Source organism: Pseudonaja textilis, chromosome 1 (genome assembly GCF_049901715.1).
Source record: "Pseudonaja textilis isolate UNSWEBS1 chromosome 1, rPseTex1.2, whole genome shotgun sequence".
Lineage (NCBI taxonomy): Eukaryota > Metazoa > Chordata > Lepidosauria > Squamata > Elapidae > Pseudonaja > Pseudonaja textilis.
The window spans coordinates 223,393,496-223,465,584 of NC_141990.1; the positions used below are offsets into that span (position 1 = coordinate 223,393,496).

General features: G+C 39.0%; 2 protein-coding genes across 4 annotated transcripts; both read right to left on the reverse strand.

The window, feature by feature from the left end:
* Window positions 1–6,189: 6,189 nt before the first annotated feature.
* On the reverse strand, window positions 6,190–26,597 carry MAX (MYC associated transcriptional regulator X). Of its 3 annotated transcripts, XM_087920654.1 has the most exons (5): window positions 26,193–26,587; window positions 17,553–17,660; window positions 15,977–16,048; window positions 9,459–9,582; window positions 6,190–7,434 (listed from the first exon to the last, which is right to left on the reverse strand). In XM_087920654.1, the coding sequence occupies exons 1-5, from the start codon at window positions 26,226–26,228 to the stop codon at window positions 7,247–7,249; spliced, it is 528 nt and encodes a 175-aa protein (XP_087776780.1). In that variant the 5' UTR covers window positions 26,229–26,587; the 3' UTR covers window positions 6,190–7,246. The 3 variants fall into 3 exon arrangements, with proteins under 3 accessions (XP_087776780.1, XP_026563724.1, XP_026563723.1); XM_026707939.2 differs by lacking the exon at window positions 15,977–16,048 and having other exon boundaries at window positions 26,193–26,597; XM_026707938.2 differs by lacking the exon at window positions 15,977–16,048 and having other exon boundaries at window positions 9,459–9,588; window positions 26,193–26,391.
* A 1,850-nt stretch (window positions 26,598–28,447) lies between these two features.
* UNC93B1 (unc-93B1 regulator of TLR signaling) lies at window positions 28,448–39,971 on the reverse strand. The gene is made up of 12 exons (XM_026707957.2): window positions 39,586–39,971; window positions 39,066–39,169; window positions 36,402–36,543; window positions 35,962–36,115; window positions 35,312–35,473; window positions 34,818–34,947; window positions 34,520–34,613; window positions 34,238–34,362; window positions 33,088–33,270; window positions 32,731–33,004; window positions 32,166–32,284; window positions 28,448–30,940 (listed from the first exon to the last, which is right to left on the reverse strand). Exons 1-12 carry the CDS (start codon window positions 39,593–39,595, stop codon window positions 30,623–30,625), a joined length of 1,815 nt encoding a protein of 604 aa, XP_026563742.1. The 5' UTR covers window positions 39,596–39,971; the 3' UTR covers window positions 28,448–30,622.
* Window positions 39,972–72,089: the final 32,118 nt, after the last annotated feature.

Sequence of the window (72,089 nt, forward strand, 5' to 3'; positions counted from 1 at the left end):
TTTTTAAGGTGTTGGGCTGGGATGGGTAGAAATATCCCTATAATAAAATGTTTATGTATAAAAAACTTGGCATCTTTGATATCCTATTTCCTGTGGAGGACTCTTATAGGAGAAGGCAAATTTCCATCTGCTGACAATCAGGTTGGGAGAGGAAACTATTGCAGTCTCTTTTTGCTTATAAATTGTCCCAATAGATGAGAGATGTCACTGTACTCTCCAGGGCTTAATTGAACTATGCTAACACTGTAATTTCAGATTTGTCTATTTTTCACAAACTTAGCATGGCTTCTACAGCTTTAGAACAGAAGGAATGTTAAGTAGTAACATAGTAAATAGTAGGTAGAGCTAGGAGAAAAAGTTGCGCTGAATTGAAATATAGTTAATAACTCTATTAGGCTAACTACTCAGCAGCAAAAGTGAAAAAACTCAGTTACAGCTTGACAGATTTTCATATTATTGACTTCTGTCTTGTAACTAGATTTTATAATAAGATTAAAAGGCTCCTTCTTGTACTTGCCACACATTGTATACATATACCAAAATTTGAGCACAATCCTGGAGATGCCCCCTTTTTCCTCTGCTTGTGAGGTTATAGCGTGGGAATCTGCAAACATAATATTCTAGAAAAACAAGGCCAGGGACAGCTGCAATCTGTAACATTAAAATTGGGAACCTATTCCATTTCCTGTTACATATGAGGCAGCAGTCATTTTGCTTGCTTCAATATTTTGTTAGCATCCTACTGAGATGTTGCTAAGAGGGTATCTGCTTTCATGGCATTTGGAGCCATGCCAACCTATGTAGTTCCTACAGGACACATTAGTTGTATAAGTCAGGCATGTAAATAATAAAGCAGTTGCCCAAATAGTTGTCTAAACAATTACTGAAAATATACAAACATTTTCATCTCATTTCTTCTGTACAGTAATACACAGAGATCTGACTGGCCTAGCTGGAAAATTTAGTGACAATTAAGATTTCCCCTCTAGATAAATCCAAATGCTTTGCTAGGTTGCAAACTGCTGTCATGCTTGCTGCTCCTTTTTGAATATAAAATGCCCATCTTTTCATTACTGCAACATGCTTGAACCAGGAATGTACTTTGGACTCTCTGCATGTTCTTTTTTTGTGCAAATAGCAAATTGTTTGAAATGTCAGTTTCCACTAGAACCAAGAATGCCACAACAGCAGCTTTGGGCTCTGGAAGATACTTGTGTAATTTGCTTTGCCCCAAGCGGAATAAAGAAAACCAATTCATTAATTAAAGCCCAATGATCATGAGAAATCTTGATACCTTCCAGAAGTATAGCTAAGTGGCCGGGGAACAGAATTATTGGAACTTACCTCCAATAATATGGCAGGCACCCAATTAGGAAAAAGTGAGCTACAGTAAGAGCCAAACTTCAAACCTTGTGCTCTCCCATGTCCTTCAATCTTTTTTTTGCCAAATATGACAAGCAGCTGTGAGTTAAGATCATTTTGGTCTTGTAAGCACTACAATAGGATTAAAATGTGCCCACTTTTATTTATTAAAAAAAAAACTTCCCAGTTTTTCCCAGGAGAAAATTGAAAATTCTGTCCCTTATCACATGACCCATTTTATTCTTCTTCTTCTTCTTCTTCTTTTTCTTCAGCGTTTGTCTCGCGCTCGGGCGAGGTCCGCTAATGTCCTGACATGACCCATTTTATTATTTACTTTATTAGCCCCAGTATCCCAAATATTTTGTATAGTCTCTGAGCAATAAATGTGTATTGTACAGAAATACTACTAAGTTGAATTATTTATTCTGTTTCTGGAAGAGTCATATTGCAGAGCAATTCAGGAAAAAATACATGTTTTATATTTGCCACCCAGAGCCATTTGTTTGACATGGGCAGTTACAGAAATTAATTTAAAAAAAATTAAAAAAAAAACATTTTTGAGCAATACATGTGAAGACTTGTCATTAATAACTGCTTTGTTCCCAAAGGTAAGGTACATTAATGGATGGTACTGATTTTAGGACTTGCAAACTCAAGGCCCCTGTGCTGTATCCGGCCCACAGGGTGCTTAGATCTGGCCCACAGGGCACCCTGGAAACAGCGAAGGACCCGTCTGTAGTGCCTCTGCCAGCGAAAACAGAGCTCAGGAGAGTTGCACGCCAGGCTCCGTTTTTGCTGGCAGAGGGCTAGCAAACCAAACCAAAAACAAAACAAAAGCAGAAATGTTTCCCCTTTTGCATTTAAGCATCCAAGAAGGGACAGGAAAGGAGAAAGGAAAGAGGAAAGAAAAAGATGGGAAGAGAGCAAGGAAGGAAAAAGAAGGAAAGAGGGGAAGGAAGGAGAAAGGAGGAGGAAGAGGGGAGGAAGGAAGGGAGGGAGATTATAATGAGAGGGAAGGAGGGTCTGAGGGAAGTCCTGTCTTAGCACTTGGCCACCACACACGAGTAACGTTGAGTTGGCCCAGCCCACCCAGGCCTCCTGAGGTCAAACACAACCCTGATGCGGCCCTCAATGAAATCAAGTTTGATACCCCTGTACTACATAAACCTAAGCAATGGTAATCTAATTCTGGAGTATAATATAAGACCATATGTTGATCCCATGTTATAATCTTAGAAATATACTTTAAAGCAGGGGTTCCCAACCTGGGGTGCTCGCACCCCCTGGGGGTGCGAGACAATATTCCAGGGAGTGCAAGAAAAGTCCAGGTAAATAATAGGATATTGGCTATATGTTGGCATTTTTATTTATTATGTATTTCAGGGGTTGCGAGGTTCGAGTGAAATTTCTTTAGGGGTGCCGGGCGAAAAAAAGGTTGGGAACCACTGCTTTAAAGCATAAACGTCTGGGGAGGAACGGTAGCATATCTGAATTTTTGCCATGTTGTAGATGCTCCAACAAAATGGCTGCCATTATTGGCCAGATTTGTATCAAAATAATTGTTTACCAGAAGACAAATGGGTGTGCTGGCTTCCCCTCAAATTTCTATGCAATCCCATTTTTTTTGTAGATGATTTTTGGTCAAAGAAATATACTTCTATAAGCCAGAGTTACAACCACTCAGCTTTTTTATTTTTGAAGATGCCAATGGGCCCATTTTTAAAAATTAGAACCAGACTGGTGGAAAACCTTAAGTAAAAGAGAACTGCTATGGCCACTAGTACTTCATTTTGAATGCTCTGAAATATAACAATGTGGGAATACACAACTTTTTATTCCTAAGTGAGACCTACATCTTCATATCACTTAAAAATCTCAGGTGGGGGCTACTTCTGTAGACATTTAGCATTGTTATAACTGACAACTTGTTGGTATGTTTTATAAGCTCATAAGTCTTTCAGTTGTCCAAGGATGTTGGATTTTGTCTGAATGAAAAAGTTTGGAAAAATGGCATTAAGGACCATTTCTGTCTAGAGACCACATCCCGGATTTAGGACCACCTTAACTGCACTTGTGGAAGACTGTTGTTTGTTTGTTTATATCACTGTTCATCTCCCTCATAGAGAGGCTCTGGGCAGTATGCAAATTAGTCAGTACAATAAAACATTAAAAACTGAATAATTTAAAATTAAAACTTTTTTTAAAATGTAAAAAAAGATAATACTACAAAATTGGAGAGTTCCAAGGTGCAAAGACTGAAAGTTCATAATACAATGTTGGGGGGGAGGGGGGTGTTCTGCTTAGGCCAGCCAGCCCATGGTTTTGTGGGCCTCTCTGTCCTCCACACAAGCTTACATAGTTAGGTTTTTGACCACTTTGTAAAAGACCAAGAGATTGGGAGTTTTCCTCAACTCTGAGGGCGAAGTATTCCTACAAAGCAGGGGCAGCAGCAGAGAAGGCTCTCTTCCTTGACCCCGCTGGTTGAAATTCTTTGACCGATGGTATGTAGCATGCCTTCCCTGCCCAAACAAGTGGGTTAGGCTGATGTGATGATGTGAAATTGTTCCCCTAGGTAGCATAGCCCTATGTCATGAAGGGCATTATATGTAATAACCAAAACCTTGAATTGAGCCTGGAGGCAAACTGGCACCCAGTCCAGTTTGTAAAGCAGAGGTGCCCTTCTCTGTATATCCAGTATACTCACACAATCACATTTTGCACCAGTTGAAGCTTCTGGATACTTTTCAAGGGTAGTCCCATGTAAAGTGCATTGCAATAATCCTATCAGGAGATAATTAGGGCATGAATGACTGAGAGAAGGGCCCTTCTGTCCAGGAAGGGGTGTAATTGACACATAATGTGAAATTGGGCAAAGGCCCTCCTGGCCATGGCTGCCATCTGCTCTTTAAGCAGGAGCTGTGAGTCCAAGAAAACCAAGTTATGCACTAAGTCTGTCTGGGGTAGTGTGACCCTATCCAAGACCAAAGATGATAAACCCCTGGACACTCCATCTTACTAGGGTTCACCTGAAGTCTGTTCCCTATTGAGACCCCCCACAGCCTCCAGGCATCGTGAAAGGATGTCTACTGCATCACTCACTTCACTTGGGACAGAGATAAGATAGATGAGTATCATCAGCATATTAGTGATATCTCGTCCCATAGTGACAGATGATCTTGCTGAAGTTTCATGTAGATGTTAAAAAGAAGCAGAGAGAATACCAAGCCCTATGGTACCCCACAAAAGAGGAGTCATTGACTTCAGTAGACTTTTATCTTATTTCTAATAAAAAAGTTAAGATCGATGAAACCATATGCTATGCTTTCAGGACTAACCAAAATGGGATATACTGGCACAAAATAATAAATATAGGAAGTTTAGGAGCAACATGGCAATAAAGCGGAAGAGTAGTGACTGAAATGAAATTAGTTTTCTAAATAATTGTAAAAGCACTACAGGACCTGATACAACCCCCCAAAATCTAAACATATTAGTTCTAAGGATGACATTGTGCTGATCTGACCTAATAGTAGCATCACATGAACCTGGCCTGGCTTGCAATATATTGTTAAACACATACACATATATGCATGTATATCCTACCTTTATTATTTTTATAAATAACTCCAAGCAGTGATCATATCTCTTCTTCTATTTTCTCCACAACAATTATCCCTATGTGGTAAGATGGGCTGAGACTGTAACTGGCCCAAAGTCACCCAGCCGGCTTTTATACCTTAGGCAGGACCAGAACTCACAGCCTCCTGGTTGTTAGCTTGGTGCCTTAACAGCTAGACCAGACTGGCTCTAGACCAAATTCTCTGGAGTTGCAATATAGCAATCTAGTTTGCAACCTAGCAACATTTGTTTGGGGATCAGATCTCACTACAGCTGATAACATAAATTTGTAAAATTCTAGTCATAAATCTGCAAATTCTTAATGTTTTTTAAAAATGTTATCAAGTTCTGTTATCCTATATCTGATCTAGTGCCGAATAATCCAGTGAAATACATGGAGAAAGCAAAATATCTCTAATTATAAGGAAACCATAGGGCAAGGGTCAGCAACCTGCGGCTCTGGAGCTGCATGTGGCTTTTTCATCCCTCTGCTGTGGCTCCCTGTTGCCTGTTGGCTCCACAATTGGCTTTTGGTTAGGACAGGTAGAGGAAAAAAGGATGCTGCACTAGGAGGAGACTCTATGATGGGGAAACTAGCCTTCCAGATGACTCCAGAATTGAAGGGGGGGGGGCTACCAGTCAGGACCTTTGTGGCTCTTTGAGTGTTTAAGGTTGCCAACCCCATAGGAAATAACTGTGGAGAAATGAAATATATGAAGCCTGGATTATCTCTCTCTCTATGTAATGGTTTTTCTTGCAAACTAAGAAATCTTAAGAGATGTTGCAGCTTAAATCTTCCACACAAAATTTAAAAAACAAACAAAACAGTAATCCTATCCATGTGTGTGTAGCTTCTGGGGGTCTGCAAGAGGACTGGTAAATCCAGGCAATCTCCAGATAGGCAAAGAAGATGAAATTTGGAGACCAGCCCTTTTTATAAATTCCTGGTAACACTGAACTAATTTTTATTTACTGAATTGTACTGTATATGCATTAACTACATTTGGTGAATATTGTGAACCACTTTGAGAAATAGCCCAATTAAAAAGTGAGAAAAAAGTTTAAGAAAATGAGGACTGACACCTGTTTTTCCAAAAAATCACTTTGGATTTAGCTTCGGTGTTTTGAAATCTGTGAAGTGTCATCTATCTCAGTATTGGAGAACACAGGAGAACAGCAACCATTCCATAAAAAAACCAGAACCACTCAAAAGGATAAAATATTTTTTTATTTATAGTCTTATAGTAAAGGGAAGCCTTAACTTGCAAGACAATTCTTGGGCAGTATGTACAACATACTTCAGTTCCATGGAATAGACTCACACCTGGACAGAGACCAAGCTACATTTGTACACGCTAAATTCAGAAAACGTCACAAACAAGTGTGGAAAGAAGACAAAAAAAAATCACACATACCACACACACATGCATGTACATATCCATGCATATGTGTGTACACACGCATACCTATGCGCAAAGAGGCCTTTGCTTGCTTACGGCCTAGGCCTCTTTAATTCACATGGGAAACTGGCCCATTTGCCAGAGAGCAGGTCCACACTTTAAATGCATTTATTAGTACCAAGTAACAAAGCTTGTGTGTATTTACATTAAAAAAGCTGGCTCTGTTTCTGAGAAATTAAAAACAGAAAAGGGAAGAATTTAACATGGTTTGAATCTATCGCTTCACGTTACCAATGTCCGTAGCAGAAGAAGGAATCTGGCCAGACAGAGATTCCTTTGGAGGAAATAAATACCAATTCATCATTTGCCAAAATACAAAAAGGAAATGAATCTCTATGCCTCACCGTGAATCTTGCATCATCCCTTCAGGCAACAAGGATCATCCATGCATGCTTCTGCATGCTTCTTTCCTTTACCAAGATTCTTCTGGGGATATCTGAATTTATTATCATAAATAGCAGTATTTTGATCAAAGCAACAGAGGCTGGTGCAGTTCTAGTGGAAGCATGGAGAGTTCACTATCTCCACACATGCCAGGCAATCTCAGAGTCATCAGTTTAATCAACTGGTCTGGGCTTTCCTGGTACTAGAACCCGGCAGCCGCAGGGCAGAATTGCATTCTGTTCCGAGCTATGGCTGGTGTCATCCAGACGGTAATCTACCAAGCCAGAGTCGGGTTAACTTTAAAAGGGCCAGAAAGGGACAAGGAATAGAGGAAGCTGCAGTCCGAGAGCCTCTACTAAAGAAAAAGGAAAGTCCTTAAGCAGCCAGCAAGTGTCTAATGGCAGCGGGAATCAAGGCCTCTTCTAGCTGGCCTCCATACGAAGTTTCTTCCGGCTTTGAGGCTCTTCCAGCTCAGATTCCGAACTGGAGTCAGAGCCACCATCAAAGGCGGAGATGGTGCTGCCTTTGGGATTGGTGTAGAGGCTGTTGTCTGAAGAGGAATAGTTGGCCTGCAGCTGAGCACTTGACCTTGCCTTCTCCAGTGCACGAACTAAAAGGTAAGATCAAGAATAAGGAAATGGATGTAGGAAAGGCAAGCAAAGTGTACAAGCTAACTGATATGGGGGCAACCACTTGACTTCTTTATTGCCACTAAGTTAGGTACTTAACTGTTTTTCAAACCAAGAAATTTCCACAAAGCAGCTTACCACCAATATGGTAAGAGTGCTAATTTAAGTCTAGTTGAATCCTCAATCAATATCATGAATCCTGGAATATACTGGAGGTTATAGTAGCCTTTTCTTTTTAGGTCACAGGATTCCCCCCTCCCCCAAATAATGTCTTGTTTCCAGTGGGTTGTTGGCTTCCTCTTAAACTATTTTTTATGACCTGTCCTTTAGATTTCTCCCTCCACCAACTTCTGAAACCCTATATAACTGAAATATTTGCTTTCTTCAGAATGAATTTTATTTATGATTGATTTGAGAAACCACCTCCATATTTTTGTTGTGCCAATTTCAGTTTTATTTCTTATTGCTATGAATTATTTTAATAACAATACTTCTTTCTTCCAATCTATAGTGCTGACATTTTCTATTTAACATTTATATGCCTATTCCCCCTTCTCTCACTCAGAAGTTGTTGAAGTTTAGGAACTTCAAATATAAAGCAGCAGCTTGCCACTTTATTTCTAATACTAAATGTATGTTACTTACTTGAATAAAAATGTAATATATATTTTTGTTCTCCATATATAAAATACCAAAACATCATATGCTAACTTGATCTTAGTGTGTCATACTATTACAGTAGTAAATAAAAACATAAATTTTAAAGTACATTAGATCTATTCTAGTTTGCTTCAAATATTGTTTTTTGCCCTGAAAGAAAAGAAAATAACCTTCTCTTAGCTACTTGAAAAAAAAGAACTTAAGTCAGGGCTCCTCAAACAGAAGCGTGTCTCTCTTGCAGAAAAAAAGAATTCAGGAGTGGTGTGAATTTTTGGCACATTATTTCAATACATTCATTTTATCCAAAGTTTTATTGTATTGCTTTCATTGTTCATTTGAGTTCGTTTTGATGTTTGTATTTTTAAGGAAGATGTATACACAAAAATGAGGTGTGTTGGCAAAAGGTTTAGGAATCCTTGCTCTAGGTATTCCAGGAAGCAATGAAACAGAAGCTATGCGTGCAAATGGGAAATATCAATCCAATTGAGAATATGGACTGCTACATTAATGGATCCATCTTCAGTATATGAAATGGGATAATCTGGCACAAGCACTGGGTAATTAATTTCTCATTCTACTGAAGACCAATAGTAGAAATGACAGCAATAGAATTAGATTATTGCACACAATAGTCAGTAATACTTGATTCACTTTACTCAACCTATTCTTAAGATTTAGATAGGTAAACAGTCCAGTGTGCTGGGGAAGTGTCTGCATTTTATTTTATTTTAAAAAATAAATTTTTTAAAAGTTTTTGTTTGAGGACTGAAACAATCTCAGCTGACTTGAGAAGGATACTAAAAGCAACAAATGCAACCTTCATGGAGACAAAATGGAAGGTGCTTCTGCAGTGGCATCTGGAATCAGAATGATGCCTGGGGTTTTCTCCCATATTATTTTATATAAGCACTCTACCATCCACTGACTTTTAAAAAATACCTATTATGCTTAGTTATAGTTTTTGTTATATGTTTCTACACTTGAATTGTAAGTTATTACAAATGCTTCAAATTAACCACTTCAGGGCAGTTAGATCTGAAATACTTATATGTGCACTAGAGGTGCGCACACACATACTGGACTCTCAGGAGCTCTGGTGATAACTTATTGGTCTGCTTCAATTTTGTATAAAGTATTCTTCCAAGGAAGAAAGACAAAGTTGATTGCATGAAAACTTACACATGCTGCCAATACATAAAACCTTTAAGCTTCTTAAACACCAACAGAGTTTTATTCAACACAGGTAATTAGATGTTGATCTATAAACCCGCATAGAGGGCTTTGTTGGGAGATAGCATAACCTTTAAATCCATGAATATGAAGACCCCAGCTCAGGCATACTGACCTTGTTGTTCCAGTAGGGCATTCTGGCGCCTTAAGTCATCAATATCCTGCTGGTGTGTGTGGTTTTTCCGGCGCATGTACTGGATGTATTCTGTGGCTTTATCTAGGATTTGGGCCCGGGATGCCTGTTGCAATAGTAGTGAAAAAAAAACACCAAATAAAGTCCTAGTTCTGATACATAAAATATAATTCTGACAGACTGCTATATAGATTATAATATTAATATATTATTAAAATAATCCACATTTGACTAAATTCTTAATTCTAAAAAATTAATTCTTAATTAGGTGTCAGGATATAATCTGTTTTCCAACTTCCTATTTATATAGGAACTCCGTTAATAGTTGCTGATTATAGCATTAAGCAACTATTCTAAGGGGGGTTCTAGGATGATCCTTCTCTGTATTGTCAACTACTCTGTAGATGAACCTTCTTGCATTCAAAAGAACTTCTGCAGCAAAGCAAAACAAAAAACAAAACCTTCTCAAGTGTTGTACAGCAGCTTCTTTGCAAGAGAACTGGAACTATCCAACAAACTTGGCCAATAAACCCTGCAGCAATATCTTTACAAATTGTTAATCTCTTCTTGTAAGGCACTCATGAATGTAAAATATCTTAAATATAGTCTTTCAAGCCTACAGTCCTTGGCATCCATGCATTCATATAATACAGTACCTGCATGCTGTACTGATTGCAGTACGGGCATGTTGAACTGAACATTTATGTTTGGGAGTGTGATGTGGAAAGTGAAATCCTGCCCTGTTGACTGTACTGTGAAAAGGACGAATTGGAATAATTTTGCTTCCATTTTTCCTTTTTGAAATGGTAGAATTCTGTTCTGAGTTTCTCATTGTCTTCAAGCACAATATAAAAAGTGTTTGGAAGAGCTCATTGAGCACACAAAGCTTTTATTTTCCTCTGCAAGAGGAGTGTTCTACACTGGAAATGAGCTATTTCAAAATAGATTTTAAATAGTTTACACTCCTGGTATCAATGCTATAATCAACCAACCAACAATATATAGCTTAATATAACTTAATTGGTTGAAATAATGCGTTATAATTCTACTTTATTCCATAGAAAGGAAACCAAACATTTTCCCCAAGTGGTCCCTGCAGAGCAAAATGAACTACTCTGAACTAAATCATTATGGCAGAATCCCTGGTGCTCTCTGAGTTTGGTTGCTTGTTTGCAAATGTTCTTTGACTAGGTAACATCATTAGTGTTATTTGATTGTGGGGTTTGCTTTCTGTGTATAAACTGTAGCTTGCTCCACCAGTATTTGTAGGGGTGTGGTTTTCACCTTGTAGTACACTGATTATTGTCCTGCTAGATTGTTTATTTAGTGTTAATCCCTACTCATCTGGGTGTTGGCTGCTAGAGAGAATGTGTTCTGGTCTTTTGGTTTCCTTCTTAGCTTTTTAAAAATTCTCTCTTTTAAATAATGTGTAAATGTGGTTTATCTCTATGTATCTATTATGACTGATTTGTCTGAATGCCAAGTTTCAGTGAATTCCTTAGCAGTTGTTTGGGTTTAGCATGATTTGGGATGCTCACAAACTGTCAGATGGATAATTTTTTGGTTAATGGGTTAGGGTTTACTTAAGGATATAAAGTCCTCCAAAACACCCTAACTAAATCAAAAGACCCAGTAGTTCAAGAAGAAAAAAACAGGATTCATACATAACATAAAGTATAAGGATTGTAAAAGCCATCATATAGGAGAGTCAGGCAGAAGATTAGCAGGGTGCATCTATGAACACCAATTAGTAGTCTGAAGACACAAAGTAAAGACCTTAATCTTCCAACATATGGACAGACTCAATCATAGTTTCAACTTGGAAACTGGGAACATCCAAGCCCAAACTAAATCCAAAAATGCCAAAATTCTAAGTATTATAAACATTGCTTACTTTTGTTCATCGCAAGAATATTTATTTAAATAATAAAAAAATAAGAATAAATGGAAAATAATTAGTAATATTAAGTAATTACCGGTATAAATAAAATATTCGCCCTAATGCTACCGGCTTTCAGAAAGTACTTAAGATTTGGCTTTTTCCTTAGGTCCTTGGATCAGGATGAGCAGCTAATATTTTGGCTACTATATATTTTTTAGTCATTTTGTAATATTAGAATAAAATGGGTGACATAAATGCTCTAAATAAACAAATAAATAAGCACAAAACAGAAGCAAATATAACTCTGAATATTGTGACTATATAGACATAGTCTTTTAATAGGATATTAGTTCTGATACACTGATGAGATCAATTTATTCCTGATTTCTAGGTGCATCTATCTAAACCAGTTAAAACTATTTTTCTAGACTGCTAATTCAGCTGAGAATATCAGGAAAAACAATTGTAATTGTTTTAGATTAATATGATTTTTAACTAAAATGTTATTTTATAGAATTAGAACTGAGGGTCGACAGTTGTAAACTAAAATCTCAAATATTCACAATGCAAATTGCTTCTGCATATTTATTTCACTGGGAGTATTTGCATACCTTTGGAGGATTCTAAGACAGTGAAGAGGAACTCACCATGAGCAAATAGACAAGTGTGAATTAATCTCATTGGATCAAATTAGTGGCTTGGAAACTGGCTCACTGGGAGCAATTGCATACCACAAGAGGATTCTGGGAGAGTGACAAGCTCACTGTGAGTAACAGATAAAGGGGACCATCTCATTGGATCAAACTAGTGGCCTGCATGCTAAATTTTGCAACTAAGAATCTAAATCAGAAGTCTACAAGGGAAATATCTATTTGGATATGCACAATTGTTAAAAGTAATTAAGTCATGGAGAAAGAGGTACTGTGGTGACCTGCAAGACGTGTGCTATGTTTGTATTCCTGCCTGAGAACTTCAATTATATGTGCACCAAGTGCAAACCGATCAAATTGCTGGAGGAAAACGTGGAAGGTCTAGAGCAGAGGTGGAGAAGTATGGTCCTTTATGTCTTGTGGACTTCAACTTCCAGAATTCCTGAGCCAGCCATGCTGGCTCAAGAATACTGGGAGTTGAAATCCACAGGTTAAGAGGAACATATATCCATTCTGACACTCATCCATGAAAATGAGCAGTTTCTGGAAAAAGCAGAAATGTCTAGAAACTTAACATACTGAGGAAGAAATAACTACCACAAAGAATGGAGATGCAGAAAAGAATGGCCACATGTCACTTGGAGCTCCCACCCCACCCTGAGAAAACTATCCTTGTCACTGGAACTTAACAATCAATTTTATTTTCTCTCCTTGGAAAAAGGCAAATAGACATATGGAGAAGCATTTTCATCAAGTGTTCCAGTAACAGGAAAAAAAATAGTCCAGACTGTTACAGGGAAGAGAAATCTCTGGGTGTCCTGAAGAGGAAAGACATGTGATGGATTGGTGACTCATTTCTCAGAGGAACAGAATCAACAAACTGCAGATCGGGTTCAAAGATGAAGGATATGAGGACATTTATCCAAGTAATGAATTATCTTTTTCTCGTCTTTCATGCTGGGACAAATGATATAATCAAAAAGAGCCTGAAAAAAAATCAAGGAGCTTTAAGGAACTAGGCAAGAAGGCAACAGACTTAGGTGCACAAGTGATGTTTTCATCCATATTTCCAGTGAGGGAATGGAGGATTTCAGAAATATACTGATGGCTCATGGGATGGTTCCATCAAGAAAACTTTAGATTTCTGGACAATGATCTAAACCACCTATATCAGGGGTGTTAATCTGACGGCCCGTGGTCACCCACAGGCCACACCAACCCATTCCGCAAAGGGAAAAAATGTCACAAAACGTCACATGAAGGCAACGTGACACGGCAAGTTTGACACCCATGACCTACATGATGGGTTCCAGGCAAGAGACAGGCCCTATCTCACAAGGACTGGGGAAAACGTGTTTGGAAAACAGTTTGAGTTATCCAAACTAAATCTGGAGAAGGAAGCCAATTTCTAGGAATAATCCCAAAGCATAAGACCCAAAATAATGATTTCAACAAAGAGGAAGGAAGGGCATTTGAATATAAAATAGAAGGTGTAGCTAAGGTGGTTAAGAATAGATCATATCAATCAAATCTTATTGCCTTCTTTGATAAAGTGACTAAATTAGCAGACCAAGGAAATGTGGTAGATATAGTTCACTTAGATTTCAATAAAGCATTCAATAAAGTAGGCTGGAGCCTATTTCTTGCTAACATAAGAACAATGTGGGATAGACAATACCACTACCAGATGGATCTGAAGTTGGCTGACCAACGGCACTCAGTGTGTAGTCTTTAATGGAGCTATACCTATGTGGAGGGAAGTATGCAGTGGGGGTTCCTCAAAGTTCTGTCTTGGGCCCAGTGCTCTTCAATATCTTCATAAATAACATAGATGAGGGGATTGAAGAGATGTTCATCAAATTTGCAGATACCACAAATCTGGAGATTTTTACACTTTGGAAGGCATATTCAAAATTCAGAAGGATCTTGATCAGCTTCAGCATGGGCCCTATCCAACAAGATGCTGTTCAGTAGTGTGAAAAGTCCTGTACCTAGACAGGAAAAATCAAATGCACAGGTACAAGAGAGACAGTACTTGATTCAACAGTAGTGCCTGTGAGAGGGATTCTAAGTGTCCTGATGGACCACCACTTAAGTATGAGTCAACAGTGTGCTGCAGCTACCAAAAAACCAACAACACAATCCTGGGCTATATCAACAGAAGGATAGTATCAGCACGAAGGAAGTAGTACTCCCCTATACTACACTGGTGAGGCCTCCTTTGAGAATGCTGCGTGCAGCTCTGGTCACAAAACAAACAGATGCCGAAGCCCTAGAAAGAGTACAGAGAAGAAGAACAAAGATGATAAGGGATCTGGAGTCTATGAATAATGACTAAAGGAACTAGGTATGTTTAGCTTTAACGAAGAGAAGACTGAGGGGAGACATAGCCTTCTTCCAATATGAAGGACTGCCACAGGGAAGAGGACATTGATTTATTCTCCATAGCACCTGAGGACAGGACAAAAAGCATCAGAGGGATAGTCAATCTGGAAATAAGGAGGAATTCCCTAACAGTGAGTATTAAGCAGTGGAATGGCTTGCTTCCCAGAGTTGTGGGTGCTCCATTGCTGGAAGTTTTCTAGAAAAGATTGGGCAATCATTGGTCTGTGATGGTATGAGGACTACTGCCTTGAGAATTGGACTAGAAAACTTCCAACACCCCTTCCAGTCCTATGATTCTATCCCTGTTTGTTAGGGGACAGACTAGCTTCATATGTTCACGTGAGAAATGAGAAGAGGAGCTGTACTCATGTATGCTTGAACATGAATTCAACTGTCAGTAACAGAGGAAAGGTCTTATTTTGAATTATCATTGTTTCTTATGGCAGAATAAACCAGCCTATTCAATGTAAAAGTGCGTAGTTTTCTTGTATGCTGCCCAGAGTCACTTGCCTGTGAGATGGGTGCCTATGTAAATTAGATAAATAAACAAGTTGTGTATTAAGAAACTCAAGTTAGCATCAGGAGGAGTCGGCTTTGGTTTTGTTTTTTTGCTGTTATGCTGTTCACAAGCTGTGTGGATCCACTTTTGTTTCTTTATGGAGTTCAATTCTCTGGCTATTTATACAGATAATCCAAACTGCAAAAAGCATTCTTAACTACCAGGCAGCACTTAGCAAAACCTAAGACAAAACATGAAGAACAAAATGCCTGATTCTTTTCTCTGACAAAAAAAAATAGAAACATTTTGAATTTTGTTATGTCAGAACTTAGATACATTGGAATGGAATTTCTTTAGACTCTTTCAATTTGAGGTCACAGTAAAACGTTTTGCTTATTTCATAATTTAAATTGCTAAAGTGATCATTATTTTTAATTGTAACTCAGTTAACACAGCAAATTATTAGCATCTTGAGCAAACTTTACTCATAATTATATACACATATCTCTTATGAGTCATTGCATTAGAACAGTGGTTCTCAACCTGTGGTCCACAGACCCCTGGGGGGGGGGGCTGCAATGTCATCTTAGGGGGTCTATGAAGACTTGAAGAAATGTTATGATTTAAATCTTAAGTTAATTCTTGGTGGTCTGTGTCCACAAAAGATATTTAAAGGGGGTGAAGAAAAGGCTGAGAATCACTGCATTAGAATATGTAGTCAACCAATAAAACCAGGAATATTATCTTGTTTAGTGTGCATGCATGTTATATAAATACACACGCACACAAACACTAATATAAATATGTGCTGAGGTTGACCAACCATGTGTACGTGCATCAAGATTAGCAATGCTCTGGTTGCCCAATCTTTCCAGCAAGAAAAAGTCCAGCACACAGTAATTATTTATACCCAAATATCCTGTTCTGTATGAGAAAAGGCCAGATCAGGGGGATTTTTCCTGTTCAATCCTATGTGAATGGTTTTTCCTCATTTGGCAAAAGGCTGAGGCCTATGTATAACGTGGACCTCATTCTACCAGCAATTTATGTAACATGATTGTCAAACTCATTCATTAATTCTTACCAAAATTTCCATAAACCTTTCAGCAGTGTCTTGTAAAATTCCCGTGTTATGCACATAGCAGCTTGCATTCATCTTGGAGAGGAATAAAAAAGCAGAAAGTCTACCCACATATTTTAGCTAACAAGTTATGTAGGTATCAGATCTCAGTCTTGAAAACTCTTCCTATACAACATGATTAATACATAGGTGTGCCTTGACAATGTCTATGACACAGAGTCATTAGAGGTGACTATACATAAAAATGCTGTCTACCAGGTAAACTATCTTATAATAAGCTTCTGCAGTCAACTCAGATGGGATGTTTAACAGAATATCTTTTCCTTGTTCTTTTAGGGACAGCTTCTCAGCCATATCAAAAGCTATTTGCTAACATTATGTCAAGCAAAGCAGAAGAAAAATAACCCATGTGTTAAACACCACTGATGTCTGCACCCATTAGGAAGCCAGAAATGTTCAGCAACTACCATTCATGATGTGAAAACAAGAAAATTTTATTTCTTTCTCAATAAATCATATCCAGAAGCCATAGTTTTTTCTTGTCGTCTGACTTCAAAGAGAAACAAGATAAATTTTTTGGATTACAAGTCATCCAGAGGAGCTATCCATAGAGAGAAGCCATCCAGATTTCTTAGCTGTGCTTACTGGAAGGAGTTATCAAATGAAGAACTGAACAACATGTACCAGTCTGGTGTTGATCCAAGGTACTTCACAATTCTAAAAAAATGTCTCACTATTACATGGAAAGCACTTATTCTCTAAAATCTTGGGATTAAGTCAAATAATGACTTTATTTAAGTATGTATTTCTCTTATCCAAGTTGAAGGCTGCTAAGCCATAAATTTAAATGCTACTTTAATTACTTTACATACAGTTAAGCTGTAGCTTGCATGCAGAGTAAACAATATAAAGAACACAATACAACAAGTTAAACAATAACAATTGTTCATAGACAAGATAGAACTTGAAATGACTGTGCATACCATTGATAGCTCCATCAGAGGGGGAGAGAAGAGTTATAGAACTCTCTGGCTTAAAGGGGGAAATGCTAAGGATTCATTGTAGGACACCCTTCTACTTCTTTTTGTTTAGCCATGTTATAAATTGTCTCATGTGCAATTCATTTTTATAGCCTCAAACTTTCAACTAAATGTTTGCCGGTGCAAAAAATGAATAACCTGCAATCGCTTTTAACCACCTCATAAAATATAAAAATATCTTTCTATCCGTATGTAGAGAAATGTAACATCCTATCAGTTCTAGATAGCTGCATGAAAAACACTCCAGCCTTTAAAGAGAAAAACGTTCAGTTACTTGGAAATAGTTGATAATTAAATGAAGTACTTACTACAGTATAATTCATTTTTATTTTTAAAAACATAACAAAAAGTAGAAACCAAACCAAAGAAACCAAAGAAGCAAGGATATTTATTCCAGAAGACTACCTAGGACCCTTGCAGAATTGTCTCCTAGCCCTGGTCCTTTCTTGTTTAGTTATTAAAAATAACAGGGTTGGATGCAACTTCCTTGTGTTCAATGAAGTGCGGGGAAAGCATATCACTTCTCTCAATAAACTCACCTTCTCTCCCTGAAGTGAAGGTACAGAATCCCGCAAGCTGTGGAAACTATCCTTGATGTGGTCCCTGCGTTTGCGCTCTAGAGCATTGTGATGAGCACGTTTGTCAGCCTAGGAAATTAAAAACAAAACAACAAATATTAAGTATTACTTTAGGCATGAAAAGATGAGGCTTCCCCTACATCGCTGAAATGTAAGGAAAAAGGAAGGCTTGTGGAAGTCAAAGCCCTGCAAAGAAATGAATTGGTCAACAAAATTATCATCAACAAAATTAAACAATTCAGACAACTGCAATCATGAAAAAATAAGTTTTATTAATAAAAGAAGGGCTTTTGTCAAACATTTTCTATTGGTCACATTTATTCAGATATGCATCTCCTCCCTGGAATAAATTATTTTAATTCCAAATAGCACTGCCTATTTTCTTGATATTATTCTACAGAAAAGGCTCACAACGAAAAATGAACAAATAGAGGTTCCATCCAAACTTCCTAACCACAGCAGGAAACCCTGAAAGAATCTTAATTAGTTCAAATATATCTTCTTTCCAGAAATCACCATAGGCGATTAAAGCTTCCCAAATAACTCTATATATGCTCGAGTTCTAGATTAGCAGACTTTGTGATATATACAGTTGTATCAGGAGCTGGAGGATAGTTGCAATGGCTTATTACTTTGTTTATAAAGGATACAGATGTAATGCATACATGAAAACTTTTGAGTAAAAACTGTTATAGCTATATTATCAGGTTCATATTCAAAAATTTTCATTTACGCATTATAAAGCTACTAGAACTACTTAATTTTTAGATGCAGTATGATAATTGTACTCTTAAGATTTGGTGTCTAATTTCAAAATTAAATGTTTCACAAATATTTTGCAGTTATTTTATGCATATATTCTATACAAATAAAATAATTTCTTCGACCTGAATTTATGAACAGTAAAGAATGTGACCGTAACTGCAAAGTTTCAAAGATTGCTAAAAGAATTCCTGGGCAATAAAACTATCAGTTTAACAATTGACACACATTAATCCAGATCTTAGTAATCATGTTCCAAGTAGCAGACCATCACTAAATAAATTCAACACATCACTAGCCATTTCTCATCATATCAATTTTCATAGAGCCATCTAAGCAATTATTTGTCTTCCTTTATAAGGATGTTATAAAAATACTTAATACGTCTAGCAGAGGATGATGTGGACCAAAATGGTTCAATAGGTAAGAATCTAGCTCATTTTAAATTTAATTTTCTTTTAAGATTAGTTGAAAAGTAATTATTAATCTCAAATTGAAAAAAAATAAATTTTCAGTTTCTGCAGAAAATAAATCTCCATCACTCTACTTCTGCTTACAACTATTGGTTTTTGTTTTAATAGTCACTGCTGTTTGAATCCAGGTGGCAACATGAAATCAAGTTATGATGAGTGGAAGGTTTGCTTCCAAATACCAAGATAGCCTTGAGTTACAAAGGTCTGGGAATGATCCCACAGACAATTCTGAGCACAGAAACTATCCATAGATGTAAAAGGACTCTGGGTGTGTCTGGACCCCAAATCCAAAGTACAAGATTTTTTTTCTGTAACTGTTTCCTTCAGTTCAGCATGACAGGAATTTACAGGTAGAACCAGACTAAGAAGCAACATTTGTTGTCTTCTGAATTACTTCTCCACAATATACTTACTGAAAGACCCAGACTGTGACAGAAAAGACAAAGTACTCTAGCTACTTGAAACTCTTTATGCTCACAAGCAGAAAAACAACAAAAAGGTAGCTGAAGTAAATGATACTCATTATTGGCTCAACAAGTCTTATTTCACCATGTACACTAAGAAAAAAAATATGTGGATGATTAGGGAAAACTGCTAGCACACACACTAAACTCCAAGATCAAGCTAGGATCTATTTTGCAGCAGAAATCATAAAAGGAGAATGGTACAAGCCAATCCCCTGAGAAAAATTATATCCATGAACAAGAATCAGGATTGAAACTCACAAATTTCCTACAAGTGTGGATTAAGACCATAAGATAAAAAAGTGTACTAGCTTTAAAACTGTTAACAATTTGAAACTAAAAATCACGATTTTTCTCATCTGAACACAAATAGAAAGTGATATAGATAAATATACTATATAACATTTTAAAGGTATGATTTAATAGCTGGGCCAAATAGCTTTAAAAGAGCAAATTAGCTGGGGGAAAATAGCAAGACAGATTCTTCACTCTAACTTCCAAACTATATGCTAGAGTTCAAAATTATTTCAGGTGTTAATTGGATTTAATCAAATACAGTATTGTACCATCAACTGGAAATAAATGCAAAATGGTGATTAATCCACCAAAGGAGCAAAATTGAGAGCAATGATTACGGACTGCATGTATGTAATGTATTCACAGGTATATGCTGCAATCATAGGAAATCTTTTGCAGACTATAGCAATGACAATGGTTAAACTTCATATATAATAATTGATCCACTTAATATATGTGACTTAGCTGGAAAATAGATTACAATAACACATTTTAACTGGAACCTTAAAAAAACCAAAAAGGGTATACTGCATAAAACTGCCTCATTACACATGATTCTTGTATTATTTCATCTACAAATCCTAACAATGCTGGCATTTTCAGTAATTATACTACAAAATGAAATGCACAGGCAACTCATTTAGATAGCCTCATTAATAAAAAGGGCATGCATGGTAGCTTATTAGAAGCTCTTATTGTGCCCTTATTCCCAGTTCAAAATACTTTGACCATTAAGTAGACCACTTGTCATTCCTTCCAAAGTTTGTAATTTTGGAGGGCATTAAAGAAATTGTACAAACTTATAAAGTCAACCCAACAGAAGATTCCACCACCCTCCAGCAGTCTGATTCACTATCAAAACAATAAAAGCTGGTTATAGTGTGCTAAATTGTCCTGTTTTTATACTGTAATTACTTTGTAAAAATAGAACCAGCTATAGTCAAATATCGTACCTGACTATGCTGTAATGAATTACTGGCAAGAATTGAGAGCAAGCAAATTGCATTTAAGAAAAGCTGCCAAATCTAATCCAATGAGTTCTGGTTGGCAGAAACCATGCTAGATGCTGATGAATAAGGAGAGCACAAAAACACTGGCTTCCATTCATCAGAGCGAGGTGGCCTAGTGCCATTACTACTTTTATCAGCTATTTTCAAAATAATTTGTCCAGGAACTTAGTTCCTGGCATGAAAAGAGAGCGAGGAAAGAAATCAACATTGGGTTGGGGTTTTGGGGGGCAGCAGAAGCTATTTTGTTTATAACCAAACTTGTATGTTATACAAGTTTTATGTACGTTCAAATTAGAACAGAAATATAGTCTTCGACTTACAACAGTTCATTTACTGACCGTTCAAATTTACAACAGTACTGAAAAAAGTGACTTATGATCATTTTTCACAGTTACAATCTTTTCAGCATCCCACAATCATGTGATAAAAATTCAGACACTTGACAATTGGTTCCTTCTTAAGACCGTTGTTCTGTCCCAAGGTCATGTGATTCCCTTTTGCAACCTTCTGACAAGCAAAGTCAATGGGGAAGCCAGATTCACTTAACAACCAGGTTACTAATTTATCAACTGCAGTGATTCGCTTAACAACTGTGACAAGAAAGGTTATAAAATGGGGCAAAACTTATTTAACAAATTCTCACTTAAGAACATAAATTTTGGGCTCAATTGTGGTCATAAGTCGAGAACTACCTATAATGGCGTTTGATCCTAACTGTCATATGCTGATTTTAGATGAGGTCAGAATAGATGAGGTGGATAAATATTATCAGGGATGACATTTTTTTCAGGGACAAAACAGATGCCATCCAGCTATAGTATGATTCTGAAATATTAGGTATTATATATCAAGCACAGGAATTGTCCATTTTGAAATAGTTCAGATTATTTTTTTCAATCTGCTGAATACATTCTGAAAAAAATAGACTCTTAATTCTGTACCTACACATAAGAATGAATATTCTTTCAATTATTTAAAATAATGATGTTATTAACATTCTTGATAGCGTCTAATTCAAATATTCATCCTCTAAGTTTAATACCACAAGGGATTTTGTAGTTTGTTCTCAATATTATACAAAAATTGGCCTGCGTGTCTTTAAAGTAGACTTAAGAAATGCCACCCAACTTTTCTTTAGGGCAATATAAAATATATCATGGAATCATACACATGCAACTAAAATGGGTCACTTCAGCCTTAGAACTGGTAATTTACAAATCCTCTGGAAGAGCTCCAACAAATAGAATGACCCATTTCTACACCACTTGGAATGGCATATTATTTGGAGTTTGAATGTTCACACACACATATGAAATTTTTATTTTTATTTATATAAAAAAAAATAAAACTTGAAGCAATGCATAGTCACACATATAGTCTACACTGTCTATCTAATTATTTTTCCCTTTTCATTATTTTTTAAAGCAAAGTCAAAGCATAGTAATAAAAACATATGACAGGTTACATACTGTAAATAACTCTGTTATTGTTCAGATGCCATGTGTTTTCTTTTTTTGTGTCAACCAGTACTATATCCAAAGCATTTTCTAGGGGTTATTATATTAAAATCTGTTCTTTAATTAATGGAAGTTCATTCTCAGTGTTGGAAATACAGTATACAAACATTGTCAACTGATAAAATTAAATCTTTCAAGCCAGACCACAGAGGCCACTTAGGTCAATTTTGTTTGTTTTGTCTAGCAAAAAACTCCAAGACTCCTGAAATCACCTTAGTGCTGTGCCAGGAATTTAAATCTAACTCCATTACAACTCCATGGATTTGCCTTAATATAATAAGGAAGAGAGATGCTCCAGACACTACTAGGATGCATACAGCACTTTGAACGCAATTAAGTATTATATAGCATGAATAGCAAACTTTTTCTCTTAGCACAATTTCTTAATATTATCTTAAATTCAATACACACATCTACAAAATAAACTTCAATAAAATTCATCTTTAAATAATTAGTAAAATCAATGTAACAATTATACTTTTCAAAACATTTTTTCCTTTTTGCAACCCATTCAGTGGTGTCTCAAGCTAAATTCGGTTCATCACCAAGCTATTTGCCCAAGCGTTCAGACCACACTGTTTAAAAAGGAAGTAGTTGCAGTTTAAATCTCTACTACTGTAAATCTATTATGAAACTAGTAATATATATCAGAAAGAAAACAGAAAGCACTTTGTTATTTCTTCCTTTTCATCATAGGTAATAATCCATTCAACAATTAACCCAGATGAATAAAATAAACTGACATTTGATATAAATATTGACATCTTAACACATGTGGTATATTTCTACCTCAAAGACAAATAGAAAAATGTAACCTGAAAGGAAAACATACAGTGGCAAAAACAAGATGTAATGTTGACTTCCCAAAGAACTCTGGGCTATAGGCCCAGAGGAAAGGTCTCTACTTGCAAAAGGAAATGTAATCCAGGATATCTTCCTGTTAATGAAAAATGTAGAGGTAAAATATTTTTAGCCAACCCAAATTTTTAATTCTTCTCCTGCCAAACTTAGTTTTAGGAAATCTGCAACTACCTAGAATAATTTTTCAGGAGGCAAAGAGTTGTTGGCAAATTCATTTGATCAATCTGGACAACGGAAGCTCCTCAAAGAATTTCAGTCAGAGGAACTCTGGAACAAAATCAATAACTAGAAAGTCCCCAGAGATAATAGAATCAATTAAATGTTACTATTTTATTACAAAAACCATGCAGTCTACATGGTTTGATTCCCAAGGTATGGTTTTTAATGGCTATTAATCAAACAGTATTATTTTCCATCCTGTTCCAAGGTTTTTTTTAAAAGAAACCTCATATTTAGCGCTTATAAATTTTTGAACACTTATAACACATTTTTATTCATATTACTCAGAAGTTATTCCTATTATTTAATGGCCTTAACTTCCAGTTTGCTGTGTGCAGGACTACAGCTGCAGTCTTTAAATGAATATTCTTGCTTAGATTTGTTGCATGAATTGCATAACTCTGCAGGGCTTCAGATTTGAAGATAAAAAATGCTTTTAAACAAGCAAGGCTGTCCATGTAGCACCTGTCACAATTCTTTAATGTAGTTTCATATTTTTCCAGGAACACTCAGGATCCTCCAAGTAGCTGGAACACAATCTCCAGAGAAATCCTATTGTTTTTAAGGTGTTGTAGAGAAGGCATACACCTTCTCACATTCCAGAGAATCTTTTTTCCTTAAATCTGAGGCCCAGTGTATACAGTAACATACATGTCCTTACATATTTTTCAAATGTATAGAAACATGCCCCAAAGATTTTAAATGTTTCATGTGCACAAAAACTCAATCCAATTGCAAACCAGTATTTATTATAGCAACTAGTTAGCTTGCAATCTCATTGAATAAAAACTTTGATTTCAAAATATGAAATCTGATTAAAGTTGGCTATATTTAATTATGGTAGTTGTTTAATCTTAATACCAGTCTACTCTTTTGCTAAAAAAAGGCTATGCTTCAGTCATTCCACCTTCATTGTTATCTATCTATAGGAAATAAAACTATGTAAGTTAACAACCAGGCCATGGGTAAATATATCACCATTTACAAGCATTTAAAACTCAGCAACACAATGGTGATATTTCAGCTATGAGCAAAACGAAAGCAACCAGAAAGAACTTTTTCTATGTTTCATCTTGCACTACAACTACAACTACTGGAAAGGTAAAAAAAACCTTGTTATGGTATTACTGGGTTACTTTGTTACAAAGAAGGTTGTTATTACTATTACTATGTTTTTAAGTTTTTTTATACCTCAATTGCAAACAACACTAAGTAATTCACAAGTCAAACAGTACGCAGTAAGATGTTGTGTATTACAATGCAGATTTCAAGAAAGAGTACCTTTTGATTCTGCAATTCATTATTAGAATCAGTGGTACAATTATTTTTTCTACATGCAAATCATGAATATTTTATAGATATTATCCAACATCTCAAGTTACAAGGAGCTAACTTAAGGAAAATTTCTGTGGTGCACAGCTTTTAAAAAATAATCTTAACCCTGATATAAGAGTAATCCCATTTTCTCACTCCTTAAATTCTGACAACAGGAGGAAGAAAGTGTTCTTCCACAGCCTACAGGAGTAATTGTTGAGACACTACAGACATAAAATCTCTCAAATTAGATGCCAATGTAATTTAGAGAGTGCTTTGCCACTCTGAAACATATTCAGCTGACATTTAATACCAGTATAAGGTATTATGTTTAATCATTGTTCCACGGGCCATTTCCCTGCCATAGCACTAACCTGCCAATCTCCCTCCTGTTTCCTATAGCAGGGATGTCAAACTCAAGGCCCGTGGGCTGAATTTGGCCCACAGGGTGCTTAAATCTGGCCCACAAGGCTGGCCAGAAATAGCAAAGGACCAGCCCAGGGTGCCTCTGGCAGCCAAAATGGGGCATGGAGAAGCCACACAAGCCCCCACCCCATGCCCCGTTTTGGCTGGCAGGATGCTGCAGGAGGTGTCTGCCCCGTCTCCCACCACCCCTGGCTGGCCTGCAGACAACTACAATGCTGATCCAGCCCTCAAAGAAATCCAGTTTGACAACCCTGGTCTATAGTATCATCAGTTCCTCCTTTCAAAATAACCAGCCTGGCTTTCTGCTGATGTTGGTAAGCAGTAAGCCTCATTCAGTCTGACCTGGTGTTAAGCGAATCACTGCATTTGTGAAGTCAGTAACAGGATTGTTAAGCAAATTTGGATTTCCCATTGACTTTGCTTGTCAGAGGGTCCCAAAAGTCAATCACAATGATCTCAGGACACTGCAACACCGTCATAAATATATGAACTTACAGACGTCGTGTAAGTGTGAAAAACGGCCCCGAGTCATTTTTTTTCAGTGCCGTCGTAACCCGCCACTAAACAAACCATTGTAAGTCGAGGACTACCTGTAGTTACCCCACCTGACCTGTTCCGAATTAGGCTCTTGCAAAGTTCCCATAGAAACACAAGCAATTTTCCCTTCTCAGGCCTTTTGCTCCAGCCTAACTCATCCGGCTCCGAAGACAGCGAGGCAGACCGGCCTGTAAAAAGTTTTCCTCCAATACAAAGAGAAACACTCGGCCTTCCCCTGCTCACCAGACCCACCTCTCGGTCCCTACAACCCTTCTCGCATGCCTCAGCCTCTCGAGCCAGGCTCCGAGGGGGGCACACGGCCAGGCTACCTCCCCCTTCCTCTTCCCTTCTGCCAGTTCCTGTATGCTGCCCTGCACCCCCCACCCCCGGTTAAGGCTTTGACTGCCGGGCCGCGCTCTCTGCTGGGGGCGGGGGGGGGGGGAAGTGTCCGGAAATGAAGGGGGGAATTAAGCGAATGAAAGGCAGAGGAGAGACGTACCGCAGACTGAAACCTCGGCTGCTCTTCCTGCAATGAGAGAGAGATGAGAGACAGGAGAGAGACAGGCGTTACTGTCAGCGCCGCTCAGCCAAGTCGCGCCCGCCGCCGCCTGACAGTCTCCGCCAGAGCGACCGAGAGAAGGAAGGGGAAGAGAACCCGGACGCAGTCGGGGAAGGAAGGGGGGGGGAAGGGGGGGATGCGGGAGACCAGCGAGGCACTCACGTCGCTCTCCACCTCGATGTCATCGTTGTCGCTCATCGTCGTGGCCGGCCGAGCCGTTCCGGGGAGGTCTTCCAGGGAAGCGTTGCGGGCCGAGCCGCGGAAAGCCGCCGCCGCTGCCGCAACAACAACAAGCCCCCGCGCGGAGCAGCTTCAGCCTCTTCCTTCTCCGTCGTCGGCGTCTCCGTCGTCTCCTCCTCCAGCATCAACGGCACACGCACCTCGTACTGCACGTGACGGCTGAGCCCCCGCACCGTCCACTCACTCTCGCGTCCGCAGCTTCGCTCGGCCAAGCCTGCTGGGAAATGGAGTCCGCCCCTAATCCGAATAGCAGCGAACGCCGGGGTTTCTGGGACTCCGATCCCCAGAGGCCTTTACGGAGCGGCTTGTCCTCTGACGTCATAGTCTGCGCAGTGTCCGTGCAGTGCATGACGGAGGATGTAGTCCCTGGGAAGGAAGAAGGACTCCGTTTCCCGACAACCTGAGAAGGGGACACGTGGATGAGAGGACTGATAGCAAGATGTGTTTAAGGGTTTTGTTTCGGTTTATTTTTGGGGCTTAAACAGCGGTTGTTGTTTTTTGGAAGGGAGAAAAACAGTGTGCCTTACAGTTGTTTCTACAAACTAAACCGGATTTTTTTCTACGCACAAAAACAAACAAACAAAAAAACCCCGACATAACACTTAGAAAACCGCAGAGGAAGCATTTCTTGTTGCTATTCTGTAGCAAGCGGGAAAGTTGCCATACTCCCAATGAAAACGTTTCAGAATGAGATTCCAATCTAAAGTTGCTTGGCTGAGTTGGAAATGTGTCATTTATGATGCAAAACAGTAATCCCTTTAAACTATTTCTGTGTACAATGCTCCATTGCCAGTTAAATTTGGAAAGTTCCCCAATCCATTGATCGAATCAAAGCTTCGTTTATTTAGTAAAAAAAAAAGCGGGGGGGGAGGGTATTTACATCGGGACTTTGTTGTAATATGTCATGGATGCTTTAAGCCAGTCACTTTCGCTGCCCAACCTAGTGCTGTTGTGGAGAAAATAGAGAAAGGAGTATTAGTATGTTCGCTGCTTTTAGTTACTTAGGAAGTCATAAAGATGGGATGTTTTTAAAGAATTATTTTCAGGGAGATATTGCCATTTTATCTGACCTTTGAAAAAAAAACTGCATTTAAAATCTTCACTGAGAAAGGAAGTATGTCTTCTCACCTAAGCAGACTGAAAATGCAAACATTGTTTTTGAGCATGCCCTATAGTATTTACAGTTAACAGTGTTGTTAGGGGCTTTAGAAAATATCGCTAAAAGACAATGTAACAGTTCTATGTGCCAGGATTTTGTCCCCATATGGCTTGTTATAATTAGTGTACAGTCTTATATTAATTTCCCAGCTCTCTTGTGATGTGCCTGTAATTAATATTTCTGCTACGTAGACTATATGTGTTTTTAGTTGTGAGTAGATGATCTGTGACCTATTGGGTTGGGTCAATTTTAGAAATATTTTCTTATCAGATTCCTCAATACCTTCAAGTTTGATAGTGTTTCTAATACACTTGAAAAGTTCATTAAAAACTTATTAAAAATTCCAGGAGATATCCAGAGATCTCTATCTTGAAATTAGCCCATGTTGAACTGTATAGCACAGTCAAATATCAGGAGTTGACCACAGAAAGTGTTTTTTGACATTTTTTTTATTATGTCAAATGTTTTATGATAATTTTATAAAATTTGCCCCAAATTTCAGTTCCATGTGGGTCATGGATTCCAGATTTTGTAAACTAGTCCATCTGAGGTACTTGGTTGAAAAACTGTTACTATGATGTACCATTTCGCCCAGTTAAGGATTACAGGCACAAGAGTTTTAGTAATATATAGATTCTGCTAGACAGATACTAGCAATGACTATTAGTGGAATAGTGGTTTTGACCAAAAAGAATTTGCATAGATGTGAAGGTAATGGCCTTCCCTGTATGAAGAAGGCATTGCTTCCTTTTATGGGTAAAATACTTTGTCCATAGAAAAAGAACAACTCTCTAGCATCATAAGATTATTGGAATTTCACTTATAATTTAGAAATGATGCTATTAGAAAATATTTCCAAAGAATATGCCATACCAAAAAGGCTATTTGCTTTCTCTAGTGTGGATACAACCTTCCCAGCATAAGTTACTATATGGTTTTACTGAATGAACATTGGATGTCAGAGAAGCTAAGCCTCTGGCAATGAACTAGTACATCATTACAGACAGATTCCATCATCTTTGATTCAAGCGTTTGTGACTCAGCATATCCTTTATTCAAAACATCATAAAATTTATTATAAAAATTTTAAATGCTAAATATATTTCCATTTTTGGCAATAATTAAGTATTCCTAGGTATCCTGAGATTCTTGAGGTTTTACATATATATGCATTTATTAGTTTTTACATGTATTTCATGTTATATTTGGGGGAGGGTTGGATGGAGGGAAGATGATAACTTCAGATAGACTTTAGAGACAAGACACCAATTCTAAATTATCTTGGTTTTGTCTCTACAAGGTATTAAAAAAAAGATATACTCAGTCATGTTTTTCACAAGGGAAAGGAAACCTTTACAGATAATCTTTGCTTTATGATCATTTGTTCAGTGACTGAAGTTATAGTGGAGCTGCCTTTCAATTTTACAGCCTTTGTAGTGTCCCCGCAGTCATATACTTGAAATTTGGGTGCTTGGGAGCCTGCTGCATTTATAACCATTGCATATCATTCAACTCCCAACTGTCTATTCCTGTGATGGCGAACCTATGGCATGCGTGCCACAGGTGGCATGCAAAGACATTTGTGCGAGCACACGAGGCCCAACCAAACTTACTTGCACTGTACATACATGTGCCTCCCAGCTGATTTTTGGCCCGTTTGAGGCCATTTTTGCCCCCCCAGAGGCTCAAGGGAAGCCTCTGCAATCTCAGGAGGCTGAAAAACGGGCCTTCTGAAAATACCAGAAGTGCTGAGATGGGTCCATTTTCAGCCTCTCTAGGCTGCAGAGGTTTCGCTCGAGCCTCTGAGGGCAAAAATGACTTCAAATGGGCTGAAAATCAGCTGGGAGGCATGCGCAGTGTAGGTAAGGGGGTGGGGCAGGGGTGTTCTGCATTCATGCACAGGGGGCGAGGCACATTGCATTGTGGGTGCCAGTATGCACGCGCTTTGGGCACACCACAACAAAAAGGTTCACCATCACTGGTCTATTCCCTTCCAATCTCTGGCCTTTTTAACTACCCTGCACTCTGCCACTGCCACCTACTGCCATCTCCCCACTATCCCAGTTGATTTTTGATGCCTTCTTCCTCTTGCTGACAAAGTATGCGTAGCCAAAGCAGGTACTGGACCTCCACAAGACTGTGCAAGCCTCCCTGATGCCACGCAAGCCATTGCCGAGGATTCACAAAGGCCTTGCAAAGGGCCAGCAACTGCCTCATCAGGAGCAGGAGGAAAACGGTCAAAGCCAGCTGGGGCTGATAGGGATGGGGAAGAGGTAGTGGGTGGGGGGAAGTTGAAATCAGATGACCAGAGCAGATCAGGAATAGCGTGAGGTGTTTGCCTATGACTGTAACCAGGACTACCAGATCTACTGTTGCTAAGGTGTGCGGTCATGTGACCATTTACAATATCGATGATAGTACTAAATTGCCAGGATTAAATGTAAATATTAAATGGTTTACTTGACATTTCTATCTTGTTATTTATTGTCCTTATGGACATGGTCACTTTAGAAATGGATTTAATATATTTTTGTATATATCATTGTATATTTAAATTATAAGGCATGTCAGCATATCCCTCTCCCTTTTTTTGCCTTCAAAGTGTTATAAGTACCGTTAGGTATCAGTATACCCCTCCTTCCTTCCCTGCTTCCCAAGTATATCATAAATAACTTTTGAAAGTACCCATCTTTCAAAATCATTAAGGCTGTTTCAAGGGAATTTGTCTTTGAGTACCTAGTAATTCCCATTGTTAGAGAGTAAGGACAAAGCAGGAGGAAGTCCAAAAAATTGACTTATTACAAATTACCTATTTTAAATGACCCAGCAAACTCCACTCCCACCAATAGTGACAGGGCAAGCCATAAGAATATAAAATGAGAGCAAATCTCACTCCCGGTACATTGATCATGTTACCTAGTTTAGATAATGAAATATCTGTGAGGAAACAACCAAACTCAGAAGCACTTAAATGATCCATTCTTCAGACTAAAACATGGACCCAGATTTACTAAACGTGAAAGCAATCCAAGCACATAATTCACATAGTCTTTCCAAGGCCAATTTAAAACATTACAGGACCAATCCCAAGAAGAAAATGTTACTGATGTAGTGGGAAGTTGAAATCTAAGGCACTTGAGATTCATAGTCTTTGGCTCATATTGTAAGGGTTACAGTGAAAGCAAAGCAGGAACTACCCCCTGATATCCCCAACGTCTTCCCCAAAGGGCTCCCCATAGTTATGTTGTCTCCTCCGCCGAGGGCAGTGTGGTGGGCCATCAGGTTCATTGGCTTCTGCCTCCGCCTCCCTCTGCTCACCCTCTTTTTCTTCTTCCTCTGAATCAGATGCATCAGAGTTGTCTTCCTCCAGGTAGCGGTAACCTCGCACTTTGTGGCGAGGCTTGGGAATCTTAGGGAGACGATGGGGAACACTCTGGGCTATCTTACGTTCCATCCATACGTAGGAGAACACAGCAGCAACCAAAGTAACAAGCAAGATGGATAATTTAGCCTGGAAGGAAAAGCCTCTATTAGTTAGGTAAAGGTAAAGATTCCCCTCGCACATATGTGCTAGTCGTTTCCGGCTCTAGAGGGCAGTGCTCCTCCTCTCTGTTACAAAGCCAAAGTGCCAACGCTGTCTGAAGACATCTCCGTGATCACGCGGCTGGCATGACTAAATGCCGAAGGCGCACAGAATGCTGTTACCTTCCCACCAAAGTGGCCCCTATTTTTCTACTTGCATTTTTACATGCTTTCGACTGCTAGGTTGGGAGAAGCTGAGACAAGTAACGGGAGCTCACTCTGTTACGTGGTGCTAGGAATTCGAACTGCCGAACTGCTGACCTTTCTGATTGACAAGCTCAGTGTCTTAGCCACTGCATCCTATTAGTTACCAAACAGCAAAATTCAGTTGCTTCTTTATTTTGTCCTGAACCTTGTCTAGGAGGAAGAGAGGATTCAGCATTGCACAAAATATCTTGCCTTGCTTTAGTGTTTTTCCTCTTTTATTGCCAAGTGTGAAGGAATGCAATTATAATCAAGGCGAAGTTGAGTTCCTTTCTAATGCTTTTCTCTTTCTCAAGCAGAGTAATGTTTTCTGTCAGTTTCGCCTTAATGCTTTCCTCATTACTTCACCCTAGACTGGAGAAATTCTCCTCCTTTCCCACTTTATATCTTATTTGCATTTTACCAAAGAATAAAATAATGTGCTCTATCCAGGGGTGATATTCCACAGGTTCGAACCAGTTCTGGAGAACCGGTAGCAGAAATTTTGAGTAGTTCGGAGAACCGGCAAATCCCACCTCTGACTGGAGATTTTACAGTCTCCTTCCTCTGCCACGCCCACAGAACCAGTAGTTAAAAAAAATTGAATCCCGTTGCCGGCTTCTTTATGGTGGCCATAAAGACCACCGCTGCACCGTCTTGAGAGAAGGGGTTATTGCCGGCTGGGGGGTTGCGACGCCCCTCACCCCGTCTGGATCCCCCTTTCTTCAGCTGCCCCAACAGGGCAGCCTTAGCCTCAAATCCGTCAGGATCGGAGGCACCAAGGCGGCTTAGCTCAGCAGGGATCGCAGAGAAGGCGAATCCCTGCTGTCACCGAAGCCAACAAACCGGATTTTACAGTCTCCTTCCCCTGCCACGCCCACAGAAACAGTAGTTAAAAAAAATTGAATCCCATCACTGGCTCTATCCTTAGACCTATAGAATTCTCTTTTGTGCCTGGTTCCCTCACTCACCTTCATGGGCATCCCAGACCAGCAATAAACGACAAACATGGCACAGGCTTGCCACCAATGATAAATGGTGAAGATGAAGTCCTGTCGTTCTTTGTCTTCGTAGAGCATCCCCAGAAGTGCTACAGAAAAGGAGCGGTGAATCATCAGAATCTTGAGACTCTTTTCTTCTTTTCTCTCTCTCTTTTTTACTCCCATCAATAACCCAACACTAGCTGGTTGGAAAGTTACAGAGGATGGGGGGGGCGGGGGGAACCTGGCCAACAAGAAAGCACCCCAATGTGCAAACAATCTATCCTTCTCTGTTAGTGAAGAGTGAAGGTGTTGGGAGAGAAACAGTTCAAAAACTTAGTATTATGCTTTTAAAGCATAATATTCAACTAATCACCATGTGGTACATCATACGAGGAAATTGCTTTTATTATTCAGCTAGGCTTGATGTACTTCATGCGGCACAGAGATCCCAGCAAGTACCATGGTCAGGCATTTGTTTGGAGCAGAACAGGAACAAAGATCTGTTTGTTCTAGGAGAGGAACCTGTGACCACAAAGCAATATTATTTACTTACTGCTGAGCCCTGTCTTGTTGAGGGAACTGCCAAGGCCCCAGAAAGCAGCAACCAGGTAGATTATGGGTGCTTCAGCTAAATTTTTGGCTTTAGGTTCCCAGCAAAAGAGGGCAATCAAGATGATGGTGTGAATAGAAGCTCCAGTAAGGAGGGGAACTTGACGTGGCAGCCTCAGCATAGTTAGTACCAGAGTAGAGCCTACAGCAGATGAGATTCCATAAGCAGTGAGAATATAAGCCATGTGTTCCAGGCCGATAGAACAGACACCATAGTTCTGTAACAGAAAAGGAAAGAAAGCATCAGCTTACAGACCTCACTGTGCGCTCAGTCCCTCCTATCTGAGAAGCTTACACATACCAAAGTAAAGCCAGTGCAAAGGAAGAGCACTTCAAAGCCACTGTAGATGAAGAAGAGGAGGAGGCAGCGCAGACGATAATCTCGCATGTGCTTAAAAGGCAGCTGGAAGATGTTGCCCCATCCAATGTTACGCAGGTCAATCTCCTCTGTGGGGCGATAAGCAGAGCCACAAAGAAATAACACCTGTGGAAACAAAAGGCCACTGTGGGAATGACAAGGACAGGGAAGAAGTAGGTCTCTTGACTTTCTCCCACTTTCCCCATATCAATGAAAGCAAATGATTTGGATCAGGGAAATACATTTTAGATCATATTGCTCTTATTGGATAAATTTGTCTAAATAGTAGAGATTACAGAATGAACAGACCCAAAAGGGGGCTAGTGTTTTCAATGGTAGAACTATCCTCAGGTTTAATGCTACCCTTTTGTAAGCAAAATAGAGAAATAGATTATTTCTGCTCATCTTTACAATTGTAATACACATAGTCCTTGACTTGCAACCACAACTGAGCCCAACATTTCTGTTGCTGAGTGAGACATTTGTCAAGTGAGTTTTGCCTTTTCTTGCCATTGTTGTTAAGTGAATCACTGCAGTTGGTAAGTTAGTAATACGGTTGTTAAGTGAATCTGGCTTCTGCATTGCTTGTCAGAAAGTTCCAAAAGGTAATCACATGACCTTGGGGTACAGCAACGGTCATAAATATGAACCAGTTGCCAAACATTTTAATTTTGATTACATGATCATGGGGGATGCTGCAAAGGTTATAAATATGAAAAACGGTTATGTCCGCTTTTGTCAAGGTGCAGCAGCATAGCCATTAGTTAGGTGTCTATGTTTACATATATCCTCCTGCAGATGTGTAATGCCTTGGGGATCAGAATGTCTTGCTAACCCATGCAAAACAGAAACATGTTGATCAACCAACACTTTTGATCAGTGTTGGTGATCAGTGTTCCCATCACTTCCAGATGGGAATGAAGCTGTCTTATAGAAGACATTGCTTTTGCCAGCAATTCCACTATCTAAAAATAGAAAGTTAGCCAACCAATATTATTGATTTTTCACGCTGTACGCCACCTGGAGTCACCATGGGCAAGTTGGGTGGCCATATAAATTATTAAATAAATAAACAAATCTTTGCAGCACAGACCATAAGCATGGAAAGGAAGGCTACTGCCATCAGCACACTCTCCACTATGATGAGCTCACTGCTGCGAGGCAATTTCTGGAGAACTGTGGTATTGAATCCAACGAGGATCCCATGGCTTGCAGTCCCTAGAAAAGGAAGAGATCTTGGGTTAAGTGGAGGCCCCAGCCGGACAAGCACCGGAGAAGAGAATGAGATAGAGCTACAAGTAATTAAGACTTCCCAAAGGAAAAGCCAATTCTGTATCAGCCTGGCCAAATTATAGCAGCCCTCTTAGCTACTCACCACAAGTCTTGACTTCAGAAAGTGTGTGGTTTAGCTCAAAGAGGTAGTTCTTCAAGAAGAAAAACATAGGAAACTGGGCACAGACAAAACTCAACTAGAAAACAGGAATGGAAGAAACTGTCAACTTCATTAGTGGTGGGAGAAAAGGAAATTAAAAGCCACACAAAGGACCTTTCTGAAGTGTTGAGCTTAGCAATAGAGCTATCATTTCCCAGCTGACAAGGGAGGACAGCATAGGGTGCTATCTACCATCTCTTCCTCCCCCAAACCCACTAGCTTGTGTTGGCAGAGTACTCACAAAGAAGAAGCCATAGAAGACAGCCTCAAAGATAATGATGTAGGAATTGTAGGCACCACGTGGTGCTCGTTTCTGTTCCTGGACATGTTCCAGCTTGTAGTTCACATATTCATAGTATTTCTGTGCCATCCTGTTGGAATAGAGGTGCAGAAAAAGAGAGTATGGGTCAGCCTGGCAGGACAAAGCATAGCTTCCCATTATTCCCAGGAGACTGCTGTAAAGCCTAAGCTAAACTATGTACCGCTTCTTCACATGGGAGCAGCCCTGAATTGCTTACACATAACAGAAACATCCAAAGAGTTGGTAATTCATTCCCCCCTCCCCACTTACCATCTATAGAATGTGAAACAGCCTGAATATATAGTTCAGTCTGGGAAAAGTACCACCAAGGAGACCAATCAAGCTGGCAGAAAGTTGAATAAATATGATAAAGCCAGCCTTGTAGCACAGCATTTGTTTCTCCTTCCCAGCCTAATTTTGGCAATCTGGCTCACCTGAGGATGTAGTTGCCCAGAGATGCCCAAAGAGGTACAATGGCAGCCCCAATTGCCACCGCAGATGGTACCAAAGTATAGTAGCGCTCCCAGTAGTTAGTGGAGACAAAGAGTGCGTAGATGCCCACTGCCAAGAACAGCATCCACTTAGTGCCAAAAAATCTGGAAAGATAAAAGAAAAGGGCCTGGATTCTGGATGTTGTGAATGTCTGGCTTTAGAGCAGGGGTATCAAACTTCATTGGGGTTGTGTTTGACCTTGAGGGGGCCAGGGGGGGCATGGCTGGAGTGGGCATGGCCAACTCGATGTTGAGGGCACCGGTGGTGGCCCAAGTACTCTGCCAGCAAAAACAGGCTCCCGAGCTCCATTTTCGGCTGTGACACCCTCCTGCAACCCTCTGCTAGCAAAAATGGAGCTTGGGAGGGCAGCATGCGGCCCTTGCCAACTTCATTTTCTCTGGCAGAGGCATCACAGACCAGTCCTTCACTGTTTCCAGGGTGGCCCCATGGGCCAGATCTAAGCACCCCGTGGGCTGGAATGCCTCGTGGGCCTTGAGTTTGACACCCCTGCTTTAGAGCTTTTAAAGCTTCAAAACCGCAATTCAAAAAATACATGACAAAGAAAGAAAATTGATCAAAGACAGAACTTTACCTGATAAATATTGGAGTATAGAGAAATGCGGCAAGGGGTGTAAGGCTGATGCCCAACAGCATTTTGCTATCAATATTCTGTAGCCCAAGGTTGCTATATTTCACCTCCCGGTAGGTCTCATCATAATGCAAGATGAGCTGCATCTGAAGCAGACCTGTGGAAGACAACATGGAAACTCTAGGACTGATCCTTTTTGCCCTTGGTCTGTCATTCAGTTGCTATAGAAAGCTTCCATCTTCAGCACTGAGTTCCTCCATTTCAGTAAATCACGGATTATGGTTTACAAATCACAAAGACTGGGTTTTCACAGCACACCAATCCCAAATGAAGCAAGCCAAGTTATGGTTCTGGATGATGTGAGAACTGAACTATAGTGATGCTCAGAAAAATAAAAATAAAAACCAGAAGGAGAGAATGGCAGTAACTCCTGCAATACTTACCTAGAAAAACCCCATAAGTCAGCATTCCTGCTATGCTGGCTGCCAAAAGGTTCTTGACAACTCCAAGACGCTTACGGCGGAAATACTTTCGCTCTTCTTCTTCTTCATTGTATTCTGCATGAGCCCCCACAAAATCCTCCAGCTGAAGACAGAAGCATCATAAGGAGTTGGGAAAAAATGCTCGGTGAAGTGATTAAGATACACACAGACATATTCCACAAATGAGTGGAGGTGACCTGCAATCAAAGCTAGGATTACAGCCAAGAAGATCAGTAACACTCTAAGAGTTCTATTCTCCAATATAAGGCTGTTTTGGGGAAGACATGCAATGAATCCAAGTAGTTTGAATGTTGAGGAGCTTATACACAAGCACATGCGTACATATGTATGTATGTATAGGTAAAACTTTTAGTATGATTACAATACATGCAGATGGCTTCTCCAGAAACAGATGCCAAAGAAAGGCTATATCCAATCATTATTTTGTTTCATTGAATGTTCACTGCCTCATTCAATTTTTTTAAAAAAATGTTGTTTATCATTTCTATTAAATAGACTACATATGGCATTGCTGCAGAGAAAACTTTGCGTTTTAAGAGAATTAAAAGTCCTTAGGTGGCATTTCACCAGCAGATCTAATATATGTACATTTGTTTCCCTAATGGTTGCAAATAACTCCATTGTTTTTTTAAAAAAGGTTTTTTATTGTTTAGGTAACATGCTAATAGGTCTATGGATGATGGTAGCTTTATCTCACTTTGTTGCTTTTAAAGTGATGCATTCTGGTATTTAAACATTGTATGCAAGAAATGATCATTCTGTAAAAATGGTGAAAATGGAAAAAAATGCACGGATTGTATCCACTCATGTTCAGAGCAAATTTGGAAGGTGCATGAAAGTGTTACTTACAACAAAGGATGAAATATCCCCCTAGTACTTATAAAGGGATAAACATGTCAAGGTAGCAAAGACTTGTTTCCAACATCTTGACAAAATACTGCAGCTTATGCATTAGGTAAATGCCACAGAATATTCCACCTCTAAAACAAATACCCCCCTGAAAAAGGCATTGAAAAAGGCTGCAACTTGTAAGAAACAATTTCATATTTATGTGGTGAAAAGCTGGTTTAAAGCCATACTGCTAGTTCTGAAAGAATAAGAATGAAGAAGGTAATATAACCTGTTACAGTCCTTCTCCCCACAAAAAGCTACATTCTTTAAACTCTGTAAACATTTTACACAAACGGAATACAGAGACAAGCACATCCTATGCAAGACAATTTCCTCAGAATAACCTTCTCCAGTCTGGCAACTGATGGAAGTTGAAAACTCACATCTCTAAGAAGCACCATGTTGGGGATGGCTACCTTAGATTTATCAAAAAACTAAGATACCTTTAAGCCAAAGTAGTCACAGAGTGATTTCACAGATAGATCCATATTGTGAGTGGATTTTCCTCCTGACAATGTACAAGTGATTTTCTGTTGTCATATTCTGGGATAATTTTATGACTTCTTACCCAGACTAACCTACAACTAGAAATCATCTCGCTTAGCTTCTGAAGCCAGAGTTGCAGCTGGTGAGGTGGGCAGCGATGTGATCACATTAAGAGCAACTGCGTTCTTTTTGCTGATGATGTAAAGCTATTCAACACCACAGACAATACTGCTACCCTTCAAAAAGACCTCAACTATGTGTCAGCATGGTCAAACAAATGGCAACTTCAAATCTCAACAAATAAATGCTCTGTCTTACATATTGGCAAAACATAATTCAGAAAATAAAATACAAGATGAATAGTCAAGACCTTGTTGATGATCCAAACTCTGTCAAGGATCTTGGAGTACTCATTTCTAATGATCTAAGTGCTAGAGCCCACTGTAACTACATAGCCAAAAAGGCGTTAAGAGTTGTTAACCTAATCCTACATAGCTTTTTCTCTGGTAATATCACACTACTAACTAGAGCATACAAAACATTTGCTAGACCAATACTTGAATACAGCTCATCAGTTGGAACCCGCATTACATATCTGATATTAATACAGTTGAGAAAGTCCAAAAATATTTCACAAGAAGACTTCTCCACTCCTCTACTTTGCAGAATACCTTATGCCACCAGACTTGAAATTCTAGACCTAGAAAACCTAGAACTACACCGTCTTCGGTCTGATCTTAGTACATAAAATTATATATTGCAATGTCCTACCTGTCAATGAATACTTCAGCTTCAAGCATAACAACATAAGAGCAAACAACAGATACAAACTCAAGGTAAACCGCACCAAACTTGATTGCAGGAAATACGACTTCAGCAACAGACTGGTCAATGTCTGGAATACTCTACCTGACTCTGTGGTTTCTTCCCCAAACCCCAAAAACTTTACCTTAGACTGTCTACTATTGACCTCACCCCTTTCCTAAGAGGTCTCTGTAAGGGGCGTGCATAAGTGCACCAACATGCCTACCGTCCCTGTCCTATTGTTTCTTTTATATTTTTCTTATGTATATCCATTTCATGTATTCATAACTACCTTATACTTATACCTGTTATCTTATAATCGCTGACTTAAACAAACAAAAAACAAACAAATAAATAAATGTAAAGAGCGAGGCAAACTCATCCAGCTCCTGGATGTTATTGAGCAAGAAAGGTATTTCTTACCTGTACATCTGCCCCATTCCGGACAGGTCCATTCATCACGTCATCAATTTCACGTCCTTCAGGAGGTCCCCCGCCCTCCCGCGGCTCTTCGTACATGTTGCCGCCTGTAGGAAACGTTCAGAGGAAACGAAAGTCCCAACAGCTCCACACCCTTGCATCGGACTGCAAGGCTTCCCCTCGGATCCCGAGAGCGCGGGGTTTCTCCTTTCCCCAAAGCACCCTCCCTGCTGCACTTCCTCCTTGCTCCCAAACCTTCTGCGTTTCCACAGAGCAGCGGACAGCAAGGGAAGGAAAAGTGCCATTCAGATCGGGGCTAAAAACGCGAGATATCTTCAAGGTTGCTCTGAGCTGGGGGGCACGGCAGGATCGCGCGCACTATATACACTTTCTGTACTTTTTAAGGACCAAACCAAGAGCAAAAGCCCCGAAAGAGACGCGATGGCTGGGGAGATCCTAGAGTTGCCCTCAATCCCCTACCCTACTCTCCGTCCCAAAAGGAGCTGGGCGGGGGAGGATTTACCTTCCTCCATGGCCGCTCCTGCTTTGTAGCCAGCTGTCCTGCAAGCGCGACGGTCCTCGCAGACTGAAGCAAGGCTATAAAGTTGTCGGTTTTTTAACAGGATCCTCCAGCATCAGAAACACAGAAGGTTCACTTCGCTTTTCCGCCTCGGGTGGGCTGGGCTGGGAGCTACGCGCATAGAAACGCTCTCTTAAAGAGATAGGACAGCCTGGCGCTCAAGGGTTGCGCGCTCTATTTCTCTGGGGTGCGAGAGAATCCGAGCGACTGTGTTTGCTGGTGGACTAGATCGGGGTCGCCAATCTTTTGGACCTCAGGGACCACTAATTTCATAATTTTAAATCCCAGGGACCGCTAACCGGTTCTGTGGGCGTGGCCTAATTTGTGGGCGTGGCTTGGTGGCCATGTGACTGTCTGGGCAAGGCTGTATATAAACATTATAAATATTTATATAAATATTGGATTTTTTTATTTAAAAAGAGCAACCTTTACCCAAAATCAGGTAAAGCAGGCAGGCAGACAGATTGAGTTGCTCACAGAATCACAGATTCATTCAGAGATCCATCTATCTGCCATCGGCTAGCTCAGTCTGTCACATAAAATTTGCTTGCAAGCAAACTCATAACATTTGCTAGCAAGCAAACTCACATAATTAACTCACAACACACCATGTATGTAAATATTGAATTTTTTTACTAAAAAAAGAGCAACTTTAACCCAAAATCATGCAAAGCAGGCAGGCAGATTGAGTTGTTCACAGAATCATTCAGTACTCAGTCTCTCAAATTTGCTTGCCATGAGACTGCACTGAATAATAGAACCTTCAGTCCTAAGGGAGGTTTAGCTGTGCTTAAAAGCAGAGCTGAAGATCTAAAGACTAGCTAGAAAGCAAGAAATCCAACCATTTCCTGCTTCCTAGCTAATCTAAATCTCCCAGCACGGCAGAACAGATGATGGTTGGAAAGAGGAAAAATAGCAATTTAGCAGGCAAGTTTGTCCGGTAAGAATAAGTGGGTGGGAAGTGTTTCCATGGGCCATGTGGGCAGGGCAGCCTAGTGTTTCTGCGCAGCCTGGATTAATTGCTTTGAGGGGGTGCCCTGAGGATGAGATTTCTCTGCGGCCCACCACAATTTTCTCATGGCCCACTGGTTGTCAACTACTTGACTGATCTAGTCCAGGCGTCCCCAATCTTGGCCACTTTAAGCCTGGTAGACTTCAACTCTCAGAATTCTGGGAGTTGAAGTCCGCCAGGCTTAAAGTAGCCAAGGTTGGAGACCCCTGGACTAGATCACAGTTGGTTGAACTGTAAGAGCATGTTAAACTATAAATCATGGTTTACAAACAGCAATAACTGGGCTCGCACAGCAGGCATAATCCAAACTATACCATATTTTGATTTAGAATTACGGTAATCCCAGCTGAAGTCTGTTTAAATATGTGCCTTCAAGGCAGTATGGATTCCTGATGGTGCCTGCAATAATGCCTATGGTTTTCTTGGCAACGTTTTCATATGTGGTTTGTTTGCCCTTACCTCCTTCTAGGGCTGAGAGAAAGTGACTAGATCAGGGTCACTCAGCTCCATTCAGGCCCAAGGAGGGACTAGAACTTAAAGTCTGTTTCTAAACTGTTTGATTTGTTGAGTAACAGGACTTTTAGTTCAAGAAATTCTCCATTGTAGTATGGTAGTTAGAAGGTGAGACAGAGAGGAGGGCAACAAATGTAGTTCATAGCTCTATAAGAGAATATTAATATGGGGATTTCTGCAAATATGAAATGGCTGTGTAGAGTCCCATCAGTCCATTGGTGGTCAGTAATTGGAACTATTTGGAAATGTTCCGTCCATACAAAAAGCATATCTATTGACTATTGCAGAATCTGCTCTGAATCTGTTTGGTCTCAAACCATGTAACCACTCTCTTTTTCCTCAAAGGTTGTTCTGCATCTTAAAAATAGATAACATTAAATAACTGAGTTGGAAGGGACCTTGGAGGTCTTCCAGTCCAATCACCTGCTCCAGCAGGACACCCTTTACCATTTTGGACAAATATCCCATTTTGGATTATAGGAAGTTAGCACCCATCCCTCTCCTAGAAAAATGAGATATCCTAGGAAATATTAAAAAGGCAAAATATTTCCCCTAAAAAGAGAAATAGAAACTCAGAAGCAGAAGCTCACCCTCACCTTTATTAATGGGCGCACCATTAAAGCCTGGGCCAGAATATTCTACATAGCAAAGGCCTCTACCCATGTCACCACCTGGCCTGGGAAGATTGCATCAGCCAGCACTCAGGTGAAGCCATGTGGTCCAGACAAAGCCTACAAAGTTAGCTAAGACCCCGCCCCTGGGAGTCTGACAGCCAATGGGATACATTTCTTACACAGGAACAGGAAACACTAAAGTGGGGCCCAATAGAGGGTATAAAGCAATTGCACTCTCAGCATCTTGCCCCTTTTTCCTTCTTTTCCTTCACCCGACATATTGAAGCATGTGATCCAGTGGTGGGATTCAATTTTTTTTTCTACCGGTTCTGTGGGCGTGGCTTGGTGGGAATGGCAGGGGAAGGATATTGTAAAAACTCATCAGAGGTGGTATTTGCCAGTTCTCTGAACTACTCAAAATGTCCACTGCTGGTTCCCCAGAACTGGTCAGAACCTGCTGAATATTACTACTGAGGTGATCGTCCTTTTCACTTTGGAGCTCCAAGCCATGTGGTCCTGCTATCCACCATTAAACCATCTTTCCAAACAGCCTCCATGTTTCCAGTGACTTTTTCCCCACTTGGAACTGAACCCAGAAGGGTATTTCTTCCAACAGGACAATCTCTTCTTGAAAACCACCTGTGATGGAGCACCCACAATGTTTGGAGGCAAGCTGTTCCAGTAATTAATTGTTCTAACTGTCAGGAAATTTATTCTCAGTTCTAGGTTGGCACTCTCTTTAATAATCTTAAAACCGTTACTTCTTGTTCTGCCCTCAGGTATTTTGGAGAATAAATCAACCCCTCTTCTCTGTAACTGCCCCTCAAATATTGGAACACTGCTATTATGTCATCCATACTCCGTCTCTTAGTTAGACCAGACATACCTGATTCTTACAACCATTCATCATATAGATTTGCTTATGCCTAGCTTTTCCTATATGTTTAGAATTCAGCCTGCAATCCATCCATTGTAGCAATTTGCTGCTGAAGTCATAGCTATTGCAAAAAATACCTATGGCGTATGACTGGTTGTATGTAATTGGTTGCATCCTCTTACTGATGTGGCTGGACAGGAAAAAATATGAGTATTGATGGATTTGTGGTGATCTCTACATGCTCTGTATGTTTTAAGGTCAGCAGAAATGAAGATACCAGATCAAGTTTTCAAGTTTTCTGTAAGGAATGAGGTGCAGTTTTCAAATTTTCTGTAAGGAATGAGGTCCAGTTTTCAAGTTTTCTGTAAGAAATGAGGTCAAGTTTTCTGTAAGGAATGAGGTGCGTGTGTGTTGGTAATGCTGGAAGAGTGAATACCAAAGACTAATCTCTATGATATACAACTTGTACCAACAATTCCTAAGTGAAAACAGTTCGATTATATTCCCAAATATTATATACTTTAAAGATATATTGTTTCTCCTATAGAAGATTTGACATAATAAAACCTATACACTTCCATGGGCATCCCACAGATATGTGAAGAAACTTGGTCATGCCAATGACACCTTGGCATTTTGGGAATTTAGCATGTTTCAGCATCAAGGCCACCTGTATGAGGGATTAAGTAAATACAGATTGATGGTATGCATTTCATACTTTCCAAGTTTCATTTCTGCAGCTTGGCATCCCTACTAACTTCTGCTTTTAAACACAGTCATCTTGAAACTTTTGTTTTCAGTTCTATATACTGAATAGAAATTTAGAAAATGTGTGCCAAATAGAATAATTAAAAGAGAGATAGAAATAGCAACAAGGAAACCAAAATTATAATTCTCTCTAAATTGGATACCAGATATGAAAGTGTACTACGGATATAATTTGCAATCTGTAAACATATTTTTGATCGATAAAGACAATCAGATCCGTTTGGATTCAGTGTTGGGACAGTTTTCCTTTCAGATGCTTATTTTAGATGCTTTTCAGATGGTAGTTTTTGAGGCTGTGCATGAATTTTCTGGTGAATTCCACTCCTTGATTCAGGTAGTCCTGGACTTTCAACCAGTTGCTTAGCAACCATTCCAAATTACAAAAGACTCTCAAAAGAGGTATTTACAGGTATTTACGATCAAGATTCAAAGTTCCAGTGGCTGGGCTTAACCTTCAGTCACTTGATTGCCTTTGGGATGCTCATCAATTAGCTCACATTTAGAACCATTTGCAACATTCTGCGATCATGTAACCACAATTTTACAATCTTTTTCATGAAAAACTGCATTTATTTCAGGATTCTGACAAAAACTGCCCATTGTGGATAAAAAGTTTGCTGAACAACCAACAACCATTCCTCCTCTTGAATCTCTTGCAGTTGTTAGCATGAACTATATAGCATTAACTTGAATTATGTTATACCTTAGGGATGCTATTTTGAATCACTTCTGGTCTATTCTTTCAAATCATGTCCAAAAGCTGTTTTTTTGCAGGCGGGGACAACTAATATTTAATACTTGTTGGCTTATAGTTATCATCACATTCTGTTGCCTGTCCCGTTTAATATTTACACCTGGGAGGCAATGACCAGCACTTTGGAATGAAGTACCAAAGACATGCCAGCTATTGCTCTTTGTGACCATTTCCTACGTTCAGTAATGGGCTGGTTGAGAATGAACAAGCTGAACTTAAATCTAGACAAGACAGAGATCTATTGATTATTAGGAAAACAGGCTTGGTGGCTCAGTTTTTTCCCTATATGTTCATCCTTTTTGGAAGAGAGGTTAATAATTTGGATCTTATTTGTCTCTGAGTATCTTGGTAACACTAGTGGCAAAAAAAAATGTTTGGACAACTACAGTAATCTATTACATCAGTTAAGAGTCTTCCTGAACTAGTCAGAAGTTACCCACATCCTGGTTATGCTTTGAGTGACTATTCTAAAGACAGAAAGCAGGGACTCAAACTGAAGCAGTAGCTTCAGCGTAGAATTTCCAAGAGAATTTTGATTAGTGATATCCCAAGAAGGAAGTTTTTCCATGAATGATTCCTCCCTTTATTGGGTGATATATTGTGATTGGAAGCAGTGTCCAGCAGTAAAATGGCTCGAAAGTACAAACTAGCATAACAGGGTGTGGCACACAGAAATGTAAGGATCATTCATTTTCTGCTTTATTTTTTAAGAAAGGGAAGAGGGTGGTTATTTTGGTATAAAACAGAGGTTTGTGGGATGAAGCAACTTGTTCCTGGTTCAGAAACTGAACACCGATTAGCTTGACATAATTAATTATTAGCCACAAAGACTAAGTGGTGATTGGCTGCTGATTCTCTGTGAATTCCATAGACTCACAAATATGAAAATCTATCTGTTCTGATAGTAGCGTGATAACTAAATCAATATGGAAATAGTGAAAACAGTCCAGTCAGTCTCAGCTTGTATTTTGATGTGCGATCAGAAAGGCTGGCTGACCAAAGGCAGTTTGACAGGAAGTCCTCACAGATTACACAATTCAGTTGAACATCAGGAAGAGTCTGATAGAACCACTTTTGACACATTTTATTACACATTTTATTAAAAGGCATAAGTGTTCATGAGTTGCAACATCATTTCTCTGAAGTAGGATTTCAACTGGGATGTTGGTGGGGGGGAGACAGGTTGGTTATGCAGATGCAGGTTACATGTAAATACATTATCAATTAACAACGGTAGTGTGTTAAAATCCATTGTGTTTGTGAGGTAATCTGAAATCATTTGAAGTCCAAACTCTCAAATTTTGGAATATGGTTATTCATTTTACAGAGAGAGGAAGGGAGGGAAGAGGAGGGGGGAGAGAGCGAGAGAGCAATCACTCATTCAGTATTATCCTTAAAGTCTTATTTTTCAAAATAGTCACTTTTTGATCATTTCCTGACCAGACCTGCAATAGAGTGTTCTGGGAGTTGAAATGATTTGATATTTTTTTGCCTTTCTTTTAAGTCCCGATGTCAAACTTGTATTCATCAATTCTTTTATGCAGTTTCCCTCTTTGTCCTATGTAGAATCCATTTGGGGCATTGCTAGCAGATGATGGCAAATATCACATTAGAAGAGCATATTGAAGTGCCTATAATAGTGTGCATATGGGACACCGTGATAGTACTGTTAGGGAGAGCTATTTAAACATCAGGGTCTGAGCCTCAGTCAGGCCATTCCGTGCAGCTGATGAACTACGTGGCAGCTCATGAAAGATTATGCCCTTTAATAAAATTACCCACTTCTGTGTTTTTACTACTTCAAATTAATATGGCTCTCCTCCCACAATCCAGGAGAGTAGCCATATGAAATGCCACCACTAGAGGGGATAGGTAACCTGCAGAATACTATGCAAATTCTTTTAAAGAAAATAATAATAATTTGGCAATAATTTACTAAGATGCCGCCTGACTTTCAAAAACTCTGGGTGGCACACAACAATTAAAGAAATTATGATCAAGGAATCTCTCCTCCACCATTTAATCATGTCCAGTTCTCAGAGACTGCCTGAACAAGTCCCTGCATTTCTTGGCAAGGTTTTTAAAAAATTGTTTGCCATTGCCTCCTTCCTATGGCTAAAAGAAAGTGACTACCCCAAAACTTACCTTTCAATATTTATATTTCCTGTACTTTGAACTGAATTTCACTTGTGATTGCCCCAAAATTTATCTGGATCTCTTCAAACCTGGATCGGTTAAAAAAAAAAGTACTTTCCTCAACCTGTCTTCTATTATGTATCCTATATTTTTCACCATTTCTTTTATCCAATTTTAGTCCACCAAAACATCCATTAAGGGAAAAGGGCAGCATAAATTGGCTGATTCATTATTCTAGTATGGCTCTACTGCCAAGCAGCTGGGATTTCCTTGAATTTAACTGCTTGACACATTTCAGATTTTTATTTTGAACCCCAGAAAAATAACCAGGCTTACATAAATAACAGCTATAAGGTAACATTTTTCCCTACAGAATCTAGGTTACTGTTTTTGCCAAAATGTTCCTAAATAATCAGCCAGCAGGCAATATACTGTACATCAGAAGGAGGGCCGACACTGCATTAAGGCTTACACTTCATAAACAAAGTTTGCATAAGCCTTGCTTAGAATATTGGGTTGTTAAGAATTCTTTAGCACAAATAGTTCATTTTCCTTTTTCCACAACACTATGTAGTTTCCTGTGATGAAGTAGCGTCTCAAGATCCTTTGTTGTTCATGACCACCCTTGAAACAGAGGGCTAAGCAATATTACCAAACTTTAGCAATTAAGATATTAGGAGAAACCAAAATTAGATAGATAGATAGATAGATAGATAGATAGATAGATAGATAGATAGATAGATAGATAGATAGAGAAATAGAAATAGATATTTACAATAGAGTCAACATTTAATTAAACAGGTCATTTTTTATTCTGGTCATCTATTAGATTGTCCCAATTATAAATTCCTCTGGAAAACGTGTCCTTGGGTAACATTAGTCCTGTAAATATCAATGAAACTTTTCAGTTTCTTAATATACAGAAAGAAGAGACTATGTGACTATGGCACTAACACTAGAGGAGATTATTTAAACAAAACAATGCAGAGGCTTCACAAAATAGCTTCAAACGTTATTTTGCTTGATGGGCTATTAAAGCAAAGCATTGTTTCAAAGTTTGGTACAATCCTTGAATTTATTCCATTTCCAGATATTCATTGAAGAGTGTATTCAATAAAAAAGGCCATATAATCAAAAGGAGAGAGAGAAAGTGCTATAAATACATTCTACTAACCAAATGAAAAATTAGTAGTAGGAAAAAAATTAGACAAGACTATCCTTGTCTAATTGGCAACTTAAATTTGAGTTAAATTAAAAGTTAAACTGTAGTGGTGAAGTTTTTATTTTAACTTAATTATATACACACACAAACATGATATAAATCTCTATCAACTTCTATTCTTGCCTTTATGCATATATGTGTGTGTGTGTGTGTGTGTTTTCTTAAGTTTTCGCGGGTATTTATATGTATGGTATTCAGCTTTGCTCAGGTATTTTCCCACGTAATTATAGTTGTGCTTTTCAAGTTGTAGCAACGTTTTGGCAGAATCTCATCTGCCATCAACAGGCTTCTGTATAGTGAACAGACGAACACAATACAGAAGCCTGATGATGGCAGATGAGATTCTGTCGAAACATTGCTACAACTTTAAAAGCACAACTATAATGACGTGGGAAAATATCCGAACAAAGCTGAATACCATACATACAAATATATATATATATACACACACACACACACACACACACACACACACACACACAAACACTACTGCCAAGCATTCAAAATGACAAGCGCACAATTCAATTCATAATTCACAAGCACACAATTCAATTCAATTCATATTGTAGAAAATATGATTATGACTAACCAAAAAATTATGATGCTATTCAATAACACTTGAAACCTTTTAATCTAACCCATTTCTTCCTTTACATTATGCCATATAATTGGTTTCAAAAATGACATTGTAGAACACGGCATAATGTTTTTTTAAAAGACTAAATTGCAACCTTCCAAGCATTTCAAGATAGTCTCTAGAACAGTGTTTTTCAGCCTTCACTTTAAGATGTGTAGACTTCAATTCCCAGAATTCCCCAGCCAGCATTCTGGGAGTTGAAATCCACACATCTTAAAATTGTCAAGGTTGAGAAACACTGCTCTAGAACAGGGTTGTCAAACTCCAGCCCATGGGCTGGATGCATCAACACACTGCCCACGCCTGTTTTAGCGAAGGGGGGAAAAGTCCTGATATGTCACGTGACACTGCTGTGACAATGTGAGTTTGACACACCTGCTCTAGAGGGACATTTTATCCCCCAACTGCAGAAGGATTAAAGACTATTTAAAAAAAGAAAGACCAGAAAAGAAAATACTTCTAGAATCTAAGTAAAAATGAATAGCAGTACAAAGGAGTACTTGAATATCATCTATTCTAGAAATATTCAAATTCTCTAAATCAGACCCAAAGATTTTTGACCACCTTCCCCATTAATTTCAGTGTCAGAGCTGTTGTAGTTAATGGAAATACTTTTCCTCCCTCTTCATTTAGCAAGAGGACTCGGGACTGGCTTGGGCAAGGTTTCCTCCAGTTGCAAAGCTCATTTTTTGAACACACACAAACCTCAGAGGCCAGTTTTGTTTATAAATGCCTTCATTGCATGTCTGAAGCAAAGAAGACGCAACCCTTTCCATATTCTTGAAGTCTCAAAGCGACTGATGTGGTGAGACAGTGTGTTCGAACAAGTCTTGACAATTCAGCAATGGGGAACCAGGATGCAGCTACTGTTTCCTGTGATCCAGAGGCAAACTCTGCCTCCAGCCAGTTGAAAGTTGCTTCATAGCAAGTGGGGGAAGAGAGAATGGGTAAATGGGCGAAGTGATTGGTGTTGGAAAGGGGAAGCTTAAACATCATGTGAGGGTTCCGTTCAATCTTATATGAGCCATGGTAGCTCAATGTTTAGAATACAGTACTGCAGGCTACTTCTGCTGGTTGCTGGCTGCTGGCTGCCTGCAATTGGCAGCTCAAGTCTCACCAGGCTCAAGGTTGACTCGTTGGGGGCAATATGCTGACTCTGTAAACTGCTTAGAGAGGGCTGTGAAGCACTGTAAAGCGATATATAAGTCTAAGTGCTCTTGCTCTTGCTATAACAGATGTCCCATTTGACACATAAAATACACAAGAGTAAAGTAAAATAATGTGGCTTTATTTTTATTTTTTTATTGCAACATGCAGGTTTGGTGGCCCTTTGCTACCAAGCACAGCCCATGCCTGCTGGATCATCATTTCAGAGATATTTCCTGATCAAATTCCTCAATGCCTTGAACTATGATAGAGCGTCTAATGTAGAAGTCTCCAAACTTCCACTCCCAGAAAGAAACCAGCTATGCTGGCTGGAGAATTCTGGGGGTGGAAGTCCACAAGTCTTAAAGTTGCCAAGTTTGGGGACCCCTAGTCTAATATACTGCCTTCACTGGAAAAGTACAGCCAGAGAAGTATGATCTACCTTGAAAGTAGCTCACGTTGAACTGTATAGCACAGGGAATGTTTTATGACATTTTGTACAGGTAGTCCTTGATTTATAACTGCTTAATGACTGTTCGAAGTGACAACGGCACTGAAAAAAGTGACTTCACACTTACAATCATTGCAGCTCACGTGATCAAAATCCAGAGGTTTGGCAATTGGCATATATTTAGGACAACAGCAGTATCGTAGGATTGTGTGATGATCGCCTTTTGACAAGCAAAGTCAGTTGGGGAAGCCAGATTCACTTAAATCAAGGACTAGTTTTATTATGCCATTAACTGCTTTATGTTACAAAGTCTGCAAATTTCAATTCCATAGGTGTCATAGGTCTTGGATTTTGGATGCCTTCTGTAATTTAGCCCATTTGAGGCACTTGGTTTAAAAAAATTTTTTTTTTGCTTTACTGTCCTGTTCTGCCCAGTTTAAGGTTACAGGAATTAGAGTTTTAGTGGGATATGGATTGTTTTTGAATTTGATTTTAATTGTTTTGAAGCATAGCACTTGATTCTATGCAGCCTGGAAGGCATCTGGGCATTGAACATTGAATTAAAACAACAATGCACTTCTTTAAGACAGAAAAGACATGACTTATATTTATTAGTGACTAGAAGCTTCTTATGGACCTTTTTGTGTAAATATGAAAAAAAATAAATTTGTATTGATGATTAGACAGGATAGATTACAGATTTATTAAGATTTATTTATTTATTTGTTTTTTATTCTGCTTTATTATTTTATAAATAAGTCAAGCTGGTGAAAATACCTAATGCTATCTTCCCTGCAACAAAAACCCAGTGAGGTGGTTTGGGCTGAGAAAGTGTACTTGCTCCAAAGCCACCCAGCTGGCTTTCATGCCTAAAGTGGAACTAGAACTCACAATCTCATGGTTTCTAAGCTAACATCTTAACCTCTGCACTAATCTGGCTTTTATAATATGATGAAGCTTAGAGAGAGGGAGAGAGGTCAAAACATAGGAACAGTTGTGAAATATTGGAAGCCACTTCTTTGTATTTTCTTTCTTTTCTATTTTTGTTCAACATTTTTGTTTTTTTAATTGCACTTTTAGTACACTTTTTTGTTTTTTCTTTGTTTTCTGCCTTTTTTCTTTCTTACTTTCTATTACTGTGTGTCAGCTTTTCCTTTTTTGTTGTCTGTATTTTTAAATAAAAATTATATATGCAACAAAAAAAAAAGTATTAAAATGATGATTCAGCATTTTCAGCTGCTTCCCAATGGAAAGATGTTTAATGTTTTCTTAGCACTGTTTCAAAACATTTTGTCACATCTGTTCAAACAGAGCAAATTAGGCAACACTGAATTTTACTAATGATAGAGTCTGTTTGGCCTGCTTTTGATTCATATTTATCTTTATCAAGTTCATTTGTTTTTATTAAAGCTGATTCCATTCATAAAGTGCATTGCTTCATTATAGTAAAAGTTGTCAAACTGTGGAGTCAGCAATAACTTACCAGTGGTGTTTAGCATAATTATTTCTCTCTGCTGGGACTAGGCTTTTGTCATAATTCATCTTCAAAGCACAGAAGACTAAATTTTAAAGCACAGCCAAAATACAATGTTCCAAACTCCAGATATTTCCTTCATGTTAAACTGCAGATAATCTGAGATTTCCCCCTTTTACCTACTAATGAAGGAGAAACTCAAGAATATAATTGCTGTCAGTTTTCGCACTGGACACATGGCCTGTATAAATACCATACAGAGCAAAATCAAAATCCAGCTACTACCTGAATTACGCCAGGAGGTTGATGATAAATACATGCTGTAAAAGGGTAAGTGAAATATACAAACTTACTTAGATTTTGTTGCTCACCTTTTCTGCACAATTGACTAGACAGAAAAAAAATCTCATTTTATTTTAGCAGCCTTCAGAATTATCTGTGAAAGAACCTCTTGTCATTTATTTTAAAGAAGAAATACAGTACAGCAGTGTCAAAAGATCACTGAGAAAGAGATGCAAAGTTGAGAGCATATTAATATTTTATGTGTGATAATTACATTGATTGTTACAGAAATTGTAGAACATAGTCTAGCTTAACTAATCCTGATTTATACTATTTGTTCATTTACTTATTATGTGTACATGTTTTATTTGTAATTTATCTATTTCTAAATGGCTTCTATTTTTTTTACATAGACTTTTTTTTTTACATGGGACTATTTTTTAGACTAGGATTCTATTGACACTTCAGTAGTTTTACTTTTGTGGGTTTTTTATTTATTTGCCCTTTGCAGAAAAACCAATATTATATTGGAATTTTTAAAATAATGAAAAAGTTTAAAAGTAAACCCTTTGTCTCTTGGCCTTAAGTGTTTTGAAACATAGTGAAGTCATGCCTTTACTAAAATGGTTAGGCTGGAGGAAGCTGGGGTTAATCTGTGGTCATTTTTTCCATAAAATGAGACTCTCTGGGTGTGTTGACACCAATTTTTTACATAAGCCTGTAGAAACCTGTGTTGGCAACTAACCCTTACCTGCCATGGCACATTTTGTAGGTAGTGCTTACTAGGCAGCTGCCAAGCAAAATTACATTTCCCCTATGTTTGTAATGGTTACATCTTCAGTGTTTTGACATGCTTCTCACTACTGTATAAAAAAAATGGTTCCGTTTTTTTCCCTTACAACATTTGGCAGTTCTGTTGCTCATTACAGATCTTTCATCTTTCAACACAGCAAAAAAAGGTGCTGTACATTTTGGATTACACTTGAAAAGATTCCAGTTTTCCCAGCGATGCAAAGCACACTAAGCAGAAAAGTTAGCGCATCATATACATGTCTTTTTAAAATCTATACAAGGATCCAATTAGTGGGCTTTATTGTTGAACTGGATAACCTCTAGTAGCCACCAATGAACCCAAATCTGGCTGGCTATTATCCACAGACCTCAATGAACCCCAAGTGTCATTCAGGCTGGATTTCATTAACTTGTTGTGATTTATGTATTATATCTTAGTTTTAGTTTGTTTTTGTTATTGTTGTAGAAGTGTTATTATATATTATTGCAGTGTTTTGATTACAATTCATCAACATAAATAGGAACAGGGCTATTAGAGCTATTCTAGACTATATGAATCCACGGGATGGCAGCAAAGAGGCAGAAAATAACTAAACACATTGTCATCCTTCATTGATCTTGAAGCCTAGGTAGGAGATCTCACATATCCTCCTAATGTATCTTATCTGTCTAAATAAATCCAGATATTTCCTTCATGTTAAACTGCCAGATAATTTGAGATTTCCCCCTTTTACCTACTACATGAAGAAGAAAACAAGCTCTTTCTCTGCTATGTTTTGCTATCAAGTGAGAGTCTGATTAAGTCCCTATGTTGAATATTGAATTGAATTGAATTCTTTATTGTCAGTGTACATATATACACAGTGTACATACAACGAAATTCACATAACACCCAGAGACCAGACTCAACATGCACACACATGACAATCCCCAAACACCTCCCCACCCACCAAAATTCCCCACCTCCTAAAAACACACAAGCATCTACACAACAGACCAAGTAATACTGTCCAACAGCTCACTGATGGTGGACCTTAAGTTCATTGTTAAGTGCAATTATAGCTCTGGGATAAAAACTGTTCAGAAAACGTGTGGTCCGAGTTTTAATTATTCTGTATCTTCTGCCAGAAGGCAACAGTTCATAAAGATTGTAAGCAGGATGGGAAGAGTCTCTGAACAGGTTGTGCAAAACAGCGAAGATGCGAATATACAGTGCTTGGGTTGAATATAGAGTCTATTTTAGGTATTTGTTATTGCCAGTTTGAGCCAGTTCATTAAAGTGGACAGCATCTTACGCTTGATCATTTTTTAATTGATTTTTTTTTAGAACATGGGAAGTTTTTGTTTTGGATGCAAGTAGTTAGTTGATGTTTGCAAGATTGGCAGATGAGAAAAAGGTAGGCATTTTCTACGCCTAGACTAGACTAGGACATGGTTTGTCCAACCCTGTGGTTTTTCTGGGTTGTATTCAGGAATTGTCTTGAGCCACATATAAAGCATATAATATAGTTAGTGTAAATCCATCATCCATTAAACAGTGTGTCATCTGGGTACAAATATCTTGTGCAATAACAATTAAAGTTTCCAACCATAATCATTTACATTAGTATTAATTCTCTACTCTTAGCTTATTACTAATATACATAATATATCTAATTGTCATAACAATCCTCATCTTGGTTTATTAATTTCTATTAACATATTGTCTATATTTCACTAGCCTTCTTTTGTTTCTAACTTTCATATTTCTTCTCTAACCATCGATAAAATGATTCTCACATCATATAATATTTCGTTTGTTCCTCCTCCTTAATTGCAAGTGTAAACCTATTCATTTCTGTACATTCTAATATTTTCCTGATCATGCTCTCATCAGTAGGAATCTCTTTACTTTCCCAATTTTGTGCAAATACAATTCTAGCTGCAGTTAATACATGGATAATCAAATATACATTCTCTTTATTATAGATTTCAGGTACAATTCCCAACAAGAATATTTCAGGTTTTAAATATTTTTTACGATCTTGAGGGACTACAATTATTAGCTGTCCAGGGCTGCATGTGGCTGTGTCCCACGGGATAGACACACCTCCTCTAGAATGTTTCCAAGTGTGACTAAATGGGAAATTACACAGGAATCGGTTATCCAGTAATAGCCTTCATGAGAATTACGATGGATGCGTATATGCCTCATATGGTAGAATTGTGCTTAATTTGTTCTTGTATTTCTCCAAGAGGAAAACAAGTTTTTTAAAACCATTATCTCTGAAATAGAGAAGAGGGCTTTCTGTTCTTTATCACTCATTGCCCCTTTATCACTCATTGCCTCGCACACGTGGTCATGTGTCACATAGACAAATTAAGGGAAATGAAAGACTCTCCAGGACCAGTTTCATCAGTAGCTGGGAAACTTTTGATTAGCAAAGGGGCATGGCTAGACATTAGGCGACCTAGGAGATTGGCTTATTTTAACCAGTTTCATCTGGTATGCCATTTGTAGCTTTGCCTAGACCAGGACGCTTCGGCAACATGTAAATTTAAGTTTTTATTAAAGATGAATAAAAATAGTAATAGTAAATGACTATAAATGTTTCTTTCCTCTTTGCCTTTGGGGGAGACTATGTTCTTCTATTACGAGACAGCAGCTACTACTTAGTAGTATTATGTCTTTCCTATGCAACATTCCGTTGCTGTTACTAGTTGAATTAATGTTGGGCCGTAGAACGTTTATCAACATTTTATGTGTTTGTGATGTATTTGTGCCATCAGGAAATGATGTTAAATGTGAAACCAAAGCAGTTTTATTTTAATAGTCACAAATGGACAAAGAAGAACCAGGGGATAAATATCGCATTTATGAAGATGAAAGAAATAGCACGTAATGATACAAAAAAATAAAACTATGAAGGCTTGACCTTAACTCATTAAATTAAATTAAAATAATCTTCCCCAAGAATGTGTATAAATGAATGTGGGGTAAAACTAGTTAGAGATCACAAGCAGATGAGGTAATTCTACTTTATTGTAATGATGCATTGACAGAATCTTGCAAGCATGAAAATACAATTTTCCTCCCCGCTCCCAGTCTCTTTTACTGACAGAAAGTAAGGAGGGTTTCTTCTGAATCTACTGCCCTGCCCACTAACAGAATAACAGAGTTGGAGGGGACCCTAAAGATCTTTTAATGCTGTGATGGCGAACCTATGGCACGCCGGAAGTGGCATGCAGAGCCACTTCTGCCGGCACACTATCACAGTATCATTTAGCCATATAGGGTAGATCTATTCATATTCCTTCCATTTATCCAATCTAATTCCTCTATTAATACACATGCTTATATTAAAATATATTCTTTCATTATCTATTTACTCACTGTTTAGTTTTATTATTAATATTTATATTATTATTTATTGTATTATTTCACTGCTAATTATTATATTATTTCAGTGTGTTAATAATACCATAATTCATTGTCTAATGGTCACCTGGAAGAGCCCCACTGCGCATGCACCAGAGGTGATATTCAGCAGGTTCTGACCAGTTCTGGAGAACCGGTAGTGGAAATTTTGAGTAGTTCAGTGAATCGGCAAATACCACTTCTGACTGGAGATTTTACACTATCCTTCCCCTGCCATGCCCACCAAGCCACGCCCACAGAACAGGGAGTAAAAAGATTTGAATCCCACCACTGGCATGTGCGCGTGCCCCCCACCAGCCAGCTGATTGTCGGGTATCTACCGTGCATGCATGGGGGGAGACACGCGTGTGGGAGACGTGCGCGCATGCACAGAGTCATGTGGCATGGGAGAGTTGCGTGCACATGTGCAGAGGTGTGCAGTACAGGGGGTCACACACACATGCAGAGGTGTGCAGTACACATGCAGGGGGGAGTTGCACGGGTATTGCATCATGGGTGCAGGCACGCACGTGTGCACACTTTTGGCACGCAACGTGGAAAAGGTTAGTCATCACTGTTCTACTGCAATCCTCTCCTCAAACAGGAAGCCCTACACCATTTCAGACAAATTGTTGTCCAATCTCTTCTTAAAACCGTCCAGTGCTGGAGCACCCAGAACTTCTAGAGGCAAGTCATTCTACTGATTAATTGTTCTATCCAGCTGTGAGCTGTGATGTCTTTTATCTGATTATTTTCTCTCTCTGCCCAGCCTCCCAAGATCTTTCCTATATTTTACTACAGTTGTGGAGATTAGTGAAAATTCATAAAGAATATTCTTTGTAATATTTTCAGCATCAAATCGATATATTTTGAGGAAGGGAATGAAATGTGGAAAAATGACATTTGTAGCTTATTTATTCTATAAGGTGATAATCAATTCCTTTGAGGAGATCTTGTTCAGGAATTGTGCGTTCTTTCAACCTATCTCCACTCTGGCTTGGACAGTTGGTCTTCCCTTCCCATCTGACATTGGTAGGCAGTTGCAATATAAATATACCAGAATAGAATTCAAAATAGAAAATTCCTTCAAACCAGCAACATGAATAATTTTTATTTATGTGACATTTTCATTATAATTAGAGCTTGAGAATATTAGGGAATAGTTTTTCTGTGTATGAATACATATGTTGGATTAGAACTCTTTTGTACTTTAATTATACCAAGTAGTAGGGCAGAAACAGTCCGGAAGATAAGAACCCAGCTATAATACTTCATAAATTATGGTGTATGTCTACATGTGACCAACTATTTAATCTTCTTATTCATTTCGTAGCATTACATCCTGCATTTTTTCCCTTGGAACTCAAGACAATTACTTATTATCCTGTGTTCCAATTTTACCTCAACAATAACAATTCTGTGAGGTAGACTACGGTATGAGACAGAATTTTCTTGAAAAATCGTCCCATAATTTTCCATGGATGTATGGGTTTGAATCTGGGTGCCCCCAGCCTCATCTGAATGAATCACATCACACCATGGCTTTGCTAACAAACCACAATTAAGTACATCCGAGATTGCTCTCACCACTAAGCAGGATAAAGCAGCCAGGTTATGCAGCAAAGTGGCTTGTGGGATGAACACCTAAGGTGACTCTCAGCTGGTTTTTTAAAAGGCTAAGCAGGTCAGATCCAATGGATGTCTGGATGAGAGATCCTCAGGAAATCCCAGGAGTCTTGTCTAGATTGGAAAATGTTAAAAATGCTGAAAAAGGCAATGACAAACTACTTTTTGCAGTTAAGGAAAGCAACATGGCTATCATCACAATTGGTCTTCAGGAGTCAGAGCAGACTTGGCTTTTCCTCCATCGTATTCTAGTTCCATCCCAACCTGCCCAGGAAAGGTGGTTCTCTGTAGCTCAAGCACAGCTCTTTTGCACAGCCCAGTTTGCAGCCCTATCTGTATTGTATTGTTCTGGGAGGTCTTCTGAGTGATAATGTCTTGATATGGTCAAACAGCTGTTGTGGTCCTTCAGCATCAGCTTTTTGGAAGGGTGGTAGAGATTTGCCAGTGTTCTTTTTTTAAAAAATTTTTTTATTGATTTTTAAAAACAGACATAAACAAACAAAACATAAAACCATAAAACATCTTTTTTGAAAGCAGCATAATCCCGGGTTACATCTCTTCGTACAGACACAAATTCAAGTTCATGCTCATTATTATATTCCATTCCATATCTTATTACTATTCTACATTTTCTATATAGCTTCTCCTCTCTTTTAACTTTCTTAATTTTATTTTATTTATTTCATCTCAATTCAAATCATTGTACTTATATTCTTTGTCTGTCCTGTTTCAACTGTCTACTATCTTTTCTCATTGAATAAAATTTCTCCTGTAATCACTGATTGGAGTATGATGCCTTTATATCTTTCCCCTAAAATTATAACACTTAATATAATACATAACTTCCGTTCGGATTCTGCTTGGTACATTCTAAAACTACACACTGTATTTTGAAAAAAGAAAAAATTATAAATATATAATATAATTAAAACAACAATCCATACCAATTCAATTCTATCATTAACATTAATATTCATTTAAATCTTAACATTTTACACATTACTTTTCAGATAAGTATCATACTTCTATGGGAACACTTATAAATTTTCCATAGTTAATTCCCCCCCACTTCACTTATATTTTATAAAACATTGAGTAGTTAAAATGTTCCCGTTCCTTCCTAATTCAATTCTCTCATTTATTTTATTTCATTTATTTTGTTCACAAAAGTTTCACTAAATTACACTGACTATTTTATCCCACTTTTTAATCATACGTTGTTTCCAATTTTCTAACATTATTTCTATTACAAATATAACAATACAATCTTATGTACCTTCACAGAATCCCTTTTTCAATTAAATTTTTACCCATTATTTCTGAATAAGTCCTGTTTCTTTACATCTTGCTCCAAACCTTTGTAGCTTCTCTTCCTTTCCTTCTTCCCTTTCTTCTTCTCTCTCCCCTTTTTACCCCCCTGTCTCTCCACTTCCATTTCCCTCTTCTGTATTCCCCTTTTCCGTTGTTTTCCAACTTTGTATCTGCTTTTCAAATTATTTTTCCCTTTTTTGGCTGTTTTTTTAAGTCTTAAATTCTCCATTCTCTTTCCCCGCTTTCCCCTTTCTTCCCCAAATAGAGTTACTTGTTCATTAAAGATAGCTTCTTCTTTGTCCCAATCTTCTAGTTGCGCAATCCTTTCTTGTTGTTTCTTGTAGGTGCAGATCACCATTTCTAAGAATTGAAAAATGGAGCCAAAGAAGCCCTTCCCTTTTTGTGTCGCTTCTTTATATTTTTTAAATTCCATTTTCAGTTCATCCGGAAGTGATGCCATTGTAGATTTTTTTTTTAAACAGCCACCCAATTGTTTTTAGTCATTCAAATATAATATCCAAAAATCCGAAAGTCACCAAGCAATCCAAATACACACAAGCTGTTTCTTTTTACACTTTCTTCTTTCTTCACTTTCTCTTCTTGGGGTTACTATTTAGTTACAAAGTTCCAATTAAAATGTATCTTTTAGAAGTCTTATTAAGATTTTACTTTAGATTCTTTTAAAGTCCAGGCAGTCTCCTCCTTCCAAATCCTGCCCTTATTCTTTTCCTCTCCCTTCCTCCTTATAGAAAAAAAAGATTTTCTAGTGTCCAGAAATCTTTATTGTCCCTTTGGCATTTAATTATATTTTCAGCTTAATTACCTATTAGTGCCAAAGCAGATTTTTCCAATTTCTTATTCAGCTCTCTTCATTGTCAATGTGAGGAAGGAGAGTGAGAAAAAAAAAACTTTCCCCTTTTCACTTTCTTTCGCTGCTTCCGACTCTTCTTTGGGAGCGATGTTATCTTTTATAAAATTTAAATTCCAGGGTACCTTAGTTGTTGCTTTTTATCCCGGTCAGCCAAAACTTTCATTTCTTATCTTCCTTCTGCACTTTCTTTTCCGATTGAGTGCTTCTTTGAGGTGGCCATTTCTGACCACCGCTCCAACACCTTCGGGAAAGGGAGTTTGACCAGCTGAGGAGGAGAGATGCGGCTCTCCTTGACCCTGCTGGTGATCTCCCCCCTCTTTGCCACCTCTACGGGGTGGCTTAGTCCCAAAGCCAACTGGCTTGGGGTGCTCCAGCGGCAAGCCCAGGCAGAAACCGCGCACGATAGCGGATTCCTGCCTGCCGCCGAAGCCCTGCAAACCGGAAGCGAGACTTACCAATGTTCTTGTGCTGAGTTCAGTGGGAGGCTGTGTGCAAAAAATGATGAGCCCAATTCTGCCTTTTGTCTCCCTCCCTCCCTCCTTCCTTCCCCACCTCTCCATCCTTCCATATCCCTCTGTTTTAATATAGAACGTTTATAAAATGAATACTCCAAAGCCCATAATCTTGCCTCTCCCTGCAATCATAAATGACTACTTAATAGCAATGAGTACACAACTTGAAATAATGCTGGTCCCACTCCCACAAATGTTCTGAAGGCCATAAGACCTGTCTCTTCCAGGAAACCTTTAGGATTGAAACAGTTGGTTAAATGCTTCCTTGAGGCAATGTGTCATGCCAGGGGACATGGTTTAGTTTTTCAGTTTATATTTGTTTTGTTTATATAACACACTCACTGTTCTGTGGGATCTGTAAGTTACTCAGAAGTGTTCTGAGAAACCAGAGAAAAGAAGACAACAAGGAAGAGATGTCATCAAAACTAATAATGATTAAGGAGTTTTAACAGGAGAAAAATAATTTAAAAGACTTAAAAAGAGAATGAGAGAAACAGGAAAATATTTTGGGAAAGGAGATAGGGGTTAGAACAGATGAATTAGGCAGTGGAAAAGGGTAGGGAGGGGAGAAAAAGTTGGGCTGAATAGTCAGGATGCAGATGTAGACAAAATTAAAGATCCAAGGGAAGAATATGGGAGGCAAGTTTAAAAAAGGATAAGACTTAAGTACTGATGAGGCCAAGAGACAATGGATAGAAAAAAGAGAGGGGGGAAAAAGATTATTTAAGAATATACTTAAGCAAAAACATGTATATTAACATTAGATTTATATAGAGTTATATACACTGGATAATTATTTTGTATGTACTGTGCTAGACACTGGGATAATATTTTAATACAAATAGATATGAAGAGTGAAATATGGGAATTATGAATAGGAATTAAGCATTAATTGGAAAATAAGAGAATGAATTATGGTATTATTAACATACTGAAATAATATAATGATTAGCAGTGAAATAATACAATAAATAATAATATAAATATTAATAATAAAATTAAACAATGAGTAAATAGATAATGAAAGAATATATATTTTCTGGAAGACAGAAAAGAAACATCATTGCATACTAAGGTGACATGAATAAAAGAGTAGAAATAGAAATAAGGGGGGAACAACAATATATGTATTTTAATATATATGTAATAAAAAGAGGGAGGTTTAGAAATTGAATGGAGGTAGTATTAGATATGTTTAAACAACATGAAACAATGAAAATGAAATGTAATAATTATGAGTAATAATATTATGTTCATTTGTACTAAAATGTATGATACCCAAGTATCATACTGTTCCCAGAAGGATATGTATAAGCAATATAAAATAAAAAAACTTGACCAAACAAAGGAGAAGTGTTCTGATTGAAGTGTCATAAAAGGTCAGGTAATGAATGAACAAATGCATAAATAAATACCCACATCCATGTACCCACATTATAGCTTAATGCAGTTTATGAGCCAATTTGGTCTAGTGGTTAGGGCACGAGGCTAGAAACCAAGGGACAGTGAGTTGTACTCTTGCCTTAGGTATGAAAGCTGGCTGGGTGACCTTGGGCCAATCAGCCCAACCCACTTCTCAGGGTTTTTATTGTCAGGAAAATAGGAAGAGTATTAATTATATTCTTGAGTTATTTATAACAATAATAACATGGAGATTTTAAAAAACACTAGTCAGATGAATACCGATGGATGCTGGTAGGCAGAGGCACAATTTCCCCCCCTTTTATTTATTTTTATTTATTTTGATTTGTCAATCGCTTAATCGAATAAAATCTAATCAGAGATGCTTTGCCGATTCTTGATGATTTGTTTTATTTGTATCTCTTTATTTTATATTGCTGAATTGCATTGACTTGTGTGTCCCTTCTTATGCACAATCCAGAAGCTTTTGTGATTCTTTGCAGCAAAAATTACTGACCTCTGGCTTTGCTCTACTTTTCAAACATGCCGACACTGCCGTGTTTTAGGTGCCAGCCCCGCAGGTCTACCCCATTGAGCCTGATGCACCGGAGGGACCTGCCCAAGCAAGTCAAGTCAATGGGGTGAGCCTGAGAGAGGGAAAGAGAGAGAAAGAAAAGAGAGAGAAAGAAGGAAGAAAAGAAAGACAAAAGGGAAAGAAAGAAAAAGGGACAAAGAAAGAGGGGGGATGGAAGGAAAGGACAGAAAGGACAGAAAGAAAAAGAAATAAAGGAGGGAGGGAGGGAGGGAGAAAGATAATGAGATATCTATTCTAGTCCAAGAAGGGAGTGTGTGTGTGTGTGTGTGTGAGTGTGTGTGCGCGCGTGTGTGTGTGTGTGTGTTCTTGTAATTTACCAGTGCATTTTGGTTTTGCCTTCTTCAGAATTGGCACTGTAATACATTGGGGAAAGTAATTTTTAGGGTGGAGATCTGGTCCAATGGATCCTGTTTAAAGCCTCAACAAAATGTGAGAGCTTCCTGATAGTCTTGACCATGTTTTGTCCACAAAACCTTTAATAGAAGCCAAAGATGTTTCAAGGTGCTGGCAAAGATGTTTCAATGTGGAAAAGGGCCTCAGTCTAAACTAGGCCTCATTTCAATCTGATGTGGGTAGATTGGTAGATAGGTAGGTAGGTAGGTAGGTAGGTAGGTAGATCTATATTGGTAGATAGGTAGGTAGGTAGACAGAAAGACAGGTAGGCAGGCAGGTAGATAGGTAGGCAGGAAGGCAGGCAGACAGACATTTTGGATGGATGGATGAATAGATGGACAGACAGACAGACAGACAGACAGACAGACAGATAGATAGATAGATTTATATTGGTAGATAGATAAGTAGGTAGGTAGGTAGGCAGGAAGGCAGGCAGACAGACATTTTGGATGGATGAATGAATAGATGGATGGATGGATGGATAGATAGATAGATAGATAGATAGATAGATAGATAGATAGATAGATAGATAGATAGATCTATCTATATTGGTAGATAGGTAGGTAGGTAGGCAGGAAGGCAGGCAGACAGACAGACATTTTGTATGTATGTATGTATGTAGGTAGGTAGGTAGGTATGGATGGATGGATGGACAGAAGGACAGACAGAAAGAAAGAAAGAATGCGACAGCGGTGGCACTTTGAGAAAGTAGAGCAAAGCCAGAGTGGGAATTGAAGTCTACACAATTGCCAAGGTTGAGAAACACGGGCTGAATATACCCAGCCATTCTGGTTTAGTGTTTAGCATGCTGTTTGATTCTGGCTTAGTCAGTGAATAAACCATGGCTAAGATCTTCCTGCACCATAATGCAGCTGCCCCTCTGCCCTTCTCCAGCCTCCTTTGGCATCCAATTTTGCAATGGCCAACCTCCCTGGGGCAGCGATGCAGCCGACCTCACCCTCTTTGCTTCAACCCAAGTTCCACTTCCATCGGGCCAAGCAAGGGGAGGTACTCTGCACATGCCCATCTTCACTGAAGCGTTCCTCCCATCTTTATGCTCCGCCCGGGAGGAGGAAGGCGTGCGGAAGCAGCCCAGACCATCTGAGGCAAAGGGAACAATCATTTGGAAAGTAAGCAAGCGAGCAAGTGCAGGGCTCGGTCGGAAGAACTGGGCTGCAGAGGGAGGCTAGGTTCTAGGTCTGGGACAGCCACATAGAGCTGAACCGAACCGAGCCACGCACCTTGGAGAGCCGCAGCTGCACCCACCCGCATCCTGCACACAAGCCCGGCTGGCTGGAGAGGCAGAGGCTGGGCGGGCGCTGCGTGCTCCCTTGTTCTCCAGGGAAGGGGGCCCTAATGCTGGACCACCCACCCCTTCCACTGCGCGCCTTGGGAGGGTTTTGCTTTTGGGTCTTCTGGCGCGCCTCCGCCGCTTCCACTGGAGAGGGCAGCCTGCAAGCTAAGGCACCCTCTTTCCACCACCACCCATCTCTCTCCCCCCACAGGCTTGGCAAGGCTCACCACGCGTGGGTTCTGCATTCGAGGCGCCGGCTACGGAGCGATGAAACAGTCAATGGGCTGCGTGGCTGGCAGTCAGTGAACCTGCGGGGCCAGCGCCTCAAACACCCCCTGCCACCTCTTAGCGCCCCCTGCCAGCCTCCTTGCCTCTTACTGCCCCCCTAAGGCATCCCACCGCCCCCCAGCGGATGGTACCACCCACTTTGGGAACCACTGCTCTAGTTAGTGGTGTGATATTACCAGAGAAAAAGCTACATAGGATTAATGCCTTTTTGGCTATGTAGTTACAGTGGGCTCTAGCCCTTAGATCATTAGAGGTGAGTATTCCAAGGTCCTTTACAGAGCTTGGATCATCAACAAGCTCTTCATTATTCAGCTTGTATTTTATTTTCTGGGTTTTTTTTGCCAATATGTAAGACAAGAGAATTTATTTGCTGAGGTTTGAAGTTGCCATTTGTTTGACCATTCTGATACATAGCCAAGATATTTTTGAAGGGTGGTATTGAACAGCTTTACATCATTATTTTCCTCCCCAAAAACTAAGCCCGATCACATAGTTTCGTAGAGAAGCACGGGTATAGAGCTAGTCTTAACATAAATATCACATGGAATAGGTAGTCTGGTAAGTGTCAAAAAGATCCCTAAGAGCTCTCAGACATGTTATCAGGGATGGGATTCTACCAGTTCGCACCTATTCACTAGAACGGATTGTTAACATTCTAAGCAGTTCAGAGAACAGGTTGTTAGAAGAAATTACTGGCCTAATCCTGTAAGGAAGGCAGGAAGGAAACATTCTGGTGTTGCTTACAGAAACTGCCTCTCTGTTAACCCTTATTACATTCTTGGCAGGACTAGACTTCCTGTCTCAGGAACTTCTCTGGAGTTTTTTCCTCCTCCTTTGCTGGTACTTTGCTTGTGTGGAATGACCATTCAAAGTTACAATGGCATTGAAAAAAGTGACTTATGACCATTTTTCACACTTATGACTGTTGCAGCATCCCCACAGTCATGAGAGGCTAGGCGAGGAGATGCGTGCCTCAATGTGAGGGATATTGAGTTGGCCACACCCAGCCAGTCACATGACCACCAAGCCATGCCCCCCAGTCACATGACCACCAAGCCATTACCTCCAGTCACATGACCACCAAGCCATGCCCACCACCTAAGCCATGTCCGCAGAGCCGGTTGTTAAAAATTTGAATCCCACCCCTGCATGTTATGTAACTTGTTTTAACAAAGTTCAAACTATCAGTCACTTGGTTGAATAAACAAACAAGTAGATAAACAAATAGCAATTATTTATTTATGTCTATCTTGCCTTTATTGTTTTTAATAAATAATTCAAGGCAGTGAACATACCTAATACTCCTTCCTCCTCCTTCTTTTTCTCCTAAGGTGGGATTAGAAGTCATGGTCTCCCAGTTTCTAGCCTGATATCTTAACTACTAGACCAAACTGGCTCTCTGGTTTAAATAAAACAGGACTTGATATGGTGTATCAACTGGGCATTCGGACACAGAAAATACAGGGGGACATCCAGATGCTGTGTTCTAAGCTGAAGCAATTATTCTCCTTGTTGAGCTATTTGTGCCTGTTCTGGCCAAATCCCTCCTTTGTTAGAGTGAAGTAAAAACATTGTTATATGTTATTTGCTATCAGTTTACCCCATTTTTGATCCCAGGTAAGTAGTAACAGAAGGAATGCAGTGGCTCAGTGGCTAAGACGCTGAGCTTGTCGATCAGAAAGGTCGACAGTTCGGTGGTTCAAATCCCTAGCACTGCGTAATGGAGTAAGCTCCCATTACTTATCCCAGCTTCTGCCAACCTAGCAGTTCAAAAGCATGTAAATAGGGACCACTTTGGTGGGAAGGTAACAGCGTCCCGTGAGCCTTCAGTGCTTAATCATGCTGGCCACATGACCATGGAGACGTCTTTGGACAGTGTTGGCTCTTCGGCTTTGCAGTGAAGATGAGCACCATCCCCCTAGAGCCGGAAACGACTAGCACATATGTGCAAGGGGAACCTTTACCTTTAAGTAATAACAATGTATTCCAGTTTTAAATGTCCACAGGAAGATTGTTAGGCAAATTCCATTTTGTTCTCTCTTCCCATCACCTGACTACTTACTTGCATGCTTGACAATAGCCAAAGAAACAATGCTATCTACACCGCATTCCTCTATCTAAAGTGCATTCCAACAGGTTAAGGTATGTATACAATATACAATGCACATGACAAATTAGATTGATTATATCCCTATTATAAAGTAGCGGCACCAACCGACAATTATTTCCATGATGATATGGACATCTTCTGATACAATCATGGTAAGGATTGCTAAACGATCTTCCACATCCCATTTATATTAGTAATGACCGTGCTTAATGTGCCCTTTAACCCTTCCTACCTGACTTAATAAAATATTTTAGGTACAAGGTGTCCTCAACTTGCAACAGCTCATTTAGTGACCATTTGAAGTTACTGTGGCACTGAAAAAAGTGACTTATGACCATTTTTCATACTTATGACTGTTGCACCATCCCTCTGGTCATGTGATTTACATTTGCTTGGTGAGAACTGACTCACATTTATGACAGTTGCAATATCCTGGGGTCATGTGATCCCCTTTTGCAACCCTCTGACAAGCAAAGACAATGGGGAAAACATTCACTTAACAACGGTGTTACTAATTTAAGAACTGTAGTGATTCACTTAACAAACGTGGCAAGAAAAGTTGTAAAGTGGGATAAAGCTCACTTAACAATTTTCTCATTTAGCAACATAAATGTTGGGCTCAATTGTAGTCGTCGCTCGAGGACTACCTGTACTTTTAATTTTAAAAGACAGTGGTAAAATAAAGAGAAAGCCTTCAGCATGGTCACCTGCCCACAGTCACTTTGGATGGTGAGTTAGGTATAGAGGTGGTATTCAGCAGGCTTTGACCAGTTTTGGAGAACCAGTAGCAGAAATTTTGAGTAGTTAGGAGAACCAGCAAATATCACCTCTGACTGGCCCCGCCCCCATCTATTCTCTGCCTCCCGAGTCCCAGCTGATTGGCTGGGTCTTCTTTGGTTGCCCTGCACAGGAGAATGGATCTGGAAAGCAGGTTAGCAGGGTGGGGAGGGAATAGGGATTTTGCAGTATCCTTTCCCTACCACGCCCACCAAGCCATGCCCACCAAGCCATGCCATGCCATGCCTACCAAGCCACACTCACAGAACCGGTAGTAAAAAACACTGAATCCCACCACTGTTTGGGCAGCATATATATAAAAAAATTTAGTTTCAGAAGTGCTTTTTATTGCAGTAGTAAAAGAAATTAAATACATGAGACTGAAGAAAATAAAATTTACCTAAAAGTTTTGCACTATGCGCACTTATTAAAGCAGAAGTAGACTTTGACTTACGACCATTTTTTTCAATGACAGCTCAAAGTTATAGCATCCTTGGAAAAAGTGACTTGCAACCTGTATTTGCACTTATGACTCAATATTGCACCATCCCTATAGTCACGTGATCACAGTTTGGATGCTTGACAACTGGCCTGTATTTACAACTTGATGTAGCATCCTGGGAGACATGATTGTGGTTTGAAACCTTTTTTAAAAAAAAATCTATTTCTAGTAAAACGCACTAATTAAGCAAACTGGATTCAGTTAATGATGTGATTTACTTACTGACGTGGCAATTTGCTTCCCAACCTCCATAAAAATTATCATAAAATTGAGTCTGATTTGACATGACTTACAATGGAAATTCCAGTTCCGGTTGTGCTTGTAAATCAAGGATTACCTGTAACCCATTCCCGCTGCACTGAACTTTTCTTTTCATTGAACATTTTTCTTTACACATCCAACTCTCACTTCCATATAACAAAGGGGATATCGGTATATTTTTTTAAATACACAGCCATATTGCTTCACTCAATAAACATTAATTCTTAGAAATGAGCTACATACCACCCATGGCCTTTCTGTCAATATTTGCACATTTTATTATTTCTCCATTCATTTTCCCATCTTTAGTGAGACTTCTATCAAAGTGCACAATTCATGCAGAAACATGCCCTCTGTACCAACCACCACCACTCGCCAGTCCACAAAATCGGAAAAGAACTCTGCCATAGTCCATTTGTTTGCGTTTTTTTTGGATTTTCCATAGTATTCTTAAAAGTCTTCTACCACATCAAATGTTCAAAAGTGTCAGAATTCTTTTTGTCTTGCTTCTTCGAAGTCTAACTTTCATTTCCTTAGAGTAAGACAGAGAAATTATTGTCTGTGCAGTTCTCACCTTCATAAGGTGTGGGTCCAGTATCTCAGTATTTTTTCCCAACACTTTCACTGTTACCCTGCCAAATTCTAATCTACAATGTGACTGTTGCAGATTACTATTATACCATACCATTACTATTGATTCTAAAACTATCCACCCCTTCAATACTGTATCTTTATTGTCAATAAATGTATCTACTTGCTCTAATTTTTCATTACTTTCAGTATGAATAACTTGCCATTATAGATTCCATTTCTCCTAGCGAATTACCTTGGTCCCTGATACATTCATTTTCAGATCCATAATCCTTCTTGCATCATAAAGTTTCTCTACCATATACTGCAACTCATTTGGGTTCTTAGCCAACAATCTGGCATCATCTATATGAAGACGTACACAAAATTGTATCACACAAAGGAATTTTTACTTACTTCATGCACAATTTACTTCCATCAGATACTGCTTTAATTATTACATTCAGTAATCAAACTTCATATTCATACAAAATGATTCATAATTCAAGCCCGATTGTACTTTATTCTAAATATATAAAAGTTTTCTTTCTCAAATTGGAACATTTCTCAGGGATTGATGAAGAAAAATCTGATCTGCACATTTCCTTCAGGGCACATAGTAATACTATTTTTCTCAAGTGTTGTTCATTGTTACCGGTTGTACACTCTGCATTTTCACTGGCTTTTTAAAATCTTATCTATATTTTTGCTTTCTTTGACTAATTCTTTGCAATTAATTTTTTTAATTAATTTTCTGTATGCACATCATAGAATAGCTCTCTGTCATCTTCATTTTGACAGTAATTATTTTTACATGAATTTTTAACTATAGCCTTACTTTCACTTCACTAAGCATCCTTTCATACTTCCCATCAGCATAGTTACACAAGTTTTGCAACATAGTTCTGTTTTTCCAAGAAGCTTCTATAACCTCTTTCCTCATGGGCATTTTCTAGTCATTCTGCTGGGGGATTAATCTGCTTTCTGTTGCTTTCCCCTCACTTGCTCTTTCTATAATGCTATAGTTTTGCTCTATTTTCCTAAAGATTATGATCCAAGTCAGAGATGATTAACTGGCTGTGAAACCTTTGGCTAACTCCCTCAGAGAAATCCAGAATTGTTTTCCAATTGCCATGTTTCATAGAAGCAGAAAGTGATTAAATGTGTGATAAAAGGTAACCATATTAATGGTTTAATGTTAACTAAATGTTTAATGTTCATTGTTTCATTAAATATAATCTAAATGAAAATAAACAAAATTTAACTTTTGTCCTGGTGTTAACTGCAAAACTTTCAAAATATAAATGCCTACGGTCCAGAAAAAGCTGTATACCCCTGATTTAACAGAAAGAATTGTCTATTTTGCTGTACTTGCTTCTGTAATGATTTTGCTTCCTTAGTTAGCCCTTTGAGGTAGAAGCAGAATCAGGAGTATCAATCTTATGTTTACTATAAGGTTACATTAAACAGAATTTTGCAAGGCTATATTTTATCCCCTCCTTTCTCTTTAGCGTCTGAAAAACTGGGAAGAATTTCTTCTAAAATACTTCCTGTGCTTCTCCCCCAGTTGAGGACTGAGTTCCCTTTTATCAGACTGTTGAGTCACTTGCAGATTCTCCTCCTGTCTCCCAAGTTGCTGGAAGTTAGGCAGCATATAAATGATTGTTACTGTTATCCTATCAACGCTGCTCATCCTTGAAGTATGGTTCTTTGATTAGGGTGCACAATAATGTCTTTGTTATGCGGATGAAAGAGATAAGAGTTGGAAAACATTGGGGACAATTAAGGACTTTGAAAATGCTTCAACATTTTAATTACAAGGAAGTAGCTGGGTTTCCTAGCTTCCAGACTGAATCATAATCAACAATTGTTAAAATTTCCTTCTTACCTGAGTCATGTTTCAGAGTCAGTATTTTGGAATGTCCTTGTGACATCAGTCTTTCTATTCTGTTTGTCCCATTTTGTTTAGTCCAAGGAAAGAAATCACATTTCCTTTACAGACGAACTCAAGGCTTTCATGACAGATAATGATTGGGTTTCAGAACTCATGTTCTCACCAAGATGTCAACCTAAGTTGTCACTGAGCATCTGGAGAAAAGAGGTTTACTGTGGTTTACTGTATTTGGAACAATAATAATTTAGTTTGGAGCAAAGTAGCATAATTTAATAGAATCAGAGAATGTAAGGATTGTAAGAGATTTTGAAGAACATCTAAATCTATTTCCTGTCCCCTAGCCGAATCCATTGCTGTAGCATCTCTGACATATGGCTATCCAGCTTCTGTATAAACATTTCTAGTAAAAGTGAGTCTCTTCCCAAGGCAGTTTGCTTCATTATAGAACAGCTCTTACTTCCTCTTAGGGCATTTCTCCTGGTGTCCTAACAAAATCTACTTTTTTTTTTGTAATGTAGGGTCATTGCATTGTAAGACATTGTAAGACAATCTCTTCTTTTATTTAGAAGACCTCTGAACAATTCAACAACATTCTACAAGAGTTGTCCTGTATCCTTTAAATCAGTGATCGCCAACCAATGGGCCGGGGACCACTGGTCATCCGCAGGGAAATTTTGGTGGTCCACAGAGAAATGTCCCCCCCAAAGCACCCCCTAAAGCAATTAATCCAGGCTGTGCAGGAACACAAGGCTGCGCTGCCCACATGGCCCATCCACCTGCTGGCCCCCACCCTTTGGCTGAGCTCAAATTTAGCTTGAGTAGAGCCGCATGACCTGGAACTGGAAGGTAAGACCAAGGGCAGGGGAGGGAAATCTGTCCTGGGGTGGCTTGCTGACATTGGTGGGAAAGTCGGTCCCATATTCCAGAGCTGCAGTAGTCACAAGACTGGCCCTTTGGTCATCCTGGAGCAGCTCCTCCAATCCATGGCAGGGCAGTGCACCCGGATGTTGGAGCAGCTTCTTGGGATGATGAAAGTGCCAGTCTTGTGACTACTGCAGCTCTGGAATATGGGACCGACTTTCCCAACAACACGTTGTGCTTTGGCAGCAGCAGGTGCAGACAGCTGAGGTCTCAGGGAGCGACTCAGATCAGGGGCCTGTGTGTGATGAAGGGATGGGGCCAGGACCATCAAGGAGTGGAATGCTACCTTCGGAAATTGTGCAGGCTGGCAACAGTGATGAAGAGGTCCCCAAGGAGCGTGTGCCCAGTGCACATGCGCGCAGGGCTGCTCAAAGGAAAGAACAGCTGCAGCAGGATGGGTGACTCAGGAGTAAGGCTGCAAGGTAATGGCCTCTCCCTTAAGAGATAAACGCCAGCTGAGAAACCGGAGTTCTTTGCAAGAAGCAAAGAGGCTTTTGCACTCAAGTCTTGTGGATGTTCAGAGTATCTTGATTGTGTTTGGAGACTCTTTGTGTTTGAAATATTTCTTAGTAACTTTATCTGGTATTCTTGGCAGCTTTGCACAACCTTGGCAAGGTTCGTTCTTTTCAGAGATAATTAGTTTGAAACAGCCTTTTAACTGCGAAGGAACAGAATTCATAAAGAATCATTAAAAGTTTTTGCTGTCACCTCTGTTTCGTGTTTGTTTCTTTGGAACAAGGTTTGGGTCAGAACACAATGCCAGCAAGCCACCGTCAGTCAAAATTCATATTAGTGGTCCGTGGTATTTAAAATTATAAGTTTGGTGGTCCCCGAGGTCCAAAAGGTTGGCAACCCCTGCTTTAGATACTGGAAGAGAGCTTCCAGGTTGTCCTGTGGTTTTCTCTTCTTAGATGAAGAATATCCAATACCAGCACGCATTCTGCCAGAGTAGCAATCTGTCTTTGTATCACGTACCACCCCTTACAACTTAATATCCTTAAAATAGATACATATGATAATTTCTTTTCTAGATTTCTTTCTAGATA

Excerpts from the sequence above, each read along its gene's own strand:
- UNC93B1 (XM_026707957.2), bottom strand. Across the intron at positions 32,285-32,730 it reads CAACAAGACAGGGCTCAGCA|CACTTCTGGGGATGCTCTAC; the intron begins GTAAGTAAATAA and ends CCTTTTCTGTAG. Across the intron at positions 30,941-32,165 it reads GGTCTGGGATGCCCATGAAG|GCTAAATTATCCATCTTGCT; the intron begins GTGAGTGAGGGA and ends TTTTCCTTCCAG.
- MAX (XM_087920654.1), bottom strand. The coding sequence starts at position 26,228 with ATGAGCGACAACGATGACATCGAGGTGGAGAGCGAC. Across the intron at positions 17,661-26,192 it reads ACATCGAGGTGGAGAGCGAC|GCTGACAAACGTGCTCATCA; the intron begins GTGAGTGCCTCG and ends TTAATTTCCTAG. Across the intron at positions 7,435-9,458 it reads TGCCCTACTGGAACAACAAG|TTCGTGCACTGGAGAAGGCA; the intron begins GTCAGTATGCCT and ends CTTACCTTTTAG.